Source organism: Tachypleus tridentatus, chromosome 1 (assembly GCF_004210375.1).
Source record: "Tachypleus tridentatus isolate NWPU-2018 chromosome 1, ASM421037v1, whole genome shotgun sequence".
NCBI classification, from domain to species: Eukaryota; Metazoa; Arthropoda; class Merostomata; order Xiphosura; family Limulidae; genus Tachypleus; species Tachypleus tridentatus.
The window spans coordinates 90,552,542-90,619,695 of NC_134825.1; the positions used below are offsets into that span (position 1 = coordinate 90,552,542).

The 67,154-nt window shown below is 32.2% G+C and overlaps 2 protein-coding genes across 3 annotated transcripts; one reads left to right on the forward strand and one right to left on the reverse strand.

The window, feature by feature from the left end:
- The first annotated feature begins 11,137 nt into the window (after positions 1-11,137).
- Positions 11,138-23,613, forward strand: LOC143255364 (enhancer of rudimentary homolog). 2 transcript variants are annotated; one of them, XM_076510908.1, is made up of 4 exons: positions 11,138-11,203; positions 20,200-20,284; positions 21,362-21,482; positions 21,888-23,613. In XM_076510908.1, the coding sequence occupies exons 2-4, from the start codon at positions 20,278-20,280 to the stop codon at positions 21,988-21,990; spliced, it is 231 nt and encodes a 76-aa protein (XP_076367023.1). In that variant the 5' UTR covers positions 11,138-11,203; positions 20,200-20,277; the 3' UTR covers positions 21,991-23,613. The 2 variants fall into 2 exon arrangements, with proteins under 2 accessions (XP_076367023.1, XP_076367013.1); XM_076510898.1 differs by having other exon boundaries at positions 11,174-11,346.
- Positions 23,614-26,760: 3,147 nt separating this feature from the next.
- On the reverse strand, positions 26,761-60,506 carry LOC143255360 (leucine-rich repeat-containing protein 57-like). The gene is made up of 5 exons (XM_076510883.1): positions 59,900-60,506; positions 47,684-47,819; positions 41,637-41,905; positions 38,125-38,310; positions 26,761-35,824 (listed from the first exon to the last, which is right to left on the reverse strand). The coding sequence occupies exons 1-5, from the start codon at positions 59,978-59,980 to the stop codon at positions 35,783-35,785; spliced, it is 714 nt and encodes a 237-aa protein (XP_076366998.1). The 5' UTR covers positions 59,981-60,506; the 3' UTR covers positions 26,761-35,782.
- Between the last annotated feature and the right edge of the window lie 6,648 nt (positions 60,507-67,154).

Consider the following 67,154-nt stretch of genomic DNA (forward strand, 5'->3'; position numbering starts at 1 on the left):
ACATGTATCAAAATTTAATTAACTTCTAAATTAAAATTAAAATTGTCGGTCCCTTGAAATCATAATACGTAACAGTGTAATTTTAGGTCTTGTAGGTTACACAGAACATTCATTCCACATTTTGAAATGTGAACCAAACCTTTAACAGACATGACTAAAAAAGACATAGCTTTTCAATGGACAGAAGATAAGAAGTTTTTGAGAATTTAAAACATACGCTATAGAAAGCTCAAATTTTGAGTTACCGAAATTTCACTGAAGAATTTATTCTAAATACAGATGTCTCAGGTTGTTGCAATAGGTTCTCTATTATCTCAATTAGACGAGAATAGAAAAAAAAACACCCTATTGCTTATCAAACTAAACAGTTAGGAAAATCTGAAATGAATTATTCAGTTACTGAACGGGAATGCTTAACTACAGTACATGGCATTAAAACATCCTGTTGTTATCTGTATGGCAGAAGATTTACTATTATTACAGATCATGCCCCTTTACGATAGCTAATTACATTGAAATACCTTTCATTTGGATTAGCTAAATGCTCTTTAGTATTACAAGACTATAATTTCAAAATTATACAGAGAATAGATAGAAAACATCCTAATGCAGATGCATTAAGTAGAATTAAGGTAGAAGATGCTGAAAATAAAGAGAAACATGTTATTAATATGACAAAGGAAGTAAAAACTGGATTAGACAACCATGAAGCTCATTGGGATTGAGATCATATAATCAAAGAGCAAAACTAGGACCCCTCAGTTAGCGTATTAAGAAGTGTTAAAAGGAGAACTAGAAGCTGAATATACATATATATTTGATTCATATGTAATATACAGACGAGTTAGTTATAAACAAACTAGAGAAGAAATCATTCAAATAGTTGTATCTTATAACTTAAAGTGTAAAGTTATGAAAACTTATCATGATACCACATTTGCAGCTCTTCTATTATTGTGAAACATACAGTAAAATAAGTAAAAGATTATTTTGGCAAAACATGAGAAAGTATATTAAAATTTATTGTAATTTGTGCACAGAATCTAAAAACGAGAAACAAGTTCACATTTCTAGAATGCTTTCTTACAAAGAAATGCCAAATTTAACTACACTTTTTCATTTAATAGCTTTGAATATTTTAGGTCCCCTTTCAACATTCTATTCAGTAAATGAGCATTTATTAGTAGTAGCAGATTACTCAACACGATTTCAAGAAGCCATATTCTTATCGGATCAGAAGGCTGAGACAATCGCAAAAACATTTGTAAATTAAATAATTGCCAAGCATAAAGTCATTCAATATCTTTTACCAGATTGAGGTAGTAACTTTATTTTTCACGTAATGAAAGAAATTTGTAAAACTTTGAGAGTAAACAAAATTGAAAGAACAGCTTCTCATTCCGCTTTTTTGTAAGGTTGTTTTTTAGTTTTCTGTTTTGTGAAATTATGTTGATGGTTTTGTGAGAAAATTCTTTGAAAAAATCGTTTAAGATGTTGTTTTTATGTGTTTCTGGAAAATATAAATTTGTAATTTTACCTGGGAAGTTTGGCTGTTGGATGTCAATAAAATTATCTAAGTTGTCTTCTTTCTGTTGGTTGTTTTTGGTTGTTTCCTTGTTTTTGTTCTTTGTAGAAAGTTTCACAAGTCTCCTGGCTAGGTCTTCTAAACATGTTTTGATTTCTATGGTTGGAATGTACCAAGGTGCTATTGCGAAGTTGAGTCCTTTGTTAAGTAGATGTATCTCGTCTGTGTTTAATTGTCGGTCGGATCTGTTAATTATGAGGTTAGTCAACGGTTTGTCGTTTTGGTGTCTTTTCTGTTGTTTGCATCTTAGTTTTTCTAGTTTTTTGTTGTGGCAAATCTTTTTTGTCTCTGTCGTTCTTAGTATTGATTTGGTTTATGTTTCGTTGTATAAGTCCGTAAATCTCTGGTTTAATGCAGCATGCCAGTTGATGGTCTAGGTTCATTTTTTTGTTTTTGTAAGTCATGTAGTTCTTTGTATTTTGTGTTCAACGTGGCTTTAAGTAGATTTTTTCTGTAAATTTTGGATAATGTTTGTGTATGTATTAAAATTTTTTGAAAGTTTTACCTTTACAAAATTAGGGGTGAGTTGTTCCTTTCCACATTGTTGAATAAAATAAATGTCATTTCTTCTATTAATAATTCGTTGGTTTAAATTTCTTAGTTTCTTAACGATCGTGTGAGCATGTACTGTTAATAGTGTTGTACGGTATGCTAGTTCAGACATAATGGTAACAGGTAAGTACAAATACACTGAGAAAAACACAAAATTCAAACATTCATTATATATTCAAACATCTAACACCGCCCTCTACATTCCGACACTTTACACAACCCCTTTCAAACATGTGGTCAGCTTCCGGTCAGTTACCTCTTTCTTTGTGAACCTGACGATGACCGAAGAAGGTCGAAACGTTGTTCGCTCTTCTATGTAAACTATTTTCTCAACCCAAACGAGCCGTTTTTGCATATAAATTTCTCAACAAGTGGGTTTCTCGACATCACTGAATATTCTGTTTCTGTAATATGTCACATTATTGACATATTTACAGGAAGAACTGGTAATATTCGAAAACAATCACTTAATCTATTATTTATTTGTATTTAAGCACAAAGCTACACAATGGGTGTTTGTTCTCTGCCCACCAAGCGCATCGAAACCCAGTTTTAGCTTTGTAAGTTGAGGGCCACGCTTAGTGGAAAACCTAGTGTAAATTTTAGATTAAATGAACACGAAGAATTTGCAACATTTACAAATAAAGAGTAGCTATAATGTGAATTTTATGGATAATGTAGACATGTTTAATAAATAATTATCGTATATTAATTCATAAATATGCAGAAATTGTAAATTATTGGGCGAACTAAGCGATATCAAAATCAGCGTTTCAGTTTCAGATAGACATAGACAGAAATGTGGATGAATTAACGAAGGTGGAAGTATTTTAAAATTTAATTTTGGAAAACCAAATATGAGTTTCTAAAGAAATGATACATATAATAGGTGAGCAGGCGGCTGTAATGAGCTCTTTGAATCAAACAATTGAACAACAATGATAAAGAAATCAAACGATTATCAATAGCTTTAGTAAATATTACTTATGAACTAATTCATACCAAACTCGAGCAAAGACAAGCTCACAAAGCAAGAGCAGAAGTTTCAGTTTCAAATGCTAGAATTCAAAATAATTTACAATAGTTAGCATTTACAGTGAAAAGTTGTAGGACAGAATTACCTAAGTTAGTTCAAGCTTTATATGTAGTTGCTGGCAGAAAACTGAGTTCTTATTTCTTACACCCTAGTAGATTAGAGAACATACTAGATGCATTTGAAAGGAGATTATCTCCTTATCCACAGTTTGTTATCTCCACCCATAATTTTCAAATGTATGTGTATGATATTTCGGCTTATCTAAAGACAGGCGCAATCAGAGATACTTTAAGAATGTTCACAGAAATACCCCTATAAGCTAAGGGTAAAATGTTTAAACTGTATAAAATTGTACCATTACTCTTTGCTTTAAACTATTCGTTTGCTTTAACAGTAGATAACGGAAAACCTAATCTAGCTGTATCTAATTACCAGCATTCTTATATAAAATTAACTGAAGAAGATACATTAAAATGCATAGACTGTCTTATCATAATATGTAATCCAAGTTCTGGAATATATTCAGTACTTGTAGTAACATGTGATTATGTTACACATGCAGTTATATGTAGAGCAATCATACCAAAATCATTTTACCTTTTCAAGAAACAAACCCCAGGAAATTTGTTATTCAATGTAAGAAGTGAATAACTTTTATCCGGAGTTTACCCTAAATCTAACGTACAGCAATTCGATTACCAAACAAAATTGATAAAACTAAAATATTGTGCTCATTTAAAATTTGCAAGAAATTGTTTAACACATAGAAAAGGGATCATGTTACCAGCAAGTTTTAGAAGAAAAAAAATGAACACACTCTTGCTTAGTTAAATACAAAAGTACCTGAATTATTAGACATACTAATAAAAGAAGAATCGGAAGCTCTTAACGAATTGAGCACATAAAACAGAGGTTCTTTGTATAAGAAATATACTAAACTAGACAAAACATTCAAACTTAGGAAAAGCTGATTTAACTATACAAGAAAAGAAACAACAAATTAAAGACTTGCGAACAACCTCTGCCAGTGCTAAGTTTGATAAGTGGAAATTGATCAGTACGATTCTTGTAACACTATGCCTGGTAGTTTTGCTATTAAATATACTGTTGCAGGGGCCAGAGAAAATCATCTTAATCTATGGAAAATGTTTAAAATGGACGGATTATTAATATTCGGTAGAAGGAAAAAAGCAGATTCGAAATAAAGACATATTGCATTATGAAAATACCGTAGTAATAAAATTAAATGATCTTGAACCAGAAAATTAAACGATCCTGGATCTGAAAAATAAGAAATAACTTAATTAGATTAGATAGCGACAAAATTTACTAATTTAATAACTAATCCACCAGAGTAGCAATGGCACAGTGGTATGTCTGCGAATTCACACCGTTAGAAACCAGGTTTCGATACCCATAGTGGACAGAGCACAGATAGTCCATTGTTTAACTTTTTTCTTAATTCCAAATAATCAATCAATCAACTGGTGAATGTGAAAATTATTAGGCTAAATTAAGATGAGTAAAAATTCCCGATAAATCACTCGAATTTTACTGAAACCATGTCGAAGAAATTTACGAAAGAGGAGCGAAATGTGTCGAATCGGAATGTCAACTATAGTTGTAAGGCGACTTGTAAATTATAACAAACTAGAAATATAACCCTTTGTGTGTGAATTGTCCCCAAAGAAACAAAATCTTTTATGTAGCTAAGTGTGTTATTTGCACTTAAATTATTTGAACATATTACATCCCTTATTTTAAGAAGAGTGTCTTAGTGAACATGGGAGGGTTTCAGATATCGGAAATACATATTATCAAGAAAATGTCACTTAAGTCTTTGTCGACTGCGGAACTTACAACTTCTAACCTTTTTTCCGAGGATAATATTAAAAGAAGAGGACAGAAAAGAAAGAGAGGGAATATTTTTCTACGAACTTCACAACATTTGCCAGGAGGTGAAAGGCCACCACATTCACCTGTACACAAAAGGAAGAGGAAAGTCACGGCTTCTTTCCTAAATCTTCGTGATGACCTGCATAAATCTGGAGAAGCTGGATTGCCCTACCTATAAAAGTTTAGTAGCCCCAGTAATGCGTTAAGATCATCACACAAAACCACACCAACATTGTTTCGACTGGAAAGTCGCTGACATTTACAACTGGTGTGCATCAGTCCCCACTTTCAATTACCAACTACACATGTACCAGAGCAAGAACAGGAGCAAAATTCGCATGAAGAAGAACAAGAAAATAAAACACACATTGTAACTGTCATAGAGTGAAAAGTTGTAAAATTATGAGAAATTTGTTTGTTTGTTAATGTAATTAATTTTTACCTATGTACAATCACATTTGAATATTTGTAAGCCAGATAGAAATTTGCATAAATTAATGATTGTTTGATATATATTATGTAAAACCCTGGGTTTTGTACTTGAGTAGTCATTATTCGAATTGATTTAGGTTGGACAGGATGAATTAATTGCTTTTTTACGTGAATTCCTATTTTTTACGTTATTTCTGCGTAACATCATAAATGTCGGTATATGTTATATCTACATTCATTAAATAACTCACGATTAGGATGATACAGTTGATTGTTAGTAATAGGAGGAATGGGATGTTGAAACTGGTTTACCTTAATTAGATATTATTGAAACAATAAGCGAGTGTAGAAACATGGAAGTATTGTGGTGATTTTTTTATAAAAATTTTCCTTAAGGAGGAAGAGGCAAAGCACCCTAAAATAGCCCAAATAGTCCAATTATACTTTATCATTGGCTAACTACAGTCCTTGAACTAATGGTTGTGTTATGAAATATTAAACAAACGTTTCAGCTTTCTTTCTCACAAGATGAACTGCCACTTTACAATAAACATGTTTTTTGGCCGAGCTAAACAATGGACTTGGGACATGTTGCAAAATAATAGTTGTGAAATGGTAATGAGAGACGAACTTTGGACGCAACCTGACAAGAACAACTAACACTGTCTGGATATCAGTGATAATGTAGAGGTTTTTTTTACTTAAAGTGATTCTAACTAGGCGGATGCATGTGTTCAAAGATGTGAAATGTAGTCTAATACCACTTATTTAAAAAAAAAGATGTTTATTCAAGACAGGCTATAAAGGATTAGAAACCGTATTTTACGTTATTTAACGTCCAGCTACTGGCCACTAATCACTGAAGGAAGACGAGTGGACTCTAATTGCTGGACCAATCACCTCGGAGTCTACCCCTATGAGTTTGAAAGGATTATGTTGCCAAATCATATAAAAATTAAAGTCTCTGGACCAAAAGTGTGGTTGTCTCTGACAGCATGGTATCCCCAACGTCAGGGTTGTTCCCGGCCTTGAAGATGCGCCAGAGGATTCAATGTTGTTCCAAACTTTCCAACTGATCTAGTGTTTTCAGCTAAGTTCCCGAGACATACAGACAGAAAATGGCAGTTTACTTATATGTGTAAGATTTGCATTACACTAACTCCATATGAGTTTTAATTGCAATTCTCCTTTCACTAATAGTTTTGCCAGACAGAAATGTGTATAACACAAAAGTTGATAAAGTTAAATAAGCAATGTTTATGGGGCTTAAAAACATTACTGATTTAATATAAGTTACCGAAAGTATAAAATGTTATGTAATATATATTACTGTTTTTCGTTGATCATGAGCCTTCATGTCTTTATGTTAATAAAGTGTATATCTTTTGGTGTAGTACTGGACTCAATATCATTTATATTCCTTGCTTACTTGTAAATTTCCCCGAGTTGGTTGACTGGATATCCTGGATTTTTAAATAAAGCTTTTGTAACTGGTGTCTTGTAGTCACAAACGAGGCTATCTCATTCCTACGATAAAGCAACTTGTTACAGGTCTTGATTTGCACAGTTGTGTTTCTTAAAAAAAAACTTTTCTTGAAACAAGGAGTCTTGTTTACTTTTATTTTATGTTTTGTATTTTATTATTACGAGGTCTGTTCAAAAAATACGCGGACTGACGTCATAAAATTTAGAAGTTACAGGTCTGGGACCCCTTCAAAGTACTCTCCTCCCCAACGCACACACTTATCCCAACGGTGTTTCCACTTGTTGAAACAGTCCTGGTACGCTTCTTTTATAATGTCCTCCAACTCCTTCGTCGCATTTGCCTTAATCTCGGGAATCGTCTCAAATCTTCTTCCTTTCAAGGGTCTTTTGAGTTTGGGGAACAAGAAAAAATCGCAAGGAGCAAGGTCAGGTGAGTAGGGGAGGTGGGGAAGAACAGTGATCGAGTGTTTGGCCAAAAACTCACGAGTTCCGAGGGCTGAATTTCGCAGCAACGCGGTGCATCTTCAATTTTTCGGTCAAAATCTCGTAACAAGATCCAACTGATATCCCACACTCTTCAGCAAGCTCCCTGACAGTCAGACGTCGATTTGCTCGCACCAGGGTGTTGATTTTGTCGACGTGTGGGTCGTCAGTTGACGTGGAAGGACGTCCAGGACGCTCATCATCTTCAATGGACTGTCGACCTTAAAACGTTCATGCCACTTGAAACATGCCGTACGCTTCATAGCAACATCACCGAAAGCCGTGTTAAGCATAGCAAAAGTTTCAGTCGCAGATTTTCCAAGTTTAACACACAATTTCACAGCAAGTCGTTTCTCCTTCAGGTCATTCATTCTGAAATCCGCCAAACGAAAAAAATCGCACTTTACTTAAAATCGCGTAGCTAATACACAAATAAAGATATCTGCAATCGGGATATCTGCACACTTAAAACACAAATAAACACAATAAGGAATAAAATATGAAACTTAATCAGACAACAAAAACAAGAAAACTTGGACACCTTCTGTTCCGATCTAAGTCACAAAACTGATCCTAAACAATTCTGGACACACTTGAAAAGATTTACAAATACAGGAACAACAAACACAGTATATCCACCACTGGAACTGGATGAAGAAACAGCATACACTAACACAGAAAAAGCCGAGATATTTAAAAAACACCTAGAAAACACGTTCAAGACACATCATGAACCAGACATGAACAGATACTTCTATAATACAGTTAACAACTTTATTAATCACAACAGAAGCATTTTTACACCTAAATTTCCAGTGAACACTATTACACACCAAGAAAAAACAAAAGACTGGAGCACTCATCAACTGATAAAACATATCACTGTAACAAAAGTCGTAACTGCCATTAACAACACAAAAAACAAAGCCCCTGGAGAAGATGGTATTCAAGCTATCCTCCTAAAACAAGGCACTCAGAGATTATATGAACACCTAACAGCGTTATGTAATCTATCACTATCAGCAGGATATATCCCCGTTTCTTGGAAGGAAGCAATAATATTAATGTTCCAGAAAGAAGGAAAGCCAGCGAATAAACCAAACAACTACCGCCCGATTAGCTTAACCAGTTGTATTGGCAAAGTATTAGAGAGGATAATTAGTAATCGTCTGTCAGTATACTTAGAAAAAAATTCAAAATTACCAGAAATTCAAAACGGATTTCGAAAAAACCGCCAAACTACAGACCACCTGATTCGACTTACAGAATCAATAACAGACAGTTTTAATAAAAACGAATGCACTGTAGCTTGTTTTCTCGACATTGAGAAAGCTTTTGACACAGTGTGGCATAATGGTTTACGTCATAGATTGCAGGAAATGGCATTAACCCAGGGAATTATTCGCTGGCTATCCAACTTCCTGGAAAACAGAATGTATAAAGTAAATGTGAATGGGGCCCACTCAGGGTCCTTTTCACCCGAAGCAGGAGTCCCGCAGGGAGGGGTTGTTAGCCCTATATTATTTATCATGTACGTGAGCAATATGCCTCTGTCGGACCTAAATTTAGGTTATGCATCACAGTTCGCTGACGATGTAGCAGTCTGGAAAAGTGCCCCCACTCCGTCAATAGCAGCAACGAACCTACAACCAGTCCTAAATAACATTGAAGAATACTGCCAGAAATACAGAATCAAAATCAATATTCCGAAAACCCAAGTCATATTATTCAGCAGACTGAACAAGCTGAAAAAAGATCCACCAAAGCTCTATATGAATGGATCACTTTTACTAACTGCTACTTCTGCTAAATTTCTAGGTCTAACCTATAATTCAAAATTAACGTGGTTACCACATATTAAAAATATACTGATACGAATCTGGAAAAGAGCAAACTATGCAAGAAGTCTTTCAGGTAAAATCCAAGGAACATCACCAGATAACATACTTAAAATCTACAAAACGTACATTAGACCAACAATAGAATATGCATCACCTGCCTGGATTAACATAGCACCCACACATTTACAGAAACTTCAACGTATACAAAATTCAGTGCTAACTTCGGTATATAAAGTACCACGTAGCACCTCAACCACATTCATGCACAAATATGCAAACATAGACACAATACCTGAAAGACTCTTGTATAATACGCTAAAATATTTTAATAAGAATTGGCATAAGAATGACTTAATGTGTGATCTCGACAGATATCACGTACATGATGTAAATAGTCCTAAATAACATGTATTTAAGAAATGTAACACAAGCTGGCCACTATGCACTAGACACTTAATCCCTGTTTCCTTTTTATTATTATTATTATTTTTCTTTTAATCATTATTTTATTTTATTTTTTTATATATTTTTTATTTTTATTTTTCATTTATTGAATTATTATTCAATTATTGAATAATAATTATTATTATTACTTTTTTTGTTACTACAAGTAGTAGTAGCATTCTCTCTGTGAAAAAAAAGGAGAAAAATACAAAAAAAAATATATATGAAAATACAGAAAAAGAAAAAAAAGAAAAAATACAAGAGAACTAATAAAGGAAAAAAAAAAAACTTCTTGTTCGTCCATACATGGACTGAGCCCTGAAATGGGCCTGAGTACGATGTTATACTTTTACTCTGGCCCAAAGCTATAAAACAAAAAAAAAAAACCCTAAAGACAGACGCTATAATCATTCGGGAGGGAGGAAGAGGTCTAATGTACCTGACCCTCCTGGGTATTTAACATCAATACCCAAATACCGACACAGTGAAACTTGGAACAGACTTCGTATAGGGGGTTTATTATGCAATACAAATATATCATGGTCAAAGTTTATGTATGTCTGTGTGTAATTTCTTTGATAAAAGTAGGTCATCTGCAACTATAAATAACGATGTAGTTACATTCTACGCTAAAAGTTTTCTTTTCTGTTTAGTATATTAGACAATCCCCTCTTAACTGAAGTGTGTGATAATATGTTAAATAATTTTTTCTAGTACAATTATTTTCTTTGTTAACATGCTTGGTTCATGTGTTTCTTTTTATTAAGAATTGTTTTTGGACTACGTATTTATTTGCTCAAAGGTTTTATATATATATGCATATATAATGTGTGTCTGTTGTTTCATTGTCTTATAAGTGTTTTAATGTTTTATATACATTCATGAGTTGCAAAGATTTTTTTTTTTTTTATAATGATTGTTGCATTGTTTCATTATTTATTGTATTAACTTAACTTGCAATCTGAGGGTCGCGGGTTCGAATTACAATCACACCAAAGATGCTTGCCCTTTCAGCTGTGGGGGCGTTATTATGTTCGGTCAATCTCACTAATTGTTTCTAAAAGAGTAGCCCAAGATTTGGCGGTGATGATTAGCTGCCTTTGTTTTAGTCTTACACTGTTAAATTAGAGATAGCTAGCGCAAATATCCCTCGTGCAGCTTTATGCGAAATTCGAAAACAAACAAACACAATTGATATTATTTAGATCAAGAAGTGCCACCTGTCGTTTCCTATCGCTTCGCTAATACAGCGGTAAGTCTACGGATTTACAATACTGAAATCAGGGGTTCGATTCCCCTAGATGGGCTCAGCAGATAGCCCGATGTGGTTTTGCTATAAGAAAACACACACGCACTCGTTTCCTATTAGTTTTTGTTAAAATGACATTACAAAATGAACCGATAATGTGAATGTTACATGCGCCCCCTTTTTACAGCTAATTTAAAGAGGTGAGAAGTCTTAAAATCTGCGTGGGTTTATCAAACTTAAATCTTTGTTGTTGTTTTTTCTGTGAGTAGTAAGACATTGTGGCCGTATTAATAATTATTGGAAGTTTTATTTCGTCTAAACGCTGCTCATTTACATTGCAATGGTAAGTTTTATAATACAGTGTACCTATAACATTAGTCCTGTCATCTCCATTTCGGAACGAAAACAGCACACAGTATTTTTACTACAAGTATTGCAAGTAAGAACAAGGAGACAAAGCTTCTTTATTTATGCCCGTCATATGTACGAATAAAAAGGAAGAAGCATTATAAAACTAGCAGTATAATTTTTTTTTTAATTTCTGAAAAGTTTACAGAAAGATACTTGGTCCACTGAAATAGAAGGTTACACTAACTTTAAAAACTTTGATATCAAGGGCCAATTTGACTAGGTGCTGCTTCTACTACTACAAGTACCAGATTTCAAAGTTTCTAACCACCTTAATTCAAATTACATAAACGATTTTCTGAATCGAACCTTCGTCTCTAAAGTATATGTTCAATCTGCTCTCAAACTCGTTCAATTTTACAGCATCTACCATTCAAAAGGCAAACTGTTCAGTAGATCAACTATCGTAATGAAAAATAATATGGTCTGTATTAGTCCTGTTTGAGTTATTCTATATTTTAAACTTGTATCCTGTAATCGTACGACTTGTATAATTATATTATGAGACATTATTAAGGTTTATGGTTTCTGATGCTCTAATGTATTTAAAAACTCACAGTCAGTTCAGTTCTCGTAACCCTTTGCTTTCTTCAACAAACATGCATCAGCACGGTCAATAGATTTCAATTCTCTGAAGTTCCTCCAATAACATGACATCCTTTCTTAAATAAAGCAATTAAAAATGAACACATCATTCCAGGTGAGAGCTAACCAGTGTTTTTTTTAGGGTACACTGGTGCAAAGCTGTGAGTTATAGTAAATATATATATATATATATATTTTTTTTCCCCCATTAAGTTTAGAATTCTATTTCCATGTCACTAGTTGATGTCTAAAGGGGCTTATAGGTTATGTAATAGCCCTTTTTACCCTATCATATTTACCTAGTTCTTCAACACAGCTATAACTATCACAATAATAATATTTAATATTGTAAGAATTAATATGTATAATTTTAGTGTTTTATTAAGCCATTTTTAACCTTTCATGTTAAAAAAGCATTTTTCAGGTTTTGGCCAAGTTTAATGAATTGTCAAACCTCTGTAAAACTAGAGTAATTTGAATTAAAATGCTCTTGAATTTGATATAATCTGTAAACTCAACAAATTCTCAGATTACTTTATCCACATTGATAAAAATGAAAAATAATGAAACTTAACATAAAACTCTATGGTATACCACTTATATTAATCTACTGTATCTCACACTATAATAACTTCCTGCTTTCTACTGCCCAACTCTCTCTCATTTTATTTAATTAGCTAAAGTCCTGCCTTAACAACTACAATATTTGTAAGAAGTCTTGTATTTTAATGTATCTTATCAAAACTTCTGAAAACCTAACTATGTGTCTAACAAATCCACTGTATTATCTACATTTAGATTAAGTGCATGTTTTATGTTTGTGGAGGGATCTTTGGAATGAAGATACTCTTGATGGACCAAAAAATTCCTTTGATGCTCCATAATTTATAAAACTAATTATTTTGTCACCTAGCTGTACACTACAGAAAAATCTGTAATGCCTTTACTTGTAACTTAAAACACATTTAGAAATGAGGTTTAAAATGATTTTTCCATATCCCAACTGGCACAGGTAAGATGTACCATCATTTTATATAAGTATGCATTATACAGAGTTACTTAAACATATCTTTTATGTCTTAAAATTTAATTAAATAATTAAGGAAATACAACCATGCAGCTTTCAGCATCTTGTAGCCTAACTTAAAAGTTTTTATTTATATGCATTTTTCACTGCAGTGACTAATATTACCCTGTAAAATGGCAACTGTCCAAGAAAAGATTTGTTGCATCATTGGTTTGCAGAATACAAGTCTGTGATTGTAGTGCAACATAATTGCAAATGCTAGTACAGGATAGAAGTATGTAGCTATGTTAAGGATATAATGTATTGCACACCAATTACAAACATCATGGAGTTAAAGACCTGATAATGGATACCATTATTACTGTAATTATTGGTACGTTGTGGGTGAACATGGACTAAAATTAGATATCAGTTAGAGATAGTGAGAGCCACTGAAAAGCACATATAGAAGTCTACGAGCATGCCAATAAAAACTGAAATTAGGAATTTGATGTTTTCTAGTCTTTTATGAAGCCAAAGGGTTATATCTGCTTGTTGCAGTGGAAGGAAAGGTTTTTATGAAGATGTGGGGTAAATCCATTGTTGCATCAAATGGCTATAAATGTCAAAACTGATATATCTGTTTGTTACATTGTAATAGAAAAGGTCAACTTGTTTTAAGTGGCAAAAATCCATAGCATATTTGTTTGCTTTTCAAGTATTATAACTAAGTTCATATGGTGAAACACTTTAGTGAAAATAGAAAGGTGGTGGTTGTAACAAACTTAACAACTGTTGATGGTCAATTCTTCTGCCTTTGTATAAAAGTTATAAGTTGTCTGTTATGTGACTATATATATACTACTGAAATGTTATTTAAGCTGTCTGTTTTCATTGATAACATTGGCCTTTACCAAAGTTTTAGGGAAATGTTAGTTTGAGTATGTAAACACTGAAAGAAGTATCAGTTTTATTTGCAGTAAGTTTAATTTTTAGTGATGGTGTAATTCTTGTACAGAATATAAGCTTAACTAACATTTTTGCTCTGTTGCTCTTTCAGGTAGACACCAGTAAATTATAAAGTTAACATTATAACCCAAAGGATTTTGACAAAAATCATACAAACATAATTTTCTTATATTTTAAGAAAAAATATATCCCAAAAATTTACATAAGGTATTATGTCATCTTATTTCAAAATAAAGTATTCAAAACTTAAAGTCATTGAAGTTTACTATAATTGTATAGGAGTCATTACTGTTAATCTAACTGATAAAGCTAGTCATAAGAATAATGTTAAAGGAATAGTTAACTGTAGAAGGATAAATAGTGCAAAACTTAGATTTATTTACATGGTGAGTGGATAGAGATAATTTACATATATATATATATATATAGATACTCGTGTTGATTCAGTGAATTTAAAATTTTGCTTTATGAGAGGAAAAGATTGAATTTGACTTGGAAAAGAAATTAAAATTAGGGAATGAATGAAGTAGGTGAAGCAAGAAGGTTGTGTAAAATTTACAGATGGAAAATAAATTTAAAGGTATAACTGTTCTATCAAGTTAAAAAAAACAACAAGGAAATGCAAACTTTTTTATAATATGCAAAGGAGGAATGTCTACATGCAGGGGTAAGGAAGTATATATATATATATATAAAACAAAATAGTTAAGGGATCTAGAAGCAAGTTGATCCATTATGATCACTAACTTTTCTGTCTTTTAAAATTAAAGTAAATATGTTTATTGCAAAAAATAAATAAATAAATTTGTATCAACAATGTCATTAACCATTCATCTTCAAAGAAATTGCATATAGGCTTTCAAAGCTTAAATCTGTTACCCTAATATTCAAACTTGTATTTTAAAGCTATCCTTCCATCTTTCAAATAGAGAACCTGTAAAAAAAAAACAACCTAATCCCTAGCAATTTTGAACACTTAAAACTAGTTCATCATCCTCTTGTCCATTCTTTTGAGTTTCAAAGGAAAAACAAGTTCAAAAATAAGACATCTCTTTCTAAAGCTTAAATAATTTAAACTGGTTATTCTTGTGGTATGCCTCTTAATTTTCCAATATATTGATATTCATCTTGCAGATGCACTACTATAAGTCTGCACTACACTGAGTCTTGTAAAAAGCTAAATTTATTTTCTGGTTCTTTAATTAAAAATTGATTTTACATGTAACCAAGAAATCTCTCTACTATTTTTGCCACAATTAAACTTTTAGCAAAAGGCACTTTATATAAAGCTTTTATTTGAAAATCACAGTACTCTTTCCATCCTCCAAATGATAAGTAACAACCTCAAGAAAAGATAACATTAGTTCAGCAAGATTTACCTTTTGTGAATCCATGTTGACCCTTCATGTACGATATCACATTTCACTAAATGATTTTGTAAAGCTTCTTTTATTAAACCTTAGAAAATTTTTGCATCACCAAACCAATATTAACTGGCCTGTAATTTCCAGGTCAACTCTTATCACCCCTTTCAGAAATAGAAGAAAAATAAAAAAAACTACAGTCCTCAGGTACTTGACTGTTGTTTACTGAGGGATACTTATATCTGATCTTTAACCTGGTTTAAAACCTTGTCTTTTCCAAGTGCTTTCTGTTGTTAATGATTAAGGTCAATTGCAATATTTCCCATAGAATACTTAGGGTTAAGTATGTTGCTAAATAAAAATGGAAGAGAAGAAAAATTTGAAATCCCAACCACCTCATAGACTTCAACAAAAATGTCACCATGTCAGTACTTTTTGTTGTTGATCTTTAGCATACTTCAAGACATTTTTGGAGTTACATTTAACATTATCAGCCAGTTTTTCCTTGTAAACACTTTTGGATTTCATAATGTTTTTTTTTTTGTAACCAATTCTCTTGTCTTCCTATGATCTCATAAATCTTCTAACCTACCTATCAGTTTAAACTTGTTAAACCTGCTATTTAGCCATGATTTTTTTTATTAAAGTATGTTAGGTTTGGTTTTTCTCTTATTAGGAATCTGATTAACTTTACTTGTGAAAACATTTATATTACATTTTAACTCATTATCCCAGTTCACTAATCATAATTCTTGTCTCATTGCTTCAAAATGAGCTTTCTGAAAATTAAGAATTTAAAACTTCATTTCTTTTTATCTCTATGTCTAACAAAACACTAAGCTTAGTTATAAAATTATTACTAATCTGTGAATATTTCTCTGCCGAACTTTTGCAACTATCTGTTTGTTAGTTGTTAAAAATCTAGAGTGTTATCCTTCATGATTGGCTCTCTGATCACTTGGTACAGAAAACCATCCTCTTTTACCTTGGAATCAAACAAGAAATTTTTTTCTCTTACTTTATTCAGTGTGTCTAAAGTCAAAATTTACCTTTACTATTCTTATTACTAACAACAGTAATCTTATTATGCAGTTCCTCTTTGTCCTCAGCTAATTGCTAATTAAAACCTTTTTATCTTGAAACCTGCATTTTTAAAGGACTCTTATCATTTTTTGTGCCTTCAAACCCAGTAAGCTGTAGTTCATGTATTATTATCAAGAGCAACTCCACTCCCTCTTAAAAATTCTATCATTATTAAATAACTTACAGCCTTTAATTATCAAAATAATTTCATTTCTTGAAAATAAATTGAAATTCCCAAGTTATTTTTCATTTGCCTTGAAAAAACACAGTAATAACATTGTTTATTGTTTTAGCTATGTTCCTTTCATATTCTTTTAAAGGCTGTTGTTTTTTCTTCATTTAACTTAAACCTAATACCCTTCAAATCCAATTTGAGGTTTTGAATTTGCATAATCCCTGTTAGCTTTAATAATATCTCTGACTTGTTTATATAATAGCTACAACATCTTCCATTGTACAAGTGAATTTTATTTTTTTTTTTGTATAAGATAACATTTTATCTGCTAGAAATGAGATTTCTCTACTTATCTATTTGGAAAAGCTTTTTTAATTTCAGACATGAACATTTTAGACATACATTCCTTTATGGCTGCCAATAATGACAAATAATCAAAAGTTAACATTTTTTTTCATTTAAATCAAATACCTAATTTTTCTCCACCAAAATACAATTTTTCTATATCTATATACAACCATATGTTCCTCTTTCTCATTATTTAAAACACTCTTGTATATAGTGGGATCTTTAAAGAGTATAGATAACAATGACTAGAATTAATAAAGGTGCTCTTTTTGTAGTGCATATTAGAGTTAATGATGTTAACATGACAACAAATAAAAAAAGTATTAACCAGGTACAAAAACCTGATAATAGCAATCATTGATTAGCTCTTTCAAAAGTGTTGCATGTAGGCAAGAAATTTTAAGCAGGCTGCAAATATAAGAGATTTTCAAGGGGATTATATTTGGGTTGGCACAGCAGGTGTGTGGGACACTTAAGGATAGTGGGCAAAAAGCACTCGCAGGTGATTAGTTCCAAATTTAACAGCATAGGATATTGGAATGTTTAAACTATGTTTTGCAGAAATAAGGTCAATAAAAGAAGTTAGAAGTGAACAGAAAGTTTATGACAGGAAGTGATATCATTAAGATTGGGAAAAAACCTGTGTAGTAAAATTTATTGTGTTTGTGTCATTGTAACTCCTCATAAACTGCTGGTTGTACTGATTTCTAAATGAATCACCTCCTTCCTGATATTTGCAGAAATGTAAAACTTTTCACTTAGCCCCTTCAGGAAACCTGAGTGTTTTGCAAAAAAACTTTTGCAGGGATTCCTCAAAAGTGGACCCCAAATTTTGCATTGATTTACATTGCAGTAGGTAAATAACTAAACTTACTAATTACTGTGTGTAACTTGGTTAAAGAAATTTAATTTGCATTATAGCATTACTAATCAGTAAACTGAAAAGTAGAAAATAGAAGTTCAAACATTAAATCTGCATTATAGCAATCCTGTAGATGTGATCCATAGTGCTTATTGATATTTTCTTTAGATCCAATAAACAGATGTTTGACTGTGACAGTATAGTAATTTCTGAAACAATTCTAACACTGTTGTGTGCAACAACAGATTGAAAAACCTACTATATGAAGAATAGATGTGGTGATTTGTTGGTGGTGGAATAAAAAAAAGGAAGAAATAACGATGGAATAAAATCAAAACACCTTATTTACTGAATATGAGAAACAGAAGAGTGGCTAATCATGAATTAGTAGATTATTGCACTGTGATGTGTATGCTAAACTGAAGTATAATGAACTGTAATAAATAAATAAAAATGGAAAAATATAGAAAAAACAAAGAATGCTTGATTAACAGATTAAATGTTATAGCTTTGAAACAACAGCAGGACATTGCTTGTATGTTTGAAGCTTTCAAATTAGATATGAATCTGTCTACAGATACCAAAAACTGCAGTCACAATTCACTCTGTGTAACTGACCAATCAGTAAGTTGGGTCACAAGAATCCATAAGTATCTGTTCTATGTGCCAATCATAACATAGTTCCTTACAAACAATAATATAACTGTCCCATAAATGGTAGATAGCTTCTCTGATCAGTAACAGTGGGAAGACTAATGGAATTCATTTTGTTTTTCTGTAGTTTCATTAAACTAACTGAAAAGGTTGTGCATTTATACTAATGGATTTGCAATACAACTAAAACATTTTGCTGAGTGGATTAAAAGGGAAATTTCATTGTGTTACCGAAAGAGCATTCAGGTTGTAGGAGCATTAAATTCATTTTAAAGTTGGGGGATACTCAGGTTTAAAGGACCAGACAACAGAAAATTCAAGAAAGTTATCATTAAGCCTAAGATTAATTGTGAAATTACTTTTGGCTCAAATTTGACTTAAATAATTTTTGTGCTAAAATGAACTGCAGGAAAGGTAAAGATAATACTAGTGTTTTAAAGGGGATCTCATTATGGAGGATACGAACATGCCTAAATTATTTTGAATGAGGAAAGAGAATATTCCCAAGTTGACTAATTTCCTTAAAGGTGAAGAATTTGTTTTCATACATTTTATTTCTGCTGCAAAACAACAACAACGACAACAAAAAAAAACTTCAAATATTTTTGAAAGGTTCTTGAAAATAAATATTCTTACTGTGACAAGTTTTATGTTAAAACTTTAAAATAAATAAGCTGTTTTCAGAAATTTCTCAGCTAACTGAAAGACTGCTGTGAGATAATTTTTGTTCTTCTAAAGAAAGTGTTAAGGAAGGATTTGAAAAACGTTTAATAAAATCAAGCACTGAAGAGGATACTGGAAGTGAAGATGCTTGAAAGTTTTCTCTGTAGTATAAAAGACCTAGAAATGACATTATTTAGGCATTTCAGAGAACTAGGGATTTTGTTACACTATCTGTGAAAAGTATAAATTGTAAGCTCCCAAGCTTGCATTCCATCTTTGTCATTGGTAAAATTATTTCCTTGTTAAAGACAAACATAGAATGGTTTGCCTTATGATATGGAGTCTGTAACCCTTTCAGAACAACTGGCTTTCTGTCACCTTCATGTTGATGTGTTTACGAGGTAACTTGCATCCATTTGTGCTTAGTTTGGTGAGACTTCTCAGTTTGCTGTCAAACTTTTGGATAAGTTGGGCACTGTTTATTATGTTTGTAAGTTTAGTGCTATCCTATAAAGCAGTGGTTCTCTACCCATTTTAGATAGAGATCCAGCAGTTAGTTATTGTCTGCCTAAGGCTTGTATCAAAATTCCATCAGAAACAAAATAAAAAAAGTGAAATAAATAAATTGATTAATATGAAAATATGTACTTACAATAATGTCAAAATAAAATGTATTTATTCCAGGGAGAATTATTACCACTTTTACCACTCATTATTATATTACTTTGTATATAATTTTCAATTATATTTCATTTGTTTATTTTATTGAAATTTCCTGCATGTTCTTGTACATATTTATGATGCTATTTTGGAAGTTTCTTATGGCATGATACAAAAATTATCAGAGCTGTGTTATGAGCTGGAGTCTGATGGTTGAAAACACTGCTGTAGAAGACTTTGTAAATCTCTTTCACATTCAGAATTTCACAAACTAGGGTGGAATTTATTTTATAAATAAAATAAATGTCATTTTGAAGTATTTGTCTGAAATATTTTAATTCTGAATTCTCTTTCAATAAATTTGTTGTACAAAAACAAAGTGCTCAAACTTTTAACTTTATTTATACTTTTCTTTTCAGTCACATACCATTTTGTTGGTTCAGCCAGGAAAGCCAGAAACTCGAACATATTCTGATTATGAATCTGTTAATGAGTGCATGGAAGGTTAGCACATTCCCTCATTCACAGTTTTTTGTTTTTTTCATGTTATATAGACATGCACAAATGTATACTGGTAATGTGATGAACTGACAGGTATGTACTGTATAGAAGTTATACTGATGTATAGTTTAATTTTTATTAATAAATTGCTTACTCATATGTATAAAAACATAAAAGGAATGTAAGTAACTGAGTGTTTAAAACTACACATCAGCAAGAAATGAATACCATTTTACTTTTTGAAATGAATTATTTGACCATTTTGTGTGTGATTAAGAACCAAACTATTTATAAAATAGATATATTCAATGACAGTAATATGCCCAAAGGGACAGAGCTGAGTTCTTTTATAAATTTCAAAATGTTTCACTTTTGAGCTGTTAATTTTGGCCAAACAAACTTAAGTATGGGATATTAAAAAAATTCTATATTTAAACAAATTTTTGTCAATCTTCTAGGAAAAAATATACATGCATTAAACTAGCAAAAAGCAATGCACTACCAGTTAGTATATGTATTTTAACCTTTAATAAGCTCCTTATTAAAATGTTATCAAAACATGAAATCAAGTAAGCTATAGAATTTATTCAAAATAGGTTTATTTTTAATTTACCCTTTTTGTTCATTGTTGTTGTTGCATTTTAAGTTGAACTGCCTTGCCATGGATATATAATAAAATTCTTAGTCACTTACAATAGCAGTATTATAAGATAATACACTAAAGACTTGATAAATATTTTGGAGTCAGGGTACAGGATTCACAAGACTTATTTGTTGAAAATATGTGTTGTGATTAATTTTTGTTTAATGTTTTTCAAAATATTGAATGTTTAAGAATGCAATCACTTGAGGATTTTTGCTTTCTGTAAAATACTTAATTGGATGTTAATTACAATGTAGCAATGTCAGTATTTTTGTGGCATGCAAGCTACTTCACATTTTCTTGTTTTTAATAATAATATTTGTAATGCCAACAACCTCAGATAATAAATTGAAATAAATGTTCAGTTGCTTTTTATACTTACATAAATATTTAGTTACCCTTGTAAAATATGAGTTTTGGATGCTATACATTTGCAGGTGTCTGTCACATATACGAAGAACATCTGAAACGCCAGAATCCAAATACACCATCCATCACATATGACATAAGTCAGTTGTTTGATTTTGTTGATCAGTTACAGGATCTTAGTTGCTTAGTGTAAGTTCAACTTGTTTCAGATATTAGGAGTACGAGTTTATAAATGTGGTTCTACTTTTAAAAAGTTTAAAAACAGAAAACTGTATGTTTCTGACATTAATATTTTTTTAAAAAAGGAAAACTATATACAGAGGGTAAGATCCCCCTACCAAGTTTGCTGTTTTTTGTATATTAAAAGCACAAATTACTTAAATCTTATCTTTAAAAGCCTGTAAGAACTAATTTATGGTAAAGGTAAAACCCTTGAATTTTTTTTTGTCTAAGTAGTGTTTTATAGATTAGTTTAGTCTGAGATTTTGTAATGCACCTATAGCTTATTATCTGTATTGTATTAATAAGTTTTCCTTTGTAACTTACTTGTTAGAAGATTTTATCATGTTTTATGTGTTTTAATCTTCTTGTTAGGTACCAGAAGTCCACTAATACGTATGCTCCTTATAACAAAGATTGGATCAAGGAAAAGATATATATTCTTTTGCGGAGGCAGGCTTCAAAGAACCAGTCTTGAAGCCTGATTTTACATAAATTTGTTAATGTGAACATATATACATCACAAAGATTTTGGAGTCCAAAATTACACATTTGTCATAGTTTCATCAGTTTAGTTTTACATCTGACTCAAAAAGAAAAGAACATAGTTTGTATTAGTTATTGCTAGGGCTTTAATATATTAAATGTTTGCTAAAATATTTTCCTTGTTATCAAGTTTTCGTTAAAGCCGTACATTTGTGATAAAATTCTTCCCACTGTTTTTCAACCATTGTGTCTGTCAAAACTGTTTCTGAGTGTGTTTCACGTATCTAGTTTTCTATATCCTGTATACCATTACTAAAAAAATACTTTATTATTTTGTTTATTTTTTCATTTTGTTCAGTCTTTTTATTTGAATTTGTGGAAATTTTCCCAAATGTAAAAGTTTTAGCCTTTATTGATTTTAGAAAGGTTAAATTTTGCATTAACTTAGGGACAAGTTTGTCATGACTTTTAGGTATGTGCTAAATATATTTTTTCAAGCTACATTGTCATGTGGTTTAAAATCTACAATAAGACATCAAAAAATGTGGAGAAATAAGCAAAAGACAATTTTGAAGTAAAAGTACTTGGTAAGATCACTCTCGTTTATTTTTATCACGTAAATATCTATATTTTTAGTCATATTGCCATGTTTCTGTTGTCTACAGGGTCTATCAGAATGTTTAAAATTCTACAATTCAGAAAAATGAATACCAGTGCTCTTTAGTTGCAAAGATGTTCATCACAATATATTTCATGCCTTTATCCCTCAGATACATCTTGCACACATTAGTTACTATTTGTTGTTCACTTTACCACATTCACTTTTATATGGGACAAATTTGTCAATATTTATAACTGAATAATCACAAAGTAGACATTTGTGCATCCAAATATTAAAAAAAAGTCAAATTTCATATAATTAATATTTTCTTGTCAGCATTTATTGTTAACTATCTTAAATAAAGGTACAATAAAAAGTTCATGTTTAACAATGAGGTAAACAATAAAAGTGTCTGAAACCGTTATCTTTAAGTCAATAATAAATTTTAATTATTATATTTTGGATTATAGGATTTTACTATCTCTGTAGATTAAGAGTTAAGTATATTTTACCTAAATTGTACATAAAGCCAACCATTTATGAAAGCTGGTCATATGTAAAACTTGAGATATTTCATTTTTGGAAGTAGGCTTTAAATCTTTTGGTCTGAATTAATATTTTATCAGGTGTTACTAACACTAAGTTTAATGTGATCAAGCTCTAGGCATTTTAATGTACAATGATCTTTTCCAAAATTTTGAAAATGCTTCAAATATGGAGTATAAACATATTACTATGGAAATGAAATTTTAAAAAATTATAAAATTCAAAGTATTGTTTATTTGCTATTACATTTCCTAGTGCAACTATTTTGGTGATAATTTAAGTTGAAATCATGGTGACATAAGGTTCTTGATATTGTTATTGGTTGTAACAGTGCACCATATTTTGCTGAATGTTCTAAGCTTTATGGCTAATTTGATGTTCAATTCTGCTTACCTGCACACAGGTAATATTGAAAAAACAAGTACATTATTTAGTACAGGTAATAAAATCAATATTAGAACACAGAAATATGGCAAATTTGTTTTGTTTCAAATACCTACAATTTGACATTCATTGTACTTTATTTGATTATTTACATAAGCTATATACTGACAATAAATTTTTTCCATGATTTTGAGATGAAACTTCATAATCTATTTTTTCCCATGATTCACATTTAATGTTTTATGTATATATTTGTGAAATACATTAGGTTTACCTAAAATTTCCAAATTTCATAACCTTAGGTGGCATTGAACATTAAGTAAGTGGCTTGTATAACTTTAAAATTAAGATTATGATAAAACATTTCTGCTTCATAAAACTATGTATATAAATCTTCCTACTATCCAGGCTGCAAGATAATAAGAAATTTGATGGATTTGAGAGAAATGTTATAGTTTCCATTCTTAAAGTAAGAACCAAAAAATGTACCATAATAAGGAGCTCAAAGTGTTACCTTCAAGAAATTACAGGTTACTGCCAAAAGAACTTTTAAGAGCATTTGAGCTTTGGAAACTAGAATTCAAAGGTTTGACAGGAATGAGGTCCGTTTGCTAAAATGCTCATTTTCATGTCTAGCAACTACCATGTGGTTTATGGAAACGTACATGGGAGTAGATATGGTATTGTAGCCTGGATATTAATACAAATTTAACCAAATTGGTGAGAATCTCAGAATACAGATTTTGAAATAAGTTCATATCTTTGAAACTAGTTTTGCCATGATAGCCTATGGGTTGGCCTTAGGTTCAAAGTCAGGCTTTGTTGCAAGGTTCAATTTCCAGGAATTTATGCAGAAGCAGTTTGATCCATCCTTCTTCCCAGTTAATACTGGTGAATAGTAAGCTGAATTAAATAGCTCAATGATTCCTTATTTATCAGGTCCCTTACTGCACATGGCACCTGTTAGGACTTCACCTTGATTGGGTCCATAGTTGTAGTCTTGACGCTGTGTTGCACAAGCTAAGTCTTGTTTGATTTATCTGTGAAGACATCTGCACATTGGCACAGTAGACTTTCTTACAAAGTCCATTACACCTGGTATTGTAAAGAGTTGCCTAATTCTGATGAGTATGCACATCTCTTGTAACAGCATTGAGGTAAACTAAGTCCCTCTGCCATTCAAGACTTCCTTTGGGAAACCTACTTTGCAGACTACTTCCACTGGGGCTTCTTTTACTCTTTCCATCTCTATTTTTGGCAGTGCTGGCAGTTCTGTTTGCCATATTCTTTCTTCCTACAATAGATTCACAAGCTAACTTCATTACTCGAGTCTGGTATTTTGTTAATACTAAGATCTTTTTTACTTGCCCAGTATATCTGCCTTTGTAAATCCAGAACAACACTCCCTCTTCCAGTCCTTTATTCTGTATGTCTTTTTTCCTCTTTGTCTTGTACTTTATTTTTTGCCAGGCACTGTCACAACGTTTCTGCAGTGAAGGGTCTTTCTTTTGTGCTTACTGCAAACCTACATTAAATATGTTGCCTCTTAATACTTGCAGAAGCTAGATGTCTTGCTTATTCTTCTTTTCTTGAGCTCTAGTGGTGATTACAGATGATTCATCCATTCTCTTTCTGTGCAGTTCCTTAAAACTTTTACTGCCTGGTATATTTCCAATTACCAAATCATAGGTGGGAACCTTCATACACATGGCCTCAAGATCTCCCACATAGTATGGAGTGTCCATCTTTATTCTTCTATGGGAAACTTTCTCACTGTTCCATCAATCAGTGCACAAAAATGTACCTTGTCTATCATTTAGCCATCAAATTCAAAACTGGTTTTCACTGCTGTGCTACTGCACCCAGTATATTATAGGGCATTCACTTTCTTATCCTTAACACAGCCTTCCCCTATTATCAGGGAACAGAACAGTCATCTTCCTACACCCCTAAGACAGGCATTTGTTGGCACCTTGTGATGTTTGGCACAAGCTCCAATCACCACTGGCACTGTTGACTTGTTCTCTAACTTGAGCTGGTCATGCATTGATTAATCATGAAAATAGCAGTTTCATCATGTGGTAAGAAACTGGTGGGTTGTCTCTACTCTGTTTTTTCTGACAGCAGTTTCCACAGTGATAGTTGCTCTCATCTTGTTTCTTGCCAATACTGTCTTTGCAGGTAGCTTCAATTACCTATATTGAGACTTCTGCTGTTGCTTATTGGTGTGTACAATCACTTGCATTGTGCCCTATTTTGTAAAAAAAAGGTTGCTTAGGAAAAATTATCTCTCAGTTTAGCAAGTGACCATGCACTATTCATGTATTAATAGAGCTGCTAGTTTCTCAAAACTATTTTCACATTTTGTGAAGCATTGCTATACACATACCACAGACTGAAGTACAGTTTTTCCAGTATCAGATCTCACTTTTTTAAACTTCTAATAAAAGCCTTCTTTGGTAAGTTCATGACATTTCAGCAAAATCACTTTCAATTTGTCATAGTCCAGGGCATCTTCTGATGCCATTCCTGCGAGAAGGGGTTGAGACAGACTGCCCAATCACATTTTTCCCAATTCTCAATTTTGGAAAATATTTTTATATTTCATCATGAAAGTATCCATGTCATCTTTCTGTTCATCAAATTTTAGGTAGTTTGAATTGACTGGCCTTGTCCTCATTGTCAGTCTTGGGTCCTTCCTCCTTTAGGTGAACTTGGTGAGTTGAAGTTGTGCTCTTATTCCCTCTATTGCCTGTTTTATTTTCTCTCTTATTTTATTATTCTTTCTTCCTTTCATCTCTGTCTTCTGTTGCTTCTGTTCTTTCTCTAGTTCTTGTTGTTGATTAATAAACTATAACAGATCACTATCTTTTAGTCCAAGTTGCTCACCTTTCTTCTCTACTCAGTTTATTACAATAAAATCTGTAATTATAACACTTTAAAAATCTCTACCTATACATCCTTTATGGCTAAACTTAGACACTGAAACAGTCTAGATCTGTATCTCTCACTAACTTTGTCTTACTTTTATTTCTTATTCACTCTATCTCTACAAAATGATAACAGTATTCATGTAATGAGAAAAAGTTAAAAGCTTCAAGTAAGAAAATGAATACACAATGTACCATTCATGCTGAGTTACCTGACAAACCTTGTCATAAATGTTGGTTTGAAAATAATTTGTTTTAACATTTGTGTTATGAAACTAAATAATAACTCTAAGTAAATAGCCTTGTATATGCAATAAGAATTTAATGAACATTTCTGCCTGACCTATATACAGTTATTTACTTTTAATAATCTGAACATGAAGTAATCAAGCAAAGATATATATTTATGCATACTTCTGAGATTTTACAACATATTAAGAGTAAATCTCATATTTTAGATATTACCTCATCTACCAGTTTATAACCACCTAAAAAAAGCTGTAAATATTTTAATGTCTTCTAAAATAACATTTTAAAACATATAGTTTCTTCCTATATATATATTATAGCCCTGTAATTTTAAAAATTTGAAAAACTTCAAATAAATTATTTAAAGATGAAAATACCAGTATACATTTTTTTGTGGTGAATAGCATCTTAAATGTTTCAAAATGCCTCATCTACTTCATTTCTTTGAGAAACTGTCAACATCTTGAATTCTCACTTAACCTGATACAACACAACTCATGTTCATACATGGTTTAAAAGGAAAAACATTTCTGAAAGATTTTCCATCAAAACACTGAATTTGTAAAACAATAACTGGATAATTCTCTTTTAAGAACTTTTGACTCTGTAACTCATGTTTTGTTTTTTATTTCCATGATTTGAGTTGCATCAAATTTGAAAACATTCCAAATGAAAGTTTTAATATCTTAGCTATAATTTGAACCCTGTGCTAGTGAAAGTAGAAATATGGCATCCCAAATGTACCTGTCTCAGATTAGCATAGAACTCTTGGATTAGCATTACTAAAATAATACACTCCACTGGTGTTGTTCTACCACAAATGTAAAATATATGAATTGGATAGCTTGTGTCTTTTTTTTCTTGATAATGATTGGAGATGCCTTACTTATTATATACTTCTTCATTATAAAATCAGTGTACTTTATTTGAATTTAGGCAGAGAAGGCTAAAATTTATTAAATAATTGAAAAAGTACACCTGAATGAATATTTATTACTGTTCAAGGTTTTATATTCAGAAACATATTTCTTTAATGGTGACTCAAGAGTTCTATATTTGAGAACATTGTAATTGACTCTCAATATCTTCATTCTCATAGGCACTACATTAGAAGGTTTCATATCATATCAATAGCTCAGATGACAACCTATAACTATTATTTGGAACATTTTCCCATTCAAATGCAATGAATTACAAAGAGAAAATTCAAGTATAAAAAATGCCAAACAAGATTTTCAAAATTCTTTGCATAAAAATTAACTTATTATCCAAAACTGGTCAGCTATTGATGACTTAATTTTATTGGGGAACTTTTTGGGAGCTTCTGTGAAAATTGTAGGTCACTACAATCAATAGGGACAAGTTAGTGCAGTTTATCAAAGAAAATTATGTGAAGAAGACATAGAACTCTTGACATGTTATGCAGCAAGCAAAATTATCAAGACTGATATTTCCAGCTCTACAATAATTTTTTAAGTTGGATTAGAAAATTCCTTGTCTATTAATCATCATTTTAAAGTTAAAATTTGATATGTAATCCAGAGATGCCAACCATTACGATCTGAGCGTAATCATTACGATTTTGGTGTATACACTCATACAGACAAACATTATGACATGTTGCAACTCCCAAATTATTATATATTATATAGGCCTATACAATAAAGTAATAAATTGTTCCCCTAGGGCTTGAAAGGGGTGAAAATTTCTAGTGAGATACAAATAAATTTTGATAAATAAAAGACATAGTCCAAATGGCTACGACCTGCAATAATTACGTTTGCTTGAAATAATAAAAAATTTGTATCTCCGACATCTACCAATAGTTTGAGTGTGGTGCATCTCCATACTGAGTACGTGGGGGAATCCATAGTTAAGTCATCAGTGCTTGTCAGCCAATCAGCACTCACGTAGATGGGTATTTCTTGTTTTCTAAATGCCACAGAAACACCAATCTGATCGTTCACAAGATGGAAAAAAAAAGAGTCCTCGTTCACCAGATTGTCTTGTTACTGGCAAATCTAAAAGGACTAAAACTGTGAATCAAAAATTTAGGAAAAAGTATAGTGCAAAATATCCAGTCATTGCATCAAAAGCCAGTGACACTCATGCATTTTATACAGTTTGTCACGTCGATTTTTCTGTGGTGCATGGCGGGATAAACGATTGTTCCAGACATACAAAATTGGCATCTCACCAACAAAAGGCAGAGAAAAAGACAAAAACAATGCAAATAACGACATTTATGAGTAAGAATTCAGAATATGAAACCACAAAGAGTGATATTCATGCAATTCATCATTGCTCATAATTTACACCTAGTTGTAGCCGATCATGCAGGACATCTATTCAAAAAATTTTTCCAGACTCTGATATAGCAAAAAAATATGGCTGTGCTAGAACCAAAACTACAGCCATTGTACAAATGTTGGATTGTGAAGATGACAAAATGATTTCAAGCATACTTACTAACAGTGTTTATAGTTTAGCCACAGATGGATCCACAGACATGGATGACTCAAAATTGTATCCAGTGGTTGTACAATATCTTGACCCTTTGCTTGGAAAAATTGTTTGTTCTCCTTTGACAATGGTGGTATGGAAAGAAGCTTCAATGAGAGAGAATATTTTCAAGCTTTCGGACCATGAACTGACAAAGAGGAAAATTCCATGGGAAAACTGTCTTAAGTTTTTCTTCAGACAATGTCTCAGTTATGTCTGGTATAGGTAAAGGTGTGATGGGACACATCTCAAGACGACAGCCTAGAACTTACTTCGTGGGCTGTGCCTGTCACCTTATGAATATTGCTGCCCAGAAAGCTTCCAGAGAACTGCCTCTGCCCAGTTTCTGATATATTGATAGATATCTACTATTTTCTGGACAAAAGTGCTAGCAGAAAACAACATTTCAAAGAGTTTCAAGGATTGTATGACAAAGAAACAAGAAAAATTCTACAACTTGTTAACACAAGATGGCTATCACTTGGGGTGTGCCTCAACAGAATATTGGACATGTGGAAGCCATTGAAGAAGTATTTTCACTGTGAAAAGGAAAAACTAGATTCAAAAGGATCTAAACGTGCAGCTCAGTCAGGATATCCTCTCAGCCACACAGGGACACAAGACAGTCTCCAAAAGCAGACGAAGAAACATTTGATATAACTCAATACATATTTAGGCAGTCTGACCTTGAACCAAAGAAGAGACAATCAATGAAAAACGAGAAGAAAACGAAAGCTAGCAAGGAAGTAACCAAGAAAAGTTATGCGCAGAGCAAGTTAGGTAAGTTAATAGTTTACTTGGACAACAAAATGGACTTGTTATTTTGTCTTTTTTCTTCAGTCTGCAATTCCTCTATTTGAGCAAGCCAATTTGATATTGCAAAGAGAAAAACCTTGCATACACAAGTTAAAAATATACTTGTCAGATATGTCAAGCCAGAAATATCTTGAAGGCAACATCACTAAACTTGACTACAATAATGAATCCTTGCACACATCTGATGAGGCAGTTTCTATTGAAAATGCTGCCAAAGAATGCATTGTTAAATATGAAAAGGACCTGGACCTGATCATCTTCTACATCAGTGTCAAGAAATAGTATATTGCAGCTATATATTACATGATGAAACATTTTCCTCTAAATGATGAACTTCTGATTCACGCAGAGGTTTCTGATACAAAACTGAAAGTCAGCAAAGATTCCTCTTCTCTAAGCTTCTTCACAGATAGGTATCCTGTCCCTGTCATTACACATGAGCATGACACTATTGACAAGTTGGAAGGACAATATTTGAACTATCAAATTGATACTTTCACAGAAACTGTCTTTCAGTTGAATGTTGACAAGTTTTGGGTTCAGCTGTCTACAGTTAAGGATGGAAATGGCAACCAGAAGTATGACATTCTGTGTAGGGTTATGCTTGGAATTCTTCCATTCTAATGCTGACAGTGAAAGGATATTTAGTTTAGTGACTAAAAACAAAAGCAAGTTCAAACCAAACTTGAGCACCTCAGGTTTGAGCAGTATTATAACACACAAGATGTATATGCTGTCAAATGGGCAATGTTGTTATAACTCCCAACCATCCAGAGACATTCTCATGAAAGCAAAGGCTGCAAAGCCATTACAATAAGTGTCATAAAGATGATATAAACTAGCCCTTACACAAAGGCTTTTTCTGCTTCCTTTTGTGCATGTTCAATGTTGTTTTACCAGTGTTTGTTACTCTGAACTAAATAAAAGACACAATTTCAAAATAATTTTTTAAAATTTATTTATTAAATATACAAAACACAGTCATAAATGAGCAATCTATAGCAGTAATAAATAATAATAGTTATAATAATAAACAGCTTAGAGACATTGGTCAGGCCTAGTAGCTGCAAATGATAAATGGCTCTGTCCACAATCATTACGCTCAGTCATTTGAAATAGTTGGCATCTCTGGTAATCCAGTATTAATTTCTAAATCAAATATTATTTTAAATAACTTCTAATTTCTTTTTTAAAATACTAAAACAAGGAAATCACTGTAGGTAATTTCGTTGTTTTTTAGCATAAACTTACACTGGCTTATCGGCACTTTGTTCACTGCAGGGAATAAAATTTTAGCATTGCATGTCTGTAAACCTACCAAGAAACCAGATAATTTGAGTGTCATGAGTAGAGGAAAAAGAAAAAAAAGGGCAATCAACTAATTTCTTTCTCTTTTTACAAGTAGTGCACCTAAATTACATTTTCTAAAAATATATATACAATTATAATTCATTAAAGTACTCATAATACAGGGTGTTCAGAAAGTCACTGTGCAGTTTTGTAATCATATTTTATTCAGTCTATTTCAAGCCAGAAACTGATAGCAGTGTTTAGAAACAAAATAAGAAGGATCCAGGCCTGTATTGATGCCAATGGGGGGTCACTTACAACATTGTTTATAATTGTCATTCATATTTACCTCCTGTATTCTATATTGAAATATGTCTGTTAATAAAATATGTAAGTGCACAGTGACTTTCCGAACACCCTGTATAATAAATACATAACTATACTGTGATTTGTCAGCAAAATAACACTAGCACATAGAAGAATTTGTTAATTTGTAACAAGTGTAAGCAATTGAACAGCACTTATGTAGATCAAGTGAACTCCAAAAAGATTTAAATCTCCATTGCCAAAAAAATATCTTACACAATATTAATATTTCACTGCAGACAGAATTTAAAAATTTCTGTAACATTATAGCATTTGTAAAAATATATACATTTCTAATTCTCAGTTTTTTAAATCAAATGTTATTAACAATAAAATTAAAGGAATCAAAAATGATATATATATATATATATATATATGTGCTTATGTCTATAATTTTTAAGGTGCTTTAAGGTATCAGGCATTTAGAAATTAGTGAAAGGTATATAAAATATGTTCAAATATACATATCTATGTCACAGCTAACTTGTGTGGACACCACATACATGTTCTAAGTTTCCTTTCTCTTATGCAATCTATTGAAATTTTTTAAATCATAATGCTAAGCCTAAATTTCTCGACATGTAAAATACATGAATATTAACTAGATCTGTAATCATAATTTCATTACAAAAGTTTTGCATCTAGAAATGCTGACAAATAAGAAAATAAAGCTCTTCAATAATTTCTATGCAAGTTTCAAAATCACATTTATTGTACTTGTGAGGACTGTTTAAAAAGGATCATAGTTGTTTACAGTTATATTAATGTTCACAATAGATTTCAAAAATATCATTTGTGAAGGTCATAGTCATTGATTTCAAAGGAAGTGTACAGTTATATGCATTCTATTGATATACCAGTTTCTTCAGAACCAGTAACTGATCTATGAACCTCTTTATTTGAATGTTATTGGTTTCTCTCTAAAATTAGTGTTCCACTTTTGCCTATTGTTAACAAATTTCTGTTTAAAATGAGAGAAGTGTTTCCCAGTACGATACTGTTTATAAAATTTCTTAACAAGGCAACATAAAAATTGCCATAAATATATTGATGTTAAAGTACACTGATCTGTAGAAAGTTGTTTAAATATTATTGAGGAATGTAATTACATCAATGTCATAGCAAAGCAGTTTATAATTCTTAAGGTTAGGTTCAGTGGCCATGGTATGAAATCTATTATTTTACAGAACATCTTAAAAACAATGTGCTAATACAGTACTGTTTAATAAATGTGTTTACTTTTCCATCTAGTCCACACTTTATATTTTTATACAATAGATTAAAACATATTCAACTAAATATAAACAATTTCAACTAAAAAATAAATAACAATACATGCAAGTTAAAAAGACAAACTACCCTCATGATTGTGTATGCACAACTCTCAAACTGGTGCATTCCATAACCTGAAGCAAAAATGAAAACAAATTTATTTTAATTACAACGTCTATATATAAGAGTGTATCAGTAAACAGTCATTTTACAGCACTATACTGAAAAACATGTAGCACAATATCTATTTCAGTTTAATATTTTTTTCCAAAGGCTAGTCCTAGAAAACTATCTATTATGCAAAGTAATGTAATTTTCAATGCATACTTTTCACTTAAAATATTATTCTGAATTTGAAAAGTGAGAAACTTTAATTTATAGTTCCAACAATGAATTATGCATATTAAAGAAGACTATACCACATACGATATGCATTAAATTTAACAAAATGTGATTGTGTTTTATAATTTTTATCCTTATGATCCATAAACTTACTATCACTTTAATTAATAACTAATAGTTGTGTAAAGTTAATTAGTGTAGATGTATAGTACCTACATCTATAACACCCTTATTAATTTTAATAATTAACTCTCATGATTTATAATCGTAAGTACTATGCATGATTAACATCTAATTCCGTATTAGAAAATTTAATAGGATTTTTAGACAGCTGCATTGAAAACATGTAAGTGAATGTCATGCATTCACTGTCATTTCCATAACTGAACACACTGTTATGGCTGAAGTAGTAGAAAGGAACTTAATAATATTCTGTTCTACACATATTAATTTCAGTTTAAGTGAAAAAAGCTTTAGAAATTTCTAATAGTTTTCTTAGTGATAGAAGCTAAAATTGAGAAACAAAGATAATATAAAAAAAACAAATAAAATTTTTCAATACATTTTTCATGCAATCACCATAGGAAACAGAACACTGCAGCTGAGAGAACTACTGATGTCACTATTCCATAACTAGTAAAGAGCATATCTCTACTTAGGTATACCTCAAATACATATTTTCTAAATTTACATGTGATCAGTATGTATTAGGTGACATACACTGGATATACAAAGACTGTAAACTTAATGCTATTCCTTTAGTACGTGATACATAAGCATACCATGTGTTTGCTGCCTTCTTATATTAATATACAAATTTTGCAAAACTTATTTGTGCTGATATATTTAGCTTCAGTATAACACATTCACTAATAAGGTTATTAAGGTATTATTGTTCTAGCTACTAACTGTTTATTTTTATTCACCTAGAGTTGCATGCTTAGTCTTTACATGGTAAAGATAGGTGCAAGGTCCTCTATATTGTGCAAAATTACACAGTCATTTTCACTGTTAATTAGATCTCTTATTACCTCTCTTATCCTTCATTGGAAATAACCAGTCTTATGGATTGTGGTAGCCACTATGAATATGTCTGATATTAAGTAACATGACATTCATTCACATTGGAACAGAATATTAACAGAGTTAGTCTTGCTTATGATCTGAGTGAGTTAAAAAACTTCAAATCTAACTATCTACTGATGGCAAGTGCCCAATGTGGATGTAAAATACATTTTTTAGTTTTCTTCTATAAAGATTGTGTTGTCTCATTGTATATTTGTGTTCAGTCCCTCTCTATTTCTGATGAACACAGTTAAGTCAGGAAAAACAGAATTATTTCACAGTAAATATCTTAATAAATCTCCCAATATTCAGCAAACCTATCTTGTCACTATTAAAGAAGGTATTAAACAAGTAGTAAAACTATCTAAAAAATGCCACAAGTATTAAACAAGTGTATGTTTTTTTTTCTTATAGCAAAGCCACATTGGGCTATCTGCTGAGTCCACTGAGGGGAATCAAACCCCTGATTTTAGCATTGTAAATCCAAAGACTTACCGCTGTTCCAGCAAGGGACATTAATCAAGTGTTATATGCCACAATAATTGTTCAAATGGTTTTATACTCACCTGACTTTGTTTATATACCACATCCTTCTGAAATGAGGTTGTATTAATTTCAAGGCATGGTCAGAGATTTGTAGAAGTTAGTGTATATTGGGCATCATGTCTCTTGAATATATATAATGGGAATTATCACTGATGTAAGTAATCAAGATGGTATGAAATAATATACTAGGATTTTTTAGATTGACTTGAAAGCAAGAGGATTATCATTCTGGCTCATATCCCTGTCTTGTACATGTTTTTTGGTGTTGTTTTTTCAGCTCAAGCAACACTGCCATAAAGTCCATAATAGCAAGTACTGACACAAGTACTGCTTCACAAAAATGTTCTTATCTGAAAGTTCTGTATAAATGGTAATCACCAAATTCAAAATTGGTACATCCCAGACTTAGAAAATAAAACATTAGGTAGCTTTAGATAATCCATAACAAAGAATAATTCTAAAAGAATTTTAAAAGTGTAAAGATGACTTAAAAAGGATCACAAAGTAATACATGTAAAAATGAAAGGTGACTGTTAATGTGCTAAAATCGAGATCTAATTAAACAATTTAAAATTTAGTCTTAAGTATTCAATAATTTTAATCAAAAGTTGAATCTACATGATCTTACTTCCTAACTATTACTATTACTTTTCCAAAGGGTTCTGATCAAAAAAAGGACTAATTTTAATTGTTTTAAAAATTGGAAAAACAAAGAAATCAAATTAAATATAAATTGTTTACAATGATAAACAGGCTAACAAAAGTAAATTTTAAATCAAGTAAACAAATATTATACTCTTTTGGAAATACTGAAAATATTTCTTTAAAGTTAACATGTATATATGCACTTGGGCCACTGGTACATAGTTCTTTCATCAGTACATCTTCTTTTTGGTTGCTGTATACTTCTCCATGTACTGTAAGATTATATAAAATTGATTCAGTATGTTCAATTCACATATCACTAAAATTCATCAATACTAAGATTTTACATACCAGTCATGAAAAATTACTTCTATATTAAAACCCGAAATCTTTGAGTAGTTTTCAACACTAAAAAAAGAAAATGATTAAGTCAAACTTTCTTGGTAAATGGTGACTTCTAAATGGGTTATTCCTTGAGAATTAAACCATTGTTTTCAGCTTCATTAAGGCTATTACATGCTAACAAACTTAAATAAAGTAAGATAATTTACTGAAAACAATTTGGTACAAAAGTTTACATGTGTAAAACTTTGGACATATTAGTTATACCACTGCAGTATCAAAAATTAACTGTTACACTTGAAACCAAAGTTATACAGAAGGTTTAGAAAAATATAATAAATTGTTTGTATTGTAATGTCTTCCTCTTAATTATATGCTTTAATATTATAAAAGTGACTATCAATTTATATTTAAGTACATAGTATATTGAGGATAAATACTGAGTAAAGTATTCATGCTCAAAACCAATAAAACTTCAAGAATTTTCATTACAAACCATTCTGGTCTTTTTCAAAACATTGAAAATAACTGTATAGAATAGGTTACAGAAGCAACAGGATGCCTATAAAAGCAATTACACAGTACCAACTGTTGTAGAAACCAGAGAAAAACTTGTTAATTAGAATGAAATCACACAGTCACTATAGGCCAATGACTTTTTTCAGAAACTACTTATTTAAACCAGCATGTTCAGAGCAATAGCAAAGAATATTACTAAAAAGTCATAAATGGCTTTAACACCATAACACGTTTCAGAGAACGTCAAAATAAATTATGAAGCTAATTACTTCTGTAATGTGAGAGTCACATGACTCACTAAAATCTATATTTAGGTGTGTTCTTTCAATATTTCCTTTTAAATTTATAAATTAACTCATATATAATATTAAAGTTCGAATTATAATCTACAATTTGGTTCCAAACTTATTGTTATAAATTCATAAAATAGTAAATCAATAGAATTTTAAATGCAAGCCAACAAATGAAATGGCATGGCCAGTTCTGTGACCAGTTGCAAAAGAGTTAAAAGTAACACAGCTGGAGTCTATAACAATCTAGGTAAGGCCTCAGCCAATAACTGATTATTTCTGAGCTAACAGAATATTAATGCCAAATACATTACAATAGTTAATTATTCTACTTTGAATTTTTCCAAACACCTACAATATGTCTAAATTATTTTTAGACATTTTTTTGCCCCTGCCAAAAAAACAACTGTATGCTAAAAACATATCAGCTCTTAAGAATATATTATTCAATGATTGATTTTCAAACATTTCCTTTAGTTTTTTCACAGACCTTGCTACATCAACTGATTTGATAATTTAATAATGAAACATGGCTTTGAAAATAAAGTATGGACAGAGCAAGAATTAAGAATACCACATAACAGTAGAATAAATAATTATAAAAGGGTTTCTTTTTATAATTTCTGTTAACATTCCTTTCTGTTTTTTTGTGAATGTGAAAATATTTATATTAAATTATACCTATTTGAAAACTCCAGAAATTGTCATCAATGAAAGGGCATCAGATAACTTGGGATAATGTAAGCTCATACTGTTTATAAACAGGTTGAATGGATAATAAAGAAGAAAAATAAATCTTTTTTGAATATTATTTGTATATTTACTCAACAAATATATAAACTGACTAACTGGCAACTTAATTATTTCTAATTGCAATTATGATATGTTTTAAATAAAAATATTACTACTGTTACTGGTAATAGTTAAAGTTAGATAAAAAGTTTATTGCAAAATGTGCAAATGACAACCTTCAGAAGAGGCCTATAATATGAAATCAGAAGTAATTCAATAATTACTTTACAATTGTGAATAGGAAGAAAACACTAAGAATAATGTAGTAGTGAAAAGTTATGAAAGAACTACACCTTGGATAGCATGTGCAAATTTAGAGGCTCATACTAATTAATAAATTGGCAAATACTATTAAAACATTGAGCTTTATTATTAAGCTGTCATACCTTGAAAACATGTACACCATAAAAATTTATAACATTCAGAAATCTCATGTTTCATTATATATATAGTCAGTACAGTTGATGTTCAAGAAATTATTACTAAGACAACTTTAATCAAATTTAATTATAGTTTTTCTGAGTAACAGTTATAAATTAAGCTATGTCCTAAATGAAAGAGCTATAGTATAGTCACTTTTGAACCACCCTGTATATTGTAATGCATAACATTTTTAAAACTGAACTCACTTTCTCATAACCTTCAAGACCATGAAATTCTTTCATTTCAAAAAGATTTCCATCAACAGCTAGAAGAGAGATCTGTGAATCTGTTAATATTCTTCCTGAAACAGCAGATAATGGTAGACAATTTTCCTCTACCCGGAGGACTTTTAATCTGGGACAATCAGCAATAGCTTCTGACAACAAAGAAATCTGAAAATCCAAAAGTAAGAATGTACATATAGAGAAAAACACACTAACACAGGAATGGACCTGTACACTTTTTTCCCTGTGACCATCAAGTATTCAAGAGCAATATTCTGCATAGTATTCCACATTCCTCAAAAGTAAAAAAAGAAAAATTATCTAACACAAAACTCAAAAACTCATAAAAAAAAAACGGAGTATGGTTTTGATTTCTTGAATGTTTTAATAAGAAATATTTATATGCACCATACAGATTCTAAGATTCTAGAAAGTATGCAGGGCTCACAACATTTATTAAAGGAAAAAACTAAAACTGAATAACTGATCAAAACCTTTTGAAAACCAACAGCAAGATTTCAATGGTGTATGAATACAAGCATAATGTGAATAAGTCTGAATCTAATTACATATGACTGACACCATGTAGAATACTGACATAGTACATAGTGAAAAAACAGCAATAGAGCAGATAATTAATGAACTACATGCTACAAAAGGTAATGCTAAATTCATGTGATGTACATCCTTTGATAATGAACATTGGATATAATAGTATTCATTTAAATAATGTCTTTCATCTTGAAGCTATAAAGGGCAACTGAACTCATAAAAGAAATGGGCTAAAAAGAGATCAGCTTTCATGCTATTATTTAAGAAACAGATGTTAAACCACTTGTTCAATTGCATAATTTTACTGTATCAATAAAATGAACAAGGAAATTGTATAATGCAGTTCTAAAACAGGGTTAGAGCTGAGTGATTAACTTGATTAATCAATATATTAGACTACCCATAAGCATCAATTACATGAATTGGTGTCATGTAAATTAAGTAACTGAAACTAGTGTTTCCAATCATTTCATTTTAAATTATTCCTACTATACAAGTGTCATGTGATGACAATCAACCATTTAGATATAATCAACTAATGAGCCAAATAATCAATCAAAACACTTCCACTAATCAACCCACTATAAATAGGATTTAGTTATCAGGGCATAAATTTTGATGACAACTCGTTTTAGCAGGATTGGGTATTTGAGTGGTTAAAAAAGAATTGATCAACTGACCAGTGAAACATTTCATTATTAGTTGTTTTTCTATTATCTCAACTGCATATACTTCACATTTATTAATCCAATGTAAATAATATAAATTATATGCAAATAAAAAATAATTACTTTATGGTCTCTGTTCCAACCTTTTGACAACAATAAATCCAATGATACATGCAGACTTGCCATTTTGCCACTATATATTATAAATAACATTACTGGTCATATTACCAAATAAAAATATGTTAGTTTAATAATATGCTATTATTACGAAACTGAATAGTAAGTTTAAAAAATTAGTAGCTGTTTGTTACACAAAACTGAAATATCTGGTAATATAGCATTGTTTTCCTATAATGGTATCAGTACATTAAGTACAGGGGCCAATTAAATTTATGCATTATTATATATATAATGACAAAGGTACAAAGGTGATTGAAGAAGTAAGACCCACATTACGGTGCAGATACACAATCTATCAGTCTTAACTTCTGTTTGCCAGTCTCACATAAAAATAAAGGAATAGATATAGAAGTTAAGTGAGTGAGATGACGTAGGTGCTCAAGCCTACAATGCCACACATCTATTTCACTCTTCACTACCTGCAGACAGTTCTGGGAAAGTGACTATTCTCCAAAGTAAAGAAAAAAATAAATAAAAACTAAATGGAAAGAATTAAATAAATAATAAGAATAACAAGGTACTACCACTTGGGGGTAACTAAGTTAAATAAACTTACCTCCTCAAGTTAGCATTTCAACCCCCATTGTGATGGTACGGCACAAATTAGTAGCAAACTAGATGAATTATACTATTATGAAAGGTCCCAACCAGTTATCTAAACTAACTAGTATAGCTTCCAACCACCATCCATTAAATCTACAGTAACTTCCAACTTTCATACTCTAAACAAGCCTTTTTATTAAATGCAGCAAAGTTTTCATCTGCTTAAAGTAGTGCTAAGTTATTTAATGACCTTATTTGCAACTAAAAATAGTTATCAGAAACTTTCAGTAAAATGTCTTTAAGTTTAATTTTTTGTATTTATTTAATATGTTATTATATTTACTACATAATATTTTAATAATTTTATTTAAAGTTTGTTTATTAAATCCATAAAATATTAATTTTTGTACCAATATTTCAACATATATGTTTGAATATTCTTTACTTGTTCACAATTTTTTAGATATTTTAGAATATGTTGAATATTTTTTATTGTCCAAAAAGTGTTTTTTTATTATTAACACTTATATTTTTAATTTTATTAAATAAAATATTAAGTAATTTATCTAACAAAATGACTGGATGTTTAATAACATTTCTTATTGGACTAGAAATAAATCTAAATTTAATTGAAGATTTATGAAGTTTGGGAATAGCATATAAGAAATGTAAATCTACATAAGAATTTGGTTGATAACAGATATATAATATTTACAATATATGTAAAAAAGTGAGAAATATTAGACTGACACAACAAATACATCTTTTCATTGTTTTGATTGAAGACTTGTCCATTTTTAAGTCTGCTAGCAAGGATCCAATTTCAAGATTCATTTATAAGCAAAGGGGATTTGGGGAGCCTAATAGTTAAACAAAAATTCATTGTATTTAATAAAGGTTTCAGATCATTTGACCAGTCAAAACCAAAAAGTCAACTAACCAGTCTGTCATTCAACATTATTTGATTGGTCAATTGGCTGGCCTGTCAACCCTGAGTTTTTAGTAATATATTAATAACAAAACAGCAATTCTTATTTTAAATCCTACAATTTATCAACGATTTTGACCATACATAGTACAGAGCAATTAACTTAATAAAATCAACTGCCTATGAGCATCAATTAAAGTAAAATAAGTTAATCAAAATTATAATGAAATTTATTAGTTAGTTAAAAATAATCATCTAATCAAAATTAATGTTTCCAGTTATTACAATTTTTGATTATTTCAATTGATTAAGTAAAAGAAACATTGCCATGATGATGTTTCATTATTAACTTTAATTATTCAAAGGTTGTTTTACTTGCTTATTAGCATCATGACTTAAAATAATCCACCAATTGAAATTACTGTTTCCCATTATTACTACTTTTTATTGTTCCAACCTCATGTAAGAATAACTAATTAGTTAAATATAATCAATTAATAAGCTTGATGATTAATTAGTTAACAAAATCAACTAAACTCCCAGCTCTAACTGCAAATAAACATACAATTAATTACTTAACCATTTTGCTTTTAATCATATGTGAATTATGAAATATATCTCACCTGATTTTGATTGACATTTAGCTCTGAAACATAAAGATTCTTCACTGTTTCTGGAACTTGAGAAATTTTATTCTGAGAAAGATCCAAAAGCTCTAAATGACGAAGATTACAGAAAACTACTGGAAAGTCTGTAAGGCAATTGCCACTAAGATACACCGATCTCAAATTAATTAGGTCAGAAATGCACGATGGTAATGTAAGAATCTGATTGTTGTTCACAGACAATGTCTCAAGTTTCTTCAGTTTTCCCATTTCCTCAGGTAAAAAACCTATACAGATAACATTTCTAGTATTTGAATGACTGAAAATAGCATTTTAAACTATTTTAGGTTAGTTTTGAAAAAAAAAAAAAATGAATGTAAAATGTTGTAACTGTGAAATTTCAAATTTTAACAAAATAAATATGTTCTTGCATGGTTGCAAAGAGATAAAAAACTGGTTTAATCTCAGAGTTCTTCTAAAACTTAAGCAACTGTATTTATTTCTATTTTAGCCCCTTTAGTGATTTGCATAAAACAGTTTGGACAAACTATCTCCAATCACAATTTTAGATATTTGCTCCAACTTATTTGTATTTTAGGTATTACAGTCAGTGCACTTCCAAGACAACAAGCACTGTACCATTAAGGATAGACCTTTTCAGTCTCTTTTTTTTTTTTTTTCAACTACTACTGTTTGTAACCAATATAAATCTTGCAGTAACAGCCACCTCAATATTCCAGATTAAAAGCAGTGTTTTTGGTCTCATTCCCTATACAAGCACTTGATAAAGTGGACAGTTATCTTTGTTTGCCTGTACAGTATACTTCTAAATTCTAAACATTCCAAAAGCATGACCAATATTCAAACACTTATGATGTTCATTGGAATGACTAAACCATACACTGTAATAAATGTTTTCACAGATTCAAAATGCCATATATCATCTAGGTAACCCTCCTCTGATCCCTTTCAAACACTTCCATATCCTTCCTAAAGTATGAAGCCAAAGACTGAACATAATACTCCAAATGCAGCCTGACCAGTAACTTATTCAATAAAATTATAAAATCTTCAGACTTGTATTCAATATTCCTGTAATGCAACAAAAAATACTACTTGTTCTACCAATAGTAACAACACACTACTTGAATGGCTTATCAATCTACCAAACATTAAAGATTGGAACTAAAAAAGAGATAACTGCATTTTTATATATTTTTATTTACTATTCAATGTTTAAATAAATATGACTGAGATGTAAGAACGTGCGTGCATGTGTGTAATGTGATGTGTTATGATAGTGGTAAATGGGACCAGTAAATTAGTGCGTGTGTCCCACATTCAAAATGTTTATTGGACTACTATTTGATGATTGTATGTAAATAAGTCTGGTATCGAGCTGTAGATAATTCACATTTTAATATTATACATCAGTTATCTTTTTAATTTAAAAGTAATATTAAAAAAAAAGAATCCTGAATACTAATTTTTTTGTGTCACACAGCATGTTGAATGCAGCATTGGTTCAAATTAGATGTTAGTGATGTCCAAATACAAAGTCTGTAATTTCTTATGAATCAGATACTCAAATTACCAATATTTATAAGATAGAATCTAATAAAAGAACCTCCTATCCTTTCTATTTTGTCAGATATTCATGCATTTATTCATTATCAAATTGCCCCCACCACCTCTTTCATTTTTTTGCAATTACTTGCTTACGTATATTGACTTTACCCAATGCCATATATATAACCAAATCAAAAGTTCAGAAATTCCCCAGTGGTTTTCTCAGCCTCTACAAAGTACTTGCATGTGAAATTCTTTCTTTTAATCCTAAATTCCAAACAGTGAGGTAAAATGTTAGTGAGTTTAAAAATTCATATTTTTGTAGACCCAAATACAGCTTAGTTACAAGCTTGATAAATCTTTGTTTTTGATGTAATAATTTAAGGTTTTTGTTATTTCAAAACACACATATATATATATATATATATAAAACCTAAGATAATTATTTTGTTCTATATCCTCCACATGTGAAATTTTATAAGGCTTAGCAGCTTACAGCAAGCAGTAAATGACTAAAGTTCATAATTAAAAAGAGATACTTGTTTTTATTCTTCATTATTTACTGTTTTACATTTAAGAAAAATAGCTGAAATTTAAAAACTTGTTTGTAAATACTAATAATGTGTGTGTAGTAATGATGTATTAAAACCACAATTTGACTATTTTATTAAATAGAACACAGCCAAGACAGGTCACTTTGTAAAGGCCAGTTTTATAGTCTTGAATATGGTAAATGAGTGTATGTGCTTATTTGCTTATAACAAAGCCTATTGGGCTATCTGTTGTGTCCACCAAGGGGAATAAAACTCCTCATTATGGCATTGTAAATCCAAAGACTTATCACTGTCCCACCAGGAGACCACTACATTAGTGCACATGCACCACATCAATGCAACTTCCCTAATCTTAGTCAGACACAGTTCAATGGTCAGTAAAGTAAAAATAATAAATATATATAGACATATAATGTTACAAGATTTAATCTATTTAGAATAAATATTTTTGATTTTTGTTATAACCTGTTGTCATTCTAAAACAAAAATGCATACTCTATATCTATTCCCTAATTTTTTATAGTGTTTATGAGGTCAGTCAAATCAACCAAACCATACAGAGAAATAATAGTGAAAGTAACAGATAAAATACAAAGATTTTCAAAAAAAACTTTTAATAATTATCTGAAGATTATTAAAATATTGTACACTGAATTTAAAAATTCTCTGATGCACAAAAGTATTTGTAATATTAAAATGAAAATTACTTTGCTTGAGGATAACCAACATTAGAAAAAAAAACATGGATATTAAAAACATTACTTAAAAAATCTTAAAACTAACTTAAAAAATATGATATATGCTTACTGAATTAAAAGGTTGTCTGGTAGGCCCCCCCAAGACCAACCCCATAGTTAATGAGTTAAGAGAGTGATTAACTTTGCACAAAGATCTTTCACTTCCATAATGCCATTAAAAATACTATATTTTAAATTCAAATTATGATAACCCACATGCATTACCCTGCATTTGTTATAAGTAAAAGCTTTTTATTTGCTCAAAAAACTAAATGATCTAAATCCTTTTGCCAAACAGCTGCATAGATATTATAAATTAATTTATTTAGTGAATGAATATTTTATGATTTAATTTTCTTCATAACAAAAGTTAGAAGCAATTATTTTTAAGTAAATGTTATGACAAGTTTAGTTACATAAATCAGTATAAGAATTGTGAATTGTATTTGTAACTCACTGATGCTGAAATTATCAAATTCTGCATGACATTATTGATGTCTAGAATATAGAGAGCAAACAATTACATAATAAACATATAGATAGTGTGATATGAGTGGAAGAAGTAGACAGAGTAGGTGAGAAACAAAATAAAGTCACATAAATGATTGATATATATTACAGGGTTGAACAATATAACAATAATTTATTTTGCAAAGAGAGTTTTAAAGTATTTGACCAAGCCAATGGGGACTTTGACAAAAAGTAGACATTTATTGGAAAAAAACTTAAATACAAAAAGGAGCAGGATGTTTTAGAAGTATAGGACACAACATGGTAACCTGACAAAATGCAAGTGAACTGTGCTTGAATATTTTGGCAATCGTAATAAAGAAAAGTAGTTTAGCTTGTGAACTGAAACTAAAGCAAATGAATAGGGTTAACTGGTCATATTACAAGGACAGATATAGTGTTTATGATACACCTATGATCATCTTTAGTATAAAGGATTTGTCATACATACGTTTAACTAGTTCCAAATATATAAATTATTTTGAAAACAAGTGAATGCTGTTCATTTATTGTTGAATTTATTGCCATCAAGTCACAAACACCTACTGTAGAAGAACCTTTAGGCCAACAATAACAACACACAGTATATATTTATAATTACTATATAAATAAAAACCTTTAATTGACAATTGGTGAATCAGAGCCACAACTATACAGCAGTAAACACCGATACAAGAAAACGTGAACAACAGTGGAAAAAAGTAGTTTTATATAAGTACATATGTTGTAAAAATGAAAATAGTATAGAGATTACAATTATGCTATACACTGGATGATTTTTGATAAATGGTTAAAAGAGAATCTGATTTTAAAAGACAGTGAACTATGAAAATTTGTTAAAAAACAACAAGAACTAAAGAGGGAAAAGCACAAGCAAAAAATAAAGGAAGGACTAAATGAAGAAAAGGAAAGAGAAAGACTGGAAGAAGAAAGGAAGAGAGAAGAAAATCAGAGAATGAGAATACAATCCAAAAGAGAAGGAAACGAGAGAAAGGAAAATTGGAAAAAGAGAGAAAGAATAAGAATAGAAATTGAGAAAGAATAAAAAGAAAGAGATTGCATAGCTCATTCAACAGAAGGAAGGACCCAAGAATGGCAATGAAGTCAGTACCAATTGGCCAAAGCTGCCAAATTTCATTACTTTGATTCTTTCCTGTATAGATATGAAAAAGTTTGCCCAAAGTTAAAACAGGATCAAAGTCAATTGGGCAGTCTGTCTCTGCCTACTTCTCACAGAGAAAGCCCTACAAGTATATATAGGCATGACATCAGAAGATGCCATGGATTATGAGAAAAATAAGACATTTAATATTGATTTCTTCTTAAATTTATAATAAAATAATTGTTATTTAATGTAGTTGTACATACTCAGAACCAAAATAGTTCACAGACAATGTGATTTTTCATTCTGAGCATAAAAATACCATTTATCTTATAGTTTTCAAATTTTATTTACATAATCTTTAGAACTTTCTCAATGAATATCAGATGTTTTTTAACATAAATGTTTATATTTTATTTTCCATTTTCTGTATTATATTATTAACTCTAGATATTATCATCAATGTACGGTGCAATGAAATGATTCTATATAAGAAATGGAAATATGTACACATTTTAAATATTTAGACTGTTCTGTAACCTCATATGCACAATTTGATATCTATCTTTTCACTTATAGTTGACTTTTAACTTTCCTTTCCAATTCTTTGTATTTTATTTTTGATGCAGGTATGCCAACCTGTCCCTGCCAAAATGACCTCATGGTTGTAATAATTATTACAAGATAAAGATCATCTACAAAACCTTTCGCTCACATTTGCACATGCAAATGATGCCATCTTACTTAGACATTTATACCACAAGTTAAACAACGTTGAATTCAATGTATACAATCATAAAATTTTCAAATATTCATTTATAAACACAAATAATACATAACTAATTAAAATATAAATGTAAAACCTAAATGCAATCTGTTTAACACACTAATATATATAAGGCAAGAAACACTTGCCAAACACTAGGTACACTTCAAGAAGACAATGGACTAAAATGCTACAAATCCATATACTGGCAGAAGTTATTGCAGGCTATAACTAAACAGTGCAAAATCTCCTTTATTTATTGGTTGTAAGCATGTCATTCAACTTCAAATTGTCACCTAGGAACACAGCTTTGACTTTGCAAGTGGGTGTGGCTGACCTTAAACTTAGAAATATTAGAATGTAAAACCCCATTAAGAAATTCTTGGAAATTTTCCAGTTGCTAAAGAAAGACAGGTGGAACTTCAATTTGACCTTTAATGCCAATAGTCTTTATTCTATTCTCACAGTATCATATACAATAGCTCATAAAGTTTAGACTTGTGACTGCAAGTAGATCATGTGACAGTAAAACTTACTGTTTTAAACATTTCCTTTGAAAATAAAGAAATAAAACTTAAGATAATATAAAACTTTAAGTTATAATGTACTTAATAATAGTAATTTCATTAAAATACACTCATATTAAAGTGGTTTAAAAATGGGAATTTGGCATAGGGTTAATTTTATGTAATAAACAATGAGTCATAACTTTATTTAAAAGCAAGACAAAACAAATCTAACATATCAAACTTTAATTTCTAAAATTAAAACAATTATTCATTTTTTAAGCAAGATGAATCACAAAAATAAAATTTTAAATCACTTACTTATTCTATTGTTGTTGATAGTTAAGTGTTTCAGTTGACAGAAGTTCCCAATTGCTCCTGGCAATGTTGAAATTTTATTATCAGATAAATCTAATGTTCTCAAAACTTGTGTAAGTGGAAACAACTCCCGGGGAAACTATAAAAAGAATTCTTTTTTTTTTAATTATGTCATACATTCACTCAACATGCTGTACACATACATGAAGACCATAAACTTTAATAACTGAGAAACAATGAAATCCAGAAAAATTGTAATTTTATTCGCTATCAAATGCAGTTTCTTCATAGCTTGTTGAAGACGTAATAAGTAACATTCCAAAAAATTCCAGAATAAAACAGATTTTAACAAAATTTTACAGGGAGACCAGACAATGTTTTGTTAATGTTGTCTTGATATCCCAACAGATATTTCTCAGTTCTTTAAACACCTCAACTTCAAAGACACTGTATCTGGAAGATAGTTGTGAATCATAACGATGATGAGAAAGTAAAATGTTGCTTCTTGTGATCTGAGTGTCACACAAACTACACACTGGTGCATCAGTTCCAGATAAAAGAAAATGATGAGTTAAAAACTGTGACTAATCCATAGCCTAGTTAGAACAACTTACTCTTTCCAATTCTTACAAAAGCAAGATGGCGGAAGTCCAATATAGGGTTTTATTTGGAAAAACTTTTCACATTGCTCACTCCAAGTCGACTGCCAGCTGATATGGAGCCAAGTCTTGAATACAGGACCACAGCACATGTATGGAACAGGCACAGCTGTGATAGTGCCAGAGTAGATAGACTTAGCTGTAGCGTCGACGAGCTTGTTCCCAGGAGTACCAACGTGGCCCGATATAAAAAAAAACTGGATAGAAGCAGATGTTAAAGAGATATGGGCAAGTCGGTTTTGAATATCGGCAAAAACAGGGTGTGAACCAATATGAAGCGATTCCAGGACCAGTAGAGAACTAAGTGAGTCAGTATAAATCATGCAGTTAGAGTACTGTTTAACTTCTATGTGATCCAGGGCAAGAGAAATGGTGCACAGTTCAGCAGTGAACACAGAAGCTGTAGAGGGATTCTGCCTGCAACCACTGAACCACAACAAACCATGGCAGCACCCACACGGTCACCTGAATTCGAACCATCCTTCCATTCGTATTTATACAAAGTGTCTACTTTTCTCAGATGACTTAAAGATAGGTCACAATTGGGGAATGTAAGAAGACATGGTGGGATGGGCCGACCAGTGGATACAGCAATATTATCCAAGGAGAGACCCAATTCATCTAACTGCACCTGGATACAAAGGCCAAAAGGAGCAATGGCAGACCTTCTGGTCTGAAAAAGCATGGCCCATTGAAGAAGGAAAACACAACCCCAGGTGAGATGCTTTGGTAAGGAATGAAGTTCAAATCATAGAATAAAGACAGTTGCAAGCAGCAGAGGTGCAAAGAAGGTTCATGAGACTATGTGTAGGCTCTGAAATGGGGAAATGCAGAAAGCCTCAGTGCAGAGCAGAAGTCCTTGATGATAAATAGGGTCTAGCACCTTTAAAGCCGATGGTCTGGCAGAGCCATAGACCAGTGATCCAGAGTCAAGTTTCGATCATATAAGAGCACAATATATCTTTAGCATAGAATGTCGATCTGCTCCCCAAATGGAGGAAGAGAGGACATGGATGATGTTCAGTGCTCTTGTACATTTGACCCATAGCTGCTTGATGTGTGGTATAAAGGTCAGCTTATGGCCAAAGATAAGCCCCAAGAACTTAGTCTCAAAGACCACAGGCAGCACAACTTCACCAATACAGAGTTCAGAATCAAGGTGAATACCCCATTGGCAGCAAAAGTGCATGCAAATAGTTTTAGAGAGAGAGAAGGTAAAGCCGTTTGCTGCATTGACACTCAGAACCCAGTCCTGAGGGACTCCAAGTTCCTGTAGAATGAACGGGAAAGTGTCAAACCCACCTGAACTCAGAATCTCCAGTCCATTAAATAAATTTTAATAAAAATGGGCAAATGGCCACGTAACCCATATATATGAAGGTTTTGCAAAATGCCATACCACCATTTTGTATCATGAGCCTTCTTAATGTCAAAAAATATTGATACAAGATGTCATTTGAGAAAGGCTTCTCTCATTGACGTTTCAAATCGAATCAGGTGGTCCATGGTGGAGTGCTGTCTGAACCCACACTGGGAGGGCGAGAAGAGGATGTGAACCAAACAAGATGAATATTAACCATCCTCTCTAAGGTTTTACAAAGACAGCTCATCAAAGCAATTGGACAGTAGTTTGAAGGAATCTTGGAATCTTTCCCAGACTTGGAGATAGGTAGGACAATAGCCTGGCACCAGGCATCAGGAAAAACATTCTCCTGCCAGATCAGGTTAAAAACAATCAGCAGAAAAAGCAGGAGATATATGGCACAACATCTTATAGTGTATATCATCAGGTACAACTGATGTACTGCCAGACCGATGAAGGACCAGTTTGAGTTCCACCAGTGTTAAGGGATGATTATAGTCACAGAGACAAGTCTTTATGGCTGAGAAGATGGAAAAAGAAGCAGAAGTGCTAGATACCCGGCAAAAGCTTTCACCTAGAGTATGAGTAATGCTCTGGGTATCAGCTACTTCCTGGCCATTAGAGAGCAAGATTGAGAGGGGGACAGAGTTATATTTCCCACTGACCTTTCAAATCTTGTCCCATATAACTTAGGAACTGGTGGTAGAAGATATGCTGGTTGTGAACTTAATCCAAGATTCCTTCTGGCTTTGACATCTTGTCCATTAAGCATGTGCACAGGCCTGCTGGAAAGCGATGCAGTTCGAGAGTGTGGGATATCTACGGAGAGTATCCCAGCCTTGTTTTTTAGCCTTACATGCTACGTGGCAAGTAGGATTCCACCATGGACAAGGATATAGTGGAAAACGTGTTGAGGTTTTAGGAATATGCTGAGCAGCTGCTTGTATAATACAGTCAGTTACTGCCACCACACAGTTGTCTATTGACGGCTTACAGACAATGGCAGGATCAAGTTCTGCGAGAGCAGTGAAAGAGGGCCAGTTTGACTGATTCAGCTTCCACCGGGACATGCGGGTCGAGTGGCATCGACCACAGCCAGTTTCTCTCCAGATTATAGGAAAATATTCACTGCCTTGTGGATTATTTTCAACCCTTCATGAAAAATGGGAAAATAATGAAGGGGAGCAAATTGAGAGATCAATAGCAGTAAAGGACTGACTAGGCACATAGAAATAAGTAGAAAAACCAGTAATGAAAAGAGAAAGGTTGTGATCAGAGAGCATATGCTCTACATAGCAACCCCTCCTATCCTATCAATATCAGCACTTTCCCAGAGAGGATGATGTCCATTAAAGTCTTCCAGGATTAAATAGGGAAATGGCAACTGTTCAATGACAGCATCAAGGTCTGATTGATCATATGGCTCTCCAGGTGACAGGTAGAGAGAACAGGTAGTGATGGTATGACACAAGGAAACACGGATGGCAAAGACAGGGTGGGCACATGATGATCAACTGATAGTGCCACCCCTCCATGCACTCGTCCATCACACAGCCTATCATTTCTGTATACAGAAAACTGCTGAAAGGTGACTGTGGAAGGAAGCAATCAATGTTTAGATGTCATCCAGACTAGAATGTAAACTTTGACATTTCCATTGTATTAAGGTGGCCATTTTTGTTTATGTGTAGGCAAATTGGGTGAAGAACCTTTCTCTTTATGACCACATCTTTTTTCCTTACTGTTCTTATTCGAGGGAGAACTATCGACCTCCATGGATCCTGCCCTTGGTAAATTAGACAGATCTTTGCTGTTGGAAGGGAATTCCAGAGACTGGGAATGTGAATGAATGATTGTTTTGCCTCTTGGAGTGAGAGAAGAAGATGGGTCCGAGGAAATGTCTGTACCTGGAACCAAACGATGTGGATCTTGGGGTTTAGTGGATTGTATATAAGGGGCAAAGATAAATGTTGAAGTTGATTTGTCAACTTGTTAACCATGGAGGTCAAAAGACTTTTAATTTGTTTGGAGAATGATTCTTTAGGAGACACAGAGAGATCTGTCTGCACTTCCACAGTAGTAGTGGAAAAAAGTGCAGCAGCATACATCCAAGATGAGGTGGTGGACAGCAATTTTTGAGCCTCAGGATAGGTAATGTTATCAATCATTTTCAAATGCTGCACCTCTTTTTCTTCCAACCATTTAGGGTAAGAATGAAAGTAGGAAGGGTGAGACCCATTGCAATTGATGCAATGAGGTTCCATTTCACACTCAAAGGCATCCTTGCCACCACAACGAGCACACGTCAAGGAACCACAACATGACGTCTTCGAGTGACTGAACCTTTGACACTGGAAATATCTGAGAGTGTTTGGAACATATGGCAGTACCCTGTAATTAAGATAACCTGCCTTGAAGGTGGCAGGTGGACGTGGTGATGTAAATGTCAGAATGAAGATACTGGTCAGCATCATAATTCCATCTTTGCGAGTGGAAATATGCCTCACTGCAGAAACTCCTTGGATGGAGAAACCAGCAAGAATCTCCAACACTGGGATGTTCTTCAAATCCCTCTCAACAATATCTCCTCATGATGAATTCAAAGTAGTATGAGGTGTAACCTCAATAGGTATATCCCAATTGCCTTTGAATGCAAGAAGAGTTCACTGTGTTGAGATGTGGATGTTTCCACCAATATGTCACCAGATCGAAGCTTCTTTACTGACTTTGGAGAGCCAGCAAGTCCCTCTAGTCCCTTCTGAATGAAAAAGGGAGACTTTGCCCTAAAGATTTGTCTGAAAGTATGTGCAATACAAGAAAATGAGGTACAACAGGTGGTATAGATGGTGAGGATTGCTCCTCAGAATCTTCAAGACATGGTCATTTACTTATAGACTATTTTTCACTATTTTATTATGATTTTTAATTGGGGTATCCATGATAAAGAAAGGGAAATTTTGATGCCCACTGACCATGGAGCCATACGAGGGGTGCACTACAGTGTCAAACCAGGACACTGCAGCAATGCCAGGGTTTTGTGAGCACTATACCCAAACTCCAGCATCAGATATAATGTCCACAACACCTGTTGAAAACATCCATCACTGGTACTTAGTTTACCCTAGCCTGAGTGGACCAGCCTATTGACTCAAGGCTGCCCGTCTACAGGATATCAAGGCTAAAGTGGTGTGTTTGGGTTGGACCCCTCAACCGCCAGGATCCTCTCCTCCCCTTCACAGGTCGCCACACATGGCAAATATGTGGGTGGATGTTTAGATCCCAGAGGAGGTAAACTGAAAGAACAAAACCTTCCCTGGGAGGTCCCCTCACCATGTACAGGAATCCACAATGAGGGGATAAAGTTAGGTATGACCAGGAAAAGGTTCAGGGATAATAAATACATATCTGGTTTCAAATCTTTCTTTTTTTTTTTTTTTTAGTATGACAAGCAGATGAGAGCAAAACCCCATCTGAGAAGTTTCTTCAAGTTCTATGGCCTCCTTCTAAAGTCCTGTACCTCCTGAGGTAGTTGCTGACAAGAAACAAGATCCCTTGGTGGGACAATGACAGTGGGATGAGAAACTAATTGGGGATGGGAAGAGAAATGAAGGGCCAGACCTGCTAAGAGAGTTTGTAGGTCCCATGCATCTGCTGCAAATGGTGTCAATATGTGGTGAACATGGAAAATCCTGGCCCCATCTCTGAAGCAGAGTCACCAGTGCTGTAACCCTCTGAAACACCTTTGAGTAACAACTCAAGTGTGAATGAATGAAGAATGAGAAGCTGGGATTAACAAATGGATAGGCAACAGAGGGGAGCAAGCAAGATACAGAAATGGCAGAAATAGATTGATAAACAGAAAGCTGATTAGAATAATGAATTGAGAATTCTCAATTTGAGCATCTGTGGAGTTGGAAAAATCCACAAGTTGTGCAGGGAAGTAGAGGTTAACATATTGAAGAAAAAATGGCAGCCCAACCCAGAAAAGTCCTATCAGCCACATCTGAAGATCCAAGGCCAAAGATGAAAGGTGTACCATTGCAGTAAACAGAAAATCTCGAATGTTATCTAAAACCCTTCAGGAGACAAGTAAATTGCCAGAGCTAACAACTGCACAGTTGATAATGCATATAGAATTTGAGGCAAGATCAGTTTAAAACAGGAAAACTAAGGTTGTATGAAATTCTCCAATATATTAGGGTTCAAACTCCATAACATAAGATATTCCAAACGTTGGGAATCACAATAAGGAAAGGAAGATCTATAAAATGCACAAGAATGTTCTTCAAATGTACGAGGTGAATGAGACATACTAAACCCCAAACAAAGTCGATCCCCAAAAGGCTAGGCAGGAACCCTAACATCAGGTGAGAAAGAAAACACTGAGGAGAGTAGGTTGGTAATTATAGAAAATAGGAAATACGATAAAACAGCACAAATCTGATTAATTCTACAAAGGTTGAAGATGGTCCAGGTAAAATCCCCTAATATCATTCATGACTTGGAAGCATATTCAGGTGGAGGGAATAGTCTATTCAAATCCTTGTCCTCTATACAGCACTACTGCCATTCAAGAAGTGATTGAAGAGAACAAATATGAATTACAAAAAAGTGGGAAGTGGAAGGTAATGGCAAGCATTGAAAATTTGCACCAATAGAGGGTAGTACTAAATGAGAAGGGCTATTTTATAAGGAGAAGGTAAGATATTGTAGCAGAAGTTTAATTTTCAAATTATGAAACATTTATTTATAGTAATTTATGACTGAACATGAATAATTGTTTCTCAGAATTTTTACAACAAGCTTCTGGGCAACAAGAAGTTCACATAAAAAAATTCACATATCAGAAAGTTATTTTGGCAGCAATAATTTAAGTAAAAATAACATTTTCACTAAAGATCTGAAAGTCTAACATGTCCTGGTTTTATGATTTGAAAATTTGGTCACCCTGTTTATTCACTTTATGTGCATGTAAAATCACATCTTTCAATAATTTAAAAAAGTTACAACTGAGAAAAACCAGCAATCTTCCCACCAGGATTAGTTAATCAGCAGCAAAATTCTGTCTTCAGAACCAGATGAAAATTAAATAATTAAAATCCACAGGAACTGGAAGTGTAACACTTAAAAAATTACTAATTCATTTAATACATGAATGTAAAAATATGGTAAGATTAAAACTAAAAAAATATATTAAATGACAGAAAACAAAACCACAGCTCACATAATTTTCTAAGATGTCTTCTAAATCTCAATATACAATTTTTAATTTTTACGAAAAAAAATTTTTTTTATTTATAACAAATGAATGAATAGTTAATAAAACTCAAATCAACAGTACAGGTTGATAGTATTGTACATTAAATATATAATATAATCATACAATCAAAGAACAAGTTTTAAAACAATCTTCAACTGCCACTTATTCATTTATTTATACCAACTGACTGCAAACATCTACCTTATATACAATAATTACACTGCACAATAATTTTATTGAAAAGTTTTGCTTCCTGAAAAGTTTTTGCTGATTGTGACAGGTACCTGGTTGGTATGCACAAATATAGTTTCGGTTTTGCTTCATCACGTAGAAACTCTGAGAAATAGACAGTTAACTGTTTGCCAGCAATAACGTATTTAATTGCATTTATGTTACTAATACACTATTTAGTTCAGCATAATTAAAAGTGTTTTGCCTCTGATTTTCATTTGTATTCAATGTCCTGTGCATCACGTTGCAGCGTCCAACAGTAGTCAGTAAGCATTGACAGATTCCAGTTGCCCGGATATTGTTTTTCCATTGTAGCAATATCCTGGTGAAACCTTTCACCGCGATGAAACGGTACGTGATGGGCAAATTTGGATGTGATTTTCATGATCAGCAGCCAAAAATCTATAAGGAACACCCAACAGTGTTCAAGAAGCAAAAAATTTGTTGTGCAGTGTTATTGCATGTGTACTGCAATAAGAACTTAAGTGCCATACTCAAAAGTTAGTTTGTATTATAAAAAACATATATAATTATCAAAGTGTAAAGTATGACAACTAGAATGATAACTTCTTGACTTTAAATGTGTAATACTATGGGCAGATTCAAATGCACAATTTTTTTTGTTAAAGGAATTTAAGATGGCTTGATTTGTATATCAGACTGACTGAATTACAAAAAAAACCCAGAGAAATGGCATAGATAATAGAAAACACCTTTGAATGCAATCAAGAAAGTGAATAGATAGTCTCAATGGAGAGGATGTTTAGAAATACACGCCAAATAGACTATAGTGTGAGCTACATAACAGGAGTAAACCTTGTCCAACTACCAGAGCTAACTATAGGAGTAAGTTAAGAAAATCCCTATTTGAAAGGATCTAACCTGAGTTAAAAATGCAATAAATGGTGTTGGTAAAATCCCCTAAATGTGGAAGTCAGATAAAATACATACTGCTTCATAAACAGTTATTGAGGCTTCAAGATAAAGATTTCTAGTTTAATGTCAAAAGCAGTCATCTGTGATTATAAAGTGCCCAGAAACTTCCGAAACATAATCTGGAAAGGGCAGTACTTGAAAAAAAATGCAAAGCAGGTAAAATTAGCTCCTCTTCTTCCCAATGGTAAAAAAACATATACAGCAGAAAGATAGGAATGTTATTTCTTCTAAATACATTTTTTTCACACTTTCCATTATTACTAGTATTGTTATGTGATTTATACCCAAAGCTGATAATCTATAAAACTTTTAAAGAAAGAGGTCATGCAATATAGAATATTCATGACAGGTAACAACATACAATACAAAAATCCATATTACCAATTTTGTTATTCCACCACTCGGACTCCTCATTAAAATATTTTTACTTGTGTGCTATTGATAACACAAGTCCAGAATGGGAAAGTTTCTTGCAACATGAACTTCTTAAACTAGACATCATTCTACTAACATGTCTCTACATTCTTTCCAATATATTGATATTATTCCTGTAAAACAAGTGAGAGCAAAAAAATCACTCACACTGCTTTACATAGCTACTCAGTATCACATAACATTATAATAACCTTCTTATCCTTAAATTTAAAACCCTCACCAGTAAAACCTAAAACTGTTCTTCTGAACATGGGTAAATATCAACATGGAATCTTCCTGGCTTTGTAAACAACCACATCTACAATTTCCCCATTACACATATCTGCAAAATAAACCACGTACACAACTGCTAATTCAGGTAAAAAAGTCACAAATGAGTAGACAGCCATTATATAATTAAAACATTATTCATGTACATTCACCTATCCAAAAATACTAATAACAAAGGATGCTCCTATAACTGCATTTGTGTAGTATTCTGATTTTATACAATCTATTTTATTTATAATTAACAAGTTCATAGGTCACTAACCAATACTTATATATCAATAAATGACCATTTTGTAAGTCATGTCATTTCAACAAACTGATACAAGTTTGGGTTGATTCATAGAGCTAAGTGAATTAATCAGCTGGATTACTAGCTCAGTGATCACAACAGCTTATTATTAAATTATTCTTGCAACTCAAGGTGACAAAATTAACAAGCAATCATGAATGACATGATCTCCCCCAGTGATTAGCTGCAAATAACAAAAAAGTGGTATGAAAATATTAAACCTAATGATAATTCACAGCTTATTTCTGAGCACATGAAACATGTGGAAAATTCAGGAGTTATAGAATTCTAGGTTATTTTCTGATTGCGATAATGGCATTACTTCTTCAAGTTCATGCATTAAATGTAGCAGACCCAAAATGTTCCAGTCTAAATAACACCAAGGGCTCGTATAGTTTCAAAAATTGCACTAGACTGATATGAAGAAACATAAATTGAAAAAGAAAAGTTGAATAGTACTTCAACATCATTCTAGTTATAAACAATAGACAAACAATTTGGTATTGTACACTAAGTAATCAATACTATATTTCATCTCAACAAGCAAAATTAAAATTTTACCTTCACGTAACACTGATCCAGCTAGACTTCTGTAATGCTAAAAACATTCTTAAGGTATACAGTGTACTTCCATATCCAAAAAAAAAAGGGTTAACACTGTCCCCAAGTCCTTTTTCTATTTGCAACATTAATATTTCTAAAACAAATATAGCAAAACAGCCCATAATCATCAAACCCAAAATGCATAATTATATACTTTGTTAAAATTGAGATGGAGCTATCTACTCATATGTCAAGTGCTCGTCATGGTTGTTCATCTGGTGAAACATCAGCCTTAAAGCACTAGTATAGGACATTGGACCTGGTCCAAAGAAAATAACTTTTTTCCACATCCAAAGTTGTTATATTGGTATCTTGTGTAGAAGAAAGCCTACTTAAATTCTCTGGGTCAGAAAGACAGAAGAATAAACTTAATGTGTAATGTGATAAATTATCTTTATTTATTCCCATGATCAGCCAAATTACAATACACAGATAAGAATGCCTCTAAAATTGGCTAGTCACGTAAAATAACAACACTGCAACTTCTGCAATATCTTCAGTTGGAATGTTGTGTGTGGCTTGGTTACTTTTTGTTTTAAACAAAAAATGAGATATTAACAATTTGGAAAAACACAGATGAGCAATCTGAATAATACCTAATTCAAAATCACTCATATATGAAGAAGCAGCTTTACATTTTACTTTTTTCTTCCCTCCTTCTTCTCAGAAGAGCTGAGAAGATTTAAAGTAATCAACACACTATTACAGATTTTGGCAATTTTATATAGGTTATATTTTTTAAATTCTAGAAATGAACAGGAAGAAGTACAAATTTGAACAACAGATGCAGGCTGATCTTTGGTAAAATTACATAAGGGTTAGAATTATGAAAATGTCTGAAAATTTGTCTAACAATTTATTTTAATTATCCAAGGTTGATATACATATATATACATTTTTTAACTTCTGTTGGATCATTGGTATTATAAGGTAGAAAACTCAGAAATGTTGGTTGAGAGTATCTTAAGGAGGGAGGTTAAGGGCATTTTCCCCAAAGAAAAGTTAAAATGCAAACTTGTACTTTGGGTTCCCTCTCCCAGGACGACAAACCCATTTTTAAAAGGTCCACAACAAAAAATAAAATGACTACTATACAAAACAAAAAAAAATTGTTTGATCTATATTACATCCTACAAATGAAACAGTATATCTTAAGCACATGGATGTGAAGGTCTTTACTTAATAAGGATTTGATAATTTGGTTGCCTATTTTGAATGATGAGTAGCCTTAAACTAAAGTCTTCTGTCATCTTATTTTCTCATATCTAGCCTCATTTCCATGTAACTAGAAGATGCTATTTGACCCATCTAAGCTGTCCAATTTCTAATACCACCCAATTCCAAACTACTCATAAAACACTTTCCAATGTTCTATCTCTTCTTATACTTCTTCACTAATACAACTTGTTTGTTTATTTTCTGAATTTTGCACAAAGCTACAAGGGCCATCTGCACTAGCCATCCCTAATTTAGCAGTGTAAGACTAGAGGGTAGGCAACTAGCCATCACCACCCACCACCAACTCTTAGGCTACTCTTTTACCAAGTAATAGTGGGATTGACTGTCACATTATAATGCTCCCACAGCTGAAAGGACAAACATATTTGGTGCAACAGAGATTCAAGCCTGTGACCCTCAAATTATGAGTCAAGTATAACAAAAAATGAAAAAATTAGAAAATAAATTTTAAAAACTGGAAGCCAATTTTTAACACTATATGAAGAAAACCAAATTAAGACTTCCACCTTATTAATGTGCATTAAAGCTTGAAAAATAAATCATTTTAAGTAAAAAAAATGGTGATATATTAAAAATAGCAGACATTAAGCTTAATTCTAACTCTGGCTTAAATTTTAATCACTAATGAAAATATTCAAACAAAACAAGATATATTACCTTAGACTACAGAAATAAAATATGACTTATCAGAGGCATTCCTCTAGTAAAGTTCTTTGCTTTGTAACTACGTGTAATTTCATTTTTGTTTCCCAATTAAGCATTTTGCCAGTCACATTTAAAATTACTCTAATAAAATAAGCAAGCTGTCTTCAAATTTGACATCTGCCTATAATTAGTATAAATGCACAAGTGTCAAATCAAACAATTATTTAAGAATTTAGGTGTAGCTAAATGATTTGGCCATAATAAAGGTATCAATATTTTTAATTCTTACATCATTCAATCCAGTTTTCACCAGCTGACAGACACCAGTCTTTTCTGCGTTTTGAATATGTGGCTTGATTGAATTCCCCATTTTCAATGTTTAATCAAACTTCAAGTTAAAAGTAGGCTTAAGACTTAAATTCTTCACGTAAATTTTAACTTTTAGTTCTACAAGTTTGTTGCTGTCTTGGTAAATTAATGTAATTTTCAATATTGACAATAATATTATTAATATAATAGTACCATTAAGGCCTAATGACAAGTTTGCGACAGCATTCGCAATGTTTCTGAAATTTAAATTTTTCAATTTGATATATATAGTTTTAAAACATATTACATAATTTCAATGGTCTCGGCCAATTTATCGTTAACAATGACCACAAAAGTATTCAAGTTAGACCTGCTGCTGGTTACTGCTGTATCACTTTTACCATAAATGCATTCTCGTCTAATCTGAGCATTAGTTTTCACAAAAACTGTACCTTATAACATACGAAACAAGATCTAACCTGATAGACATATACCGAATGGTATATGAAATCGTAATATTTTAATTAAATACTTTTCATTTAACATTTATTTCAAATGGTTTGTATGATTATTGCTATAATAATATTTACTCACTACTCAGTAAAATACGTGAATATGATTTAGCCTATCTTGAAATTAGTAACAAAAACAATCACGTTAACACACTAATCCTTGCTTCTAATAATATATTAATACCCCTGCACATCATTAACGTCACCACTGACTTATTATCCATAAACTATCGTTATATGAGTATATATATTTATCTGTAGATCACACTTTGCCACTATAAAGCGTTATACAACATAATATATTACATTATTTTGACTTTTATCTCATGCATATCTAAATGCCTAAAGCTGGCGAAGCATTGGAAGACACATAATTTAAATTTTATGTTAAAAATCGCTTTAACTGTGGGATTTTCACTCACATTCCTCTTAATTTGGCAATTTTGAACTCCAAATCAGAGGTACTACAAATGATAATTTAAATATATCTTTATCTCTGACAATTCACTGCAATTACACGGTTTTCATTGAAATGTGTAACCCAGGTGAAGCCATGGTTTTTATAGCTTTCAGTATTTGAACCGTAACTTTGACATTTTGAAACAGCATGTTTATTTACATGCCACAGGAGTTTACCACCAAACAAAAACATGGCTTTCCTCCCTTCAATTGTGAAGTCCTGTCACACTATCTATTATTCTAACCAACAAAATATAGCATTTTGTCCTTCATTCCTCTTAACTCAACATAAAAAAATGAAGGAAGTGCAATACAAATGCAAATATGTGGAAACAGTTCTAAAAATTGCAAGCAGGTTTTCAACACTACTCATAAAAAAACAACAAATTACCATCATCGCAATACATTTGTCAATGTGCATACCAGCTGGGATTGAGCTGTCTCTAATTCCCAAACACCAATCACGTGGAGGCGGCAGAAACTTTTACATATTAATGATAATTATTATGACCTTTTTCTATAGTAAGTTTTATTTGTTACACTAGGTTCCTAATATAAATAAGATCATTTTAAATATATTACTTATACTACTGTTTTATGCTTGGAGGGTTTGGCACAGGCTCTTCTACTCCTTCCATTAATAGCCTCAAGGTTCTTCTACTAATATGCCCAATTCTATTTGATTATCACGATACTTGTAAATAAATTACTGTGAGAACTAATCTACAGAAGTACTTCAGGTAAAAAGAGCCTTTTTTTCTACATCCTGTTGCATCTTAATTGTGTTTAACCTAATGCCATCTGCCTGGACCTGTCAATGTTGCTTTTTTTATGCTTTCTAATGGAAATATATTATTTATAACTTTCTTTACTTCACTGGCCTGTGATTTGATCGATTTTAGTCTCTGCACTGGAGAGAACTTGGTAAGATAAAATTCTTTGTCTTGTATAATGCAATTAAAACCAAGCCAAACGTGTAGCGTATCACTTTTATTGCACCTCTGGTTATTCGCATTACTATATTCTGTATATTTTCTAACTTATTCGTATTTGACTTTGACATTTTTGCATAGCATTACATTCTGGTTATGATTGTTTCTTTCATCAGCTCAACGGGGCCTCTGCTACAATTTCAGGGCCACAGCATATTTGAAAAGGGGTAATACTTCACTGACTTCTCTCTTGCAGAATTTGTCATTCTTTAATTCATTACAAAACCCAGAAAAAGGAAAGAGTTCTTATGTTAAACTATTCCACTCACATATGTATGTGTGAAGAGAAAGGCGTGAAGGTGAGTTGGTAGCCAATTGGTAAAACAGATTAACTCAGAAAAGTTTAAACCTGTAAGTGCTTTATAAATGTAACCATCAAATTTCAAGACAAGATTTGGCAGTGGATACTATTGACTGCCTGAGGATGTACTAGTCCAGTGCGTTTCAGTCTGGGTGAATGTTTCATCCCGGGGTTAAAAAGAATAGAATAATGGTATATGAGAATGATGGAGTGAATGGCAGGATGATTGAGTGTTATGGATTATAGTTCGGGGCTTTTTTCTAAACGATTGAATAGAAACAGATTTATAAAACTATTTTTCATGCGTATTATGCATAGCAAAACATTTTGCCCCGTCTCATTCCTAAAACGAGCTTTTGACATATGATTATCACAACATCATACTGTGACAAAGTTACATAAAAATGATTACGTAAAAGAAGCCTATCTAATAGCTAGTGATCGGGAAGCATACGGATATTCTTATATTTTATCTACTTATACTCATTCAACTTTGATTTAACCTTCCTCTTTTCACATATTTTAAAATATGCATTTCTTCTCACCATGAGACTCTTTTTTTTTTTTTTAGTATTAGTTGTGCGCGTTTCTTTTGAATATCTTACAATATCGTGTTTCTGATAAAAACATGCGTAACTTTAGAATTTTACTTCGGTTATATTGGAGTTTGCCAGCAAACGTTTTCGCGTGAAATTTACTAATAATTCAATAATATCAATTCTCGTACTTTTGTCTTTTTAGAATTTGGATGAGTGAGCTGTAGTAAATAGAAATGAATTATATTGGATAAAGTAAGCACTGCTCTAGCCTATCAGTTCAGAGTCCTTTATTACTATTTGTGCTAACTAAGTATGGTCGTCAGTGTGTGCTTCGTGCACAGTTGTTTATACAAACACCATAAAAAATTTCTGTTTACAGAAATCTCACCTGAATATACATGGTTGAACTTTGAATGACCAATACTTCTTAGATGAGGGCTTGTCTAGGCATTCTGACTCAACTTTTAAAGAAAAAAAGTCAGGACAGTTTCATCTAAGAAGTAGGGTATATCTTAGTATTGTTCAACTGATTATAGTTTTTGTAATTGACATTTGATGCTTAATAAGTTTAGTGGTTTACTTAATTTAATCATTTATAATGTTCAAGGTTTCGTTCATTTTGATTTCAAATTCAGTTTTTAATATGTATTTACTTATCACCGTACCCACAAATGAATACGGTGAAGTTTCAAAGTTAAAAGCTAGTTTGTTTTAATTTTTTGCATTTTTCTAAATTCGCAAATAATATATCTCCAGCAGACAAATCCACAAGCCTTTGGTATTCATTGTTGCTTCAATTATCATCCGGAGAACAAATACTTCATAATCAGGATACTAAGTATTGTTTAATTTTGCTTCATGCTATACCAAACAGAAGGATTAACAGTATTAAAACTACCACAATATTTTATTAATGCATTTTGAAAATTTTGACTAATATCGTTAAGACTATATATATACACATGAAAAAATCGTGTATGCATTAAACTATCGTTAAGAAATAATCATTGTGATAACTTATATACATATGTTGTGACAGATTTTCCTGGAGATTAAGCTGCATCTGTATTTGTATTAATCGTGAAAGTCATTTGTTGCCAATGCTGATATTTATATCCTTTTGATGGTATGGAGATGTTGAACGTGAAACCTAATTTACGACACAGGAATGATTGAGTTCCGACTTCTCAATGTAAAAGACGGCTGTCTACTTTTACATAGAGTATTCTACTTTACAGAAACCTTTCCTACAAGAAAGTTCCGATGATATCACAAGGGACTGATGCAGATTATTAGGTAACAAGTCTTTGAGAGATTATTTTGTAACAGTGAGGAGGCAGGCCTAGTGATTGCTTTGGGTTAGCCATTGAAGCTTCGATTAGTACTACCCGTTGTTACACGATTTATTTATTTTTAGATGAAGATGCAGTGGGCAAATGGAGCACACAGACACTAACTCGAGGCTCTACAGTTAAAGCAAAGAAGTCTGATACTAAGATTTCAAGGGCACTTCTTTTATTAACTTTTTATGTACTTAACAAATACAATCAAAAGACATTTTACCAAGTAGATTAACTGTGACTATTTTAATAACACTTTTGCAAAACATTCATTAATTCTTTAATACTTAAGATGATAACCAATGCTTAGAAATAATGGCATTAAATACTTACAGAGTTCATGTGAGAAACAGTCTGATGTTCCATTACAATAAAATATGTGTTGAATAATAACCTCGTGTAAAAGTAGAGGCAATTTCTTCTTCTGGGGAGAGAGCCCGCTCTTCGTCTGTTACACTATGTTTTGTGTGGATTTTTCTTAACATCCTCACGATTTACCAAATAGTATGAACATTATCCGCAAGTAATTCCGATACTTAATTGGTCAATTCTATTATTGTCGTGTACAACAGCTAATGTCAAAACAATCCCACTAATCCGTTGGTCACAAGAGGCTATAATGAATCGCCAGACTCTTTTATATCTATCCTCGCATTCTTGCCATTGACACGTTATCAAAGTACTAGCTGACTTCCATTTTAGGAAGTTTTAAGCTCGTCAGTTATCAATTATTCGTCGCATTAGCCCGTACTTTAGCGTCATTAAGCTGTTAAAATTTCTTCCTGGTTCCATTCGTTAATGCAGCGTCCAAAGCTTACACAACCCCTTTACAGACCTCGATAGCGTCAAAATGTTTTCTTGAGTCGTCGTTGTTCTTTAATCATGTTTATTTTATACACATGTGTACTTATACTTCATTTTATCCTGTATCACCCTTCTTGTTATTGCACATAATTATATGAGCATTATTTAAAGCCAGCCTGAAATGGCCAAGCGCGTAAGGCGTGCGACTCGTAATCCCGTGTCGCGCCAAACATGCTCGCCCTCCCAGCCGTGGGGGTGTTATAATGTTACGGTCAATCCCACTATTCGTTGGTAAAAGAGTAGCCCAAGAGTTGGCGGTGGGTGGTGATGACTAGCTGCCTTCCCTCTAGTCTTACACTACTAAATTAGGGACAGCTTGGTGCAGTGGCCTAACAACCTACTCGCTTAAATACCTGTTGAAGAATCCGCAAGTGATTGCGGCCCTATGTTCCTTGATGGAATCTAATGGTGATAACTAAACTAACTGTTTAAAGCCGTGTTTTTGTAATAAGAGAAGGTTGATTACGAACTTCAACAGCCTAAGAGGTACTGATATATCCGGACAGAAAAGTTGGTAGTCAATGACAAGAGAATTTATCCAAAACGTCGTCGCCTTCTAATTCATTTGTTCAAAGGCGAATGTCAGTGAATCTCGTTCTTACATCAAAGAGTCGATCGCTCTAATCATTCCAGGCTAAACAGAACATGTACTGAAAACTTACTAAGCATTTGTCATACAATGTTGTAAAACACACCATTCGTCTGTATATGCAAAATAAGTTGATCAAGTATCATATTGTTTGAAACACCTTTACATGTAGACATTCATCTCATGATTATTTTGTAAAACAATTAGTAAATAAAATATCTCTCTGCCTTTCAAAACGACATGAATTAGGTGACTGTATAGCAGGTATATTATTAACAAACACTAGTTATTTGACCAAATGTCAAAATACGTTTACCATCAGAGTTTATAAACAATAGTAACCAATAGGAAATATGTTTGCTACTCAGTAAAAATTGTGGCTGAAAACTAGTGCTAACAGAATGAGGAAAACATTACTATAAAGCACAATATCCTTAGACCTTGTCCAAATTGGCCAAATTCTTCAATATTAATTAGGATTTGACAACCCCAATCAAACTGTGACAAATCATTGCAAAGCTTGTTGTTTGTTTGAACGAGGTCTACCTGCCCCAGCTATCCCTAATTTAATAGTATAAGACTAGAGCAGTGGTTCTTAACCTGAGTTTAATCGAACCCCAAGGGTTTGGTGAGTCAGTCTCAGGGGTTCAACGGAGGTCAAGACACACACACTGTGTGTGTGTCCGTTCCGTTCACTCCACTCGTATGATTCGTGACGTCATGCTCCACTTGGCCATTATTGGCTGCGGCTGATCACGTCACATCACTTGGCCTTAATATCTGTGCTGCAGGGAACATCGTGCGCTTAGCAGTCGACTTGTGACTGTAGTAATCGTGCGTCATTTGTGATTTTTTCCTAATCTTTCAATCCCTTTATACTAACTATGCCGAGCAAAAACAGAAAATGGTCGGACGAATACTTACAATATGGATTCACGTGTATAACGGAACATGATGGGAGTCAGCGTCCTCAATGCATGATTTACAATGCCAAGTTGAGCAATTCTAGTCTAGCACCGGCAAAACTAAGAGAACACACCCTAAAGCTGCATGGAGATGGGAAATACAAGAACACGACGCTTGCTGAATTCAAGGTAAAGGGAGCCAGGTTCGATGAAAAGGTTACTTTGCCTGTTCTCGGCCTTGTACTCATTGACAAGCTGATCCTCACAGCATCGTACAAAGTTGCGTACTTGATCGCAACAGGGCAAGCCACACATTATTGGTGAAACACTCGTAAAACTAGCTGCGTTGAAGATGGTGAATATCATGCTGGGAAAAGCTGCTGAAAATAAGTTATCCCAAATTCCTCTTTCAAATGACACCATCAGCAGCAGAATAGATGACATGAGCAATGATATCTTGGCTCAAGTAGTTGCAGATCTGATTTCAAGCCCAGCAAAATTCAGCCTTCAACTCGACGAGACCACCGACGTTTCCAATCTAAGCCAGCTTGTTGTATTCGTGCGCTATGTGAAGAACGACGAGATAAGAGAATATTTTTTATTTTGTAAACCTCTTACAACAACAACTAAGGCAGCCGACGTGTAGAAACTTGTAGATGACTTCTTCAGAGACAACGATCTTTCTTGGGATATGGTTTCTGCAGTTTGTTTGGACGGAACTCCAGTCATGCTGG

Excerpts from the sequence above, each read along its gene's own strand:
- LOC143255364 (XM_076510898.1), top strand. Across the intron at positions 20,285-21,361 it reads TGTTAATGAGTGCATGGAAG|GTGTCTGTCACATATACGAA; the intron begins GTTAGCACATTC and ends ATACATTTGCAG. Across the intron at positions 21,483-21,887 it reads CAGGATCTTAGTTGCTTAGT|GTACCAGAAGTCCACTAATA; the intron begins GTAAGTTCAACT and ends TCTTCTTGTTAG.
- LOC143255360 (XM_076510883.1), bottom strand. The coding sequence starts at position 59,980 with ATGGGGAATTCAATCAAGCCACATATTCAAAACGCAGAAAAGACTGGT. Across the intron at positions 47,820-59,899 it reads TGAAAACTGGATTGAATGAT|TTTCCCCGGGAGTTGTTTCC; the intron begins GTAAGAATTAAA and ends TTCTTTTTATAG. Across the intron at positions 38,311-41,636 it reads TAAATGTCAATCAAAATCAG|ATTTCTTTGTTGTCAGAAGC; the intron begins GTGAGATATATT and ends TTGGATTTTCAG.